Source organism: Lactuca virosa, chromosome 5, assembly GCF_052849685.1.
Source record: "Lactuca virosa cultivar CGN04683 chromosome 5, Lactuca_virosa_CGN04683_v6, whole genome shotgun sequence".
NCBI lineage: Eukaryota > Viridiplantae > Streptophyta > Magnoliopsida > Asterales > Asteraceae > Lactuca > Lactuca virosa.
This window is the reverse complement of record NC_136430.1, coordinates 447,918,355-447,990,443: the sequence shown is the minus strand read 5'-3', so window position 1 is coordinate 447,990,443 and position 72,089 is coordinate 447,918,355. Positions and strand designations below refer to the sequence as shown.

Below are 72,089 nucleotides of genomic sequence, written 5' to 3'. Positions count from 1 at the left end.
AAAATATATATATAGTAAAAATTTATAATTATTAATCAATTATTTTCAATAAATTATTAATTAAAAGATTTATGTTTTTTTATTTATTTAATGTTGATTCAAATAAATATGTAGAATTATATTTCAAGATATATTAGACAGTTTTTATAACCCATGTGCTACGCGGTTGACAAACCTAAAACAACATTGAAACTTTTAAAAAGTTAAACTTTAATCACAAATTTGCAAATGATTATTTTTATACAAAGTGTGCTAAAACGGACTTTTGTAAATACCATGATGAACATCCAGGAAGCACTTGAAGCACCAAATCGCCAATAAACATCTCTGTAGCAATTTGTTCAAGGATCACTTGTATGGGTAGAGAATCAAACTAAACCAATATAAAAAAATATAGCTAATCCAAAATAACCAATCAACTAATGTTTTAGTGTTGAACCTTCATAAGGAGTCGACTGCATTGATGAGACGATACTTGATTTGAATTGGAATCGGGGCCAATATAGCATATCGCAAGCCACTTAAAGCTTCATAACAGCCAAAGATAAACATATCAAGTAAAAACCATGTGGATTATTAGCTAATAACTTGACATTTTTAGTAGGTTTCATCTTGACCATACCACATAATGTGCAAATTTTATGAAGACAAATCACTATTTTTATGGTCGTGTTACTTCTTTTGCAACTGAATAATTATGGCTACATGTTATACCCTAATTCTAACAACAATACTGAAGTATGATATCTTGATATTCATATGAAAAAAAGGTGATGTTTGGAAATTTTTCAATAAACACCAAGCGTACTACTTTGGAGTTTACAAAGTACGACTTTCTGATATCCAAAATATCAAATGTGATGTCTATGTATAACCCTTGTTACAAAGATAACGATTAAAAATAAGTCAATTTAAATGGAGTTCGTATGACAAAGTTATAAAGGTTCAAAGTTTGGTACAATTTCATATATTTCACCATTTACCTTACTTTGTAGCTAAAAAAAAATAAGACTTCCCGACATAAAAATTTGGAATGTGATATGTTCATAAAGAACTCTTGTTACAAAGAAAACAATAAAAAAAAACAGCTCAAACAGAATTCGTATGAAAGAGTTATTAATGTTCAAAGTTGACAAAAAAACATGATTTTCGCAGGTAGTGGCTTACGAAACCATGGCTATATATATATATATATATATATATATATATATATATATATATATATATATATATATATATATATATATATATATATATTAATTTTCGATTATTTTTTTGCATTGTTTGTTATAGCGGGGCGCTCTCACATTGGACAAGCATAATAGAATCCGGTGATCCCATCGTCGTGGTTATAACAAAGACGGCAGGAAGGTTATCGTCATGAATTGTTGCCAGCTACAGAAAAAAGGAAAAGAGTGGTATGTTGGGTTCGACCGAAGAGATTGAAATAGATAAAGGAAATAATAGGAAAATGGGATCCACAAATTTAATTACCGGTTCTTTTAGTAATCTAAACTTTAAAAATAATAATAATAAATAAATAAGAGTAAATTTGGTCAATGACTATAATAGTATTTGGGTCTGATCTTTGCCGCGGGTTCTTATGTGTGTTTTTCTTGCATATTAGGCATGAGAATTGATTAAATCGGTATAACATATCACAACTTCAAAAAAGCACTAAATGTTTAAAAAAAACGAGCGTTGGGTGATTTATCAAAAGTTGAGAAGAGTTTACAGACTATTTTGATAGGTTGGATGGTTTTCTCATAATCCATAAAAATGCAAGGGGCGTAACTATAAAAAGTAGTCCAATGTCTATTATACAAAGTAGAAGATATATATATATATATATATATATATATATATATATATATATATATATATATATATATATATATACACACACACACACTACAGAGATAGGGATAAATACAAAAGTTTAGAAAATGAAAGGGATAAAAGTGATATCTTACAAAGTTGAAGGTGGAGGGGGTCAAAATGATATTTAAAAAAAATAAATGGATGAAAAACATCATTTTTCAAAATAGAATGGTTGCAAGTGACGGATTATACAAAATTAAGAGATCAAAGTTATACTTTACGTATTGACATACATATACATTACGCATTAATTGGTTATAGTATTAGCTATAGTAATTTTCTCTCACAAAAGAAAGTTTATATATATATATATATATATATATATATATATATATATATATATATATATATATATATACTAAAAAAACAAAACAAAAAGTTACACATTAAAAGTGTAAATTATTCTAAACCACAAACCACTATGTAGTTTATTAATATTAAAGGGTTATCATATTTCTTAATAGTTCTTATTAGTTCTCATTGATAATTGATAGATTTCCACAAAAGATTGACTATTGATTTCACAATAGCTCTCATTAGTTTGCATTGATATTTGATTGATTTCCATAAAAGATAATTTGACTGATGTTATACTTGATTTGATAGAAAACAAATTTATACTTTTAAAATTAATATTAATATATTGTATATTGATTTAAAAGAAAATATATATTTCTTTTAAGAAGAAAAATAAGTTAAAGAGTAAATTATAAGAATGGTCTTTGTGATTTGGTAATTTGTATGTTGTTCATTAACTTATTTTTTTAAACTCGTATCGTCCTTACCATTTGGTTTTGTTTTAAGAAGAATACGAGGAGGTATGCTAAAAGTAAAATGCATCGAGAAGAGCAAATAGAAGAAATGAGATAACAGTAAGGGAAAAGAAAAGATATGAGATGAGATAGGAGTAAGGGACAAAAAAGAAGATGGAGCGATAAGATTATGAGAAAAGGTAAAGGTAAAGAAGAATAAAGCCTGATAAGGATGCGAGAAGAGATGATAAGATGTGAAGATAGAGTATGAATAAAGTAGGAGACGAGCCTGCGAAGAGTCTAAGAAAGAGTATGAGTTGAGAATGCAAGATTATGTAAAGAGAAAGAATAGTTGAGTAAGATAATAAAAAGAAGAGATTAGATTTACAGAGTATGAGAACGGCGAGAAAGAATGTTAGAATATGTAAAGAAAAGAAAGATGAGAAGAAGATGATTTACATGGAAACAAATAGAATATAACTCACTAAACTTGTGGTATGATGTATGTAGAATTTCATGTTTTGCAGGTTCAGGTGTTAGCCGTTGTACGAAAGGAAGTAGGAGTACAAGGATTTGGATTAGGAATAGTTTCATTTCTTTGTATTTTCATTATATCTTAAGATATATTTATGATTTTACTATAAACCCGAATATTGCATTCGGTGTAAATTGTTTTGAGTTAATAGAATTATGCATTTTAGTATAAAAATATGATAATTCCCTAGTTAATTAGATGAGAAAAATTTGGATCGTTACATAGGATCTATTACAATAAAGTAAAGGTCATTTAAAAAAAACATCTTCAATACCCCCTATTTAGAAGCATGTATATCATTGAATATACAATCAAAATATACATGATGGACAATGAATGTTGTGTCATCAAGTCGGACCCTTCCCCTTAGTACCAGAAGTATCTGAAAACACCTAAATAAACTGTATGCAAAAGGTTAGTGAATTCCCAAAATATCACATAACATACAACCACAGAATACCATGCAACATACATATAGTTGCCATGGGATACCCCCATGGTGTATACCTGGAATGTCATGGGTTCCCCCATGGTCTAACATCCAAGTGTCATGGACTACCCAATGGTCTTTACCTGGAATATCATGGGCTACCCCCATGGTCTGATATCCAAGTGCCATGGGCTACCCCCATGGTCTTCATACCAGTGTCACGGGCTGCCCCGGGGTCTTCAGAATATTAAATACATAACAAACGTCAATCCACATGTCAAATAATGGGCCGACATTGGTGCCTTCGACCCATTGATATAGTGAGAAGACTCACCTCAGACCGCTGATAAAAATATTGCTTGGCTACCAGTCCGAAAATCTCACACTGAATATACACAAGTTATCCTAATTGGAATTAAGTCATAAACTCAAGGCATAGGCCAAAACCCTAAGTCCAAACTCCTCCAATAAGGCCCAAAAGTCTTTCTTCTTTAATGGGCCTAACATCCAAGGTCCAAAACAATAATGGGCCACAAGGCCCAAAAGGCCCAACCATGCCACCTATGGTCCAATAACAAGTTCAAAGTCCCAATTGCTCTAATAGATCCAGACCCAAGGTTAAATAGGGATCAAATGGCTCAAAAGCCCAACGTAAGCCCAAAACTCACTCGAAGCGTACGCCCAACGTACATCATCAGTACGCTTAGCGTACTAGGTCCTTTGGCGGTACGTGCAACGTACAAACTAGTATGCCCAACGTACAAGCTGTTTTGCACAAATAGTCATTAAGTGCTTAATTCATGTAGCCACTTCGTCAAATTCCAAATCTTGGTCATTTTAAATAGGGCTCAAGTCCGAGAATTAGGGTTTTAGCCTTGGCCTCATACGCCCCGCGTACAAGCTTGTACGCCCCGCATACGAGCCTCAGCTACCTGATGCACACATTTGTGTATGCTAAGCGTACATACATGTATGCCCAGCGTACGGAGGGTCCTATTTTGCCAACTTTAAATACATCAAGGGCATAAAATGAAATACATGGATTTTGATGTTACAACTCTTCTCCACTGAAATTAGACTTCGTCCTCAAAGTCTGCCGACGCAAATAAATCTGGGTAATACTCTCTCATCTAGTCCTCCGGCTCCTAGGTCCATTCAGAGCCCCTCCGGTGCTGCCATTGCACCTTCACTAGCTTCACCACTTTGTTATGAATAGCTTTAGTTTTCCTGTCCATAACTGCAATGGGCTTATCAACATAGTCTGGGCTCTCATCCACTTGAATATCATCTAGCGAGATAACCGCAACCTCATCTTCTACACACTTCTGCAACTGAGACACATGGAAGGTGTTATGGATCTGACTGTGCTCATCCGGAAGATCCAGCCGATATGCAACCCTTCCAACCCGGGCAGAAATTCAGAATGGACCAATGAAACGGGGGCCCAACTTGCCCCTCTTCCGAAATCGGATGACACCTTTCCAAGGTGACACCTTCAGCAACACCAGGTCTTCTACTTGGAACTCGAGGTCCGAACGACATCGCTCAACATAACTGTTTTGGCGACTCTGCGCAACCCGCAACCTGTCGCGCACATGATGAATCAACTTAGTGGTCTTAAGCACTACCTTCGTGTTTCCCATGACACGATGCCCGACCTCTCCCCAGCAAACCGGGGTCCTACACCTCCTTCCATACAACATCTCGAATGGAGGTCGATCAATACTAACATGATAATTGTTGTTGTAGGAGGCTAATGGAAGGTAAGTATCCCAACTCCCTCCAAAATCCAACACACAAGCTCTAAGCATATCCTCGAGCTTCTGGATCATCCGCTCACTTTGACCGTTGGTCTGGGGATGGTACATTGTACTGAAGTGTAGTTGAGTGCCTAAATCCTCATGAAACTTCCTCCAAAATCTGGAAGTGAAACGAACATCTCGATTTGAAACCACAAATACCAACACCCCCTACCTGACTACCACCTCCTGAACATAAATATCTGCTAACTTTTCTGCGGATGTGCTCTCCTCAATTGGAATAAAATGCGCACTCTTGGTCAGTCTATCCACAATAACCCATATAGAATCAACGCCCCGCGCCGTCCTATGTAACTTGGTGATGAAATCCATAGTGATCTCCTCCCATTTCCACATAGGAATGGGTAACGGCTGCACCTTTCCGTGACGTATTTGATGTTCGGCTTTGACCTTACTACATGTAAAACACCACTCAACAAACCAAGCAACCTCCCTATTCATGCATGGCCACCAATAACTCAACCTCAAATCTTGATACATCTTCGTGGCCCCCGGACGGATAGAAAACTTGGACTTATGAGCCTCCTCCAAAATCATCTGTCTCACCCCGCCTGATGTCGGAACCCAAACCATGCCACACCGAGTCAATAATCCCCGACTGTCTCTAACAAACAACGGTATCTTCCCTCTAATCCGCTCAATTTCTAATTTTCCTTTTTCTGTCCTTCAACCTGAGCCTCCTTGATCAAATCCATCAAGGGTGAAGTAACAGTTATTCTCAAAGAAGTATATCGGATCGGTGAACATACCGCCTTACGACTCAAAGCATTGGCCACCACATTGGCCATCCTGGGATGATACAAAATCTCACATTCGTAGTCTTTCACCACATCTAACCACCTCCGCTTCCGCATATTCAAATTCAGCTGATCCATCAAATACTTCAATTTTTTGTGATCGGTGTAGATGTTGCATCGGACCCCACACAAGTAATGCCTCCAGATTTTGAGGGAAAACACCACCGCCCCCAATTCCAAATCATGCGTGGGGTAATTTGCCTTATGAGGCTTTAGCTGCCTCGAGCCGTAAGCAATCACGTGCCCTTTATGCATAAGGACAACTCCCATACCTGAAATAGAAGCATTGTAATAGACCAAAAAATCATCCAATCCCTTAGCTAACGCAAGAATCGGGGCCTCGCACAATTTCTGTCTCAAAGTCTCGAAAGCCAATTGTTGATCTGAACCCCACCGAAAGGTCACATTCTTCTTGGTCACGCGGGTAAAAGGTACTACAATCTTAGAGAAATCCTGAATAAATTTTCGATAATACCCCACAAGAACCTAACAAACTCCGAATCTCGGATGCGTTTTTTGGGACCTCCCAACGCATCACAGCCTCGATCTTGGCTGGGTCTACTAAGATACCACCCTGATTGATGATGTGCCCCAAAAACTGCACCCCACGCAACCAAAAATCACATTTGGAGAATTTGTCATAAAGCCTTTCCCCCCCTCAGAGTCTCCAACACCTCTCGCAGATGCTGCTCCTTGATCTTGGAGTAGACCATAATATCATCAATGAAAACAATCACAGACCGATCCATCATCGGTCTGCAAACCCGGTTCATGAGATCCATGAACGTTGCTGGTGCATTGGTGAGCCCGAATGGCATCACCACGAACTCGTAATGCCCATAACAAGTTCTAAAGGCCGTCTTCTACACATCTTCATCCCTGATCCTCATCTGATGGTATTACGACCTAAGATCAATCTTGGAGAACCAAGATGCACCGTGAAGCTGATCAAATAAATCGTCGACCCTCGGAAGTGGGTAACGGTTCTTCACTGTCAGCTTGTTCAATTCCCGATAATCGATGCACATCCTGTATGACCCATCCTTCTTTTTCATGAATAGGATCGGTGCTCCCCACGGGGAACTGCTCGGACGAATAAAACCCTTATCTAGCAGCTCCTGCAACTGCGTAGACAATTCCTGCATCTCAGGCGGGGCTAGGCGATACGGTTCCTTGGCAATACGAGTCGATCCAGGCAACAAATCAATATGGAACTCGGCTTGCCTCTCAGAAGGCACTCCCGACAACTCCTGTGGGAAAACATCATGGAAGTCCCGCACAATGTGTACCCCGCTCAAATTTGTCATGGTCTAAACCCGTGTATCCGAAACATAAGCCAAAAACCCAGAACAACCCTGCTGAAGAAACCTCCTAACCCTCGCAGCTGAACAGAGAGCTGGCCCATGCGAAGCTCTCTCACCAGGAATAATCAATTCTCCCCCACTTGGGGTTTGAACTCTCACTAAATGTCGTTCACAATCAATCACGACTCCATTGGGCCCTAACCAGTCCATCCAGATAATCACCTTCAATCCCCTCAAGAGAATCGGTACCAGGTCGATCGAAAACCTCTCACTGAACATGCTCATAACACATCCTCGGAATACCCTCACAACGCTCACAGTACGATCATCTGCAATCTCCACCTCCAGAGGGGAATTCAAAGTCCTTGGAGCGTCTCAAAACTTCTTGTTGAGCGCAAGAGATACAAAGAATCGGGTAGCCCCCGAATCAAATAAAACATGATCTGACAAGCCGTTGACCAAAAAGGTCCTTATACAAGATTATAACAAACATAAGAATAACAAGGAAAACAATAAAGACAGAGATAAGACACATAACAGTAATGACATCCGGTGCTGCTCGGGCATCATCAGTGGTCAACTGAAATGCTCTGCTCTTCACCGCAGGAGCCTCCGCCTTGCCATGGCGCCATCGGTAATCCTCAAGGTGGCTGGCGCACGAACACACCACTGATCCACCAGACAACCTCAGACAATCAGACTTTTTATGGCCGGTCTGATTGCAACGGAAACAAATCAAGCCCTTCTTCGGGCACTTCCTGCTCATGTGGCCCGATTGGCCACAACCATAACATATCAGGCCTGCTACCCGACAGGACCCACTGTGCGGCTTGATCGGGCACTTGGCACAACGGCCCCGGCCCTGCTGGCCTCTGTTGGAGGTATCAGAATTCTTGGGCTTCTTAGCCTGCCCCACTGTTGTCTGAACCTGCTCCAGCTTCCACTGTGTCCGGAGCTCTAACTCAATTTCCCGCTCACGTGTCTTCTCAATCATGTCATTCAGGGTCTTGCACCCCGAAAAGCTCACGTACTCTCAGATATCATCCCTCAGCATGGTATGATACCTCGTCTTCCTCATCACCTCGTCCGCAGCATACTGTGGAACCAGTAATGCCCTCTCCCTGAACTTGGCGATAATATCCGTCATAGTCTCCGTAGTCTGTGAAGGTCCTGGAACTCCCTCACCAGCTGTTGCACCTCAATGGCCGGTGCAAACTCCCGATCAAACCTCCGCACAAAATCCTCCCATGTCATCACTACCACACCCGCCAATCCTATCTCACGAGTAACCTCCTCCCACCAGTCCCGAGCTCGGTCCCTTAGCATACAGGATGCAGATCCTATCTTTGTCGCCTCGGGGCAAAAGCTCGTGCGCTGAGCATTCTCCATGTCAGCGATCCAGCGACGACTAGTGATAGGGTCCTTAGCCCCAAAGAACTCAGGTGCTCTGTTAATTATAGAAAACAAAAGTTTCAATTCGTGAGGCTGCAGGGATTGAAAAAGTTGTTTTGCTATAATTAAGGGAGAGGATATACTTCATTTCAGTTCTAAAGGCTTAGATTGAGACCTTAATCATCTTTAGTCAAGAATATATATATATGAATTTCATGTTGGATTGGTTCAACTTAAGGAAATTCTATATATTGTGTTCTCAAAATTCGATTATGATTACGGCATCCCTCTTCATAGTCAAATTTTGAAAACATGACAAATAAAAATATTGTAGCAAAAGACTGGTCTAGAATCATGTCTTTATGTGAGACATCATGAATCGTGTACCATTTGCTTTGGGTACAGGATCGATTGCATGTGCTATAATATTTGTCATTTCTAAATTTTTCCAAATGCCCAGAGGCATTAAGAAGGGAAAAGGTCTAGAATTGGATATGACTAAAATGATTAAGCAATTGTCGAGGACAATCTGAGGTTTACCAAAGATTGGTTGCTCAGGGACAGTTGGAAGTATAGTGCTAATTTTGGAAGGACCATATTGACATATTCTGAAAAGAGGCATCTCTTATTCAGAAGTGATAGTCAAAATGAGAATATGGAGGTGTCTCCATAGGTGGAAGTTATCTGTGTAAGATTAGAAAACTTAATGCAAGAAGCATGTCCAAAGCAATGTACTTTGAATATGAGACTTAGTTTCCATGGAGTTGATCTCCATTGGAATACCTTATAATGACTGTTGACAAGTCTTTGTGACTTTGTACATATTCATTACAGGAGGGTCAGTGCATATAAGTTTAAAATCTAAACAGATTTCGATAAATGATAGGAATTTGAAATTCTCACATTTTTCGATAAGGATTTGGGAGTGTGAAATTAGAATCATTGAAATTATGTTCAATTGGTTTATTTCACAAAGTAAGGATCATAGACAAACATAGAGTGCATACTTGGTGTATGGCAAAGCTATTGTTTAAGAAAAACATAGTGTACATGCTTGGAGCATGGGACAACTAGTGTTTTTAATTCAAGTATAAAGTTGATAAAACCGAAACAATGAATAATGAGTAATCAGTATGGTGATAAATAAAAGTGTTTATTTATATTCATAGGGTTTGATACCATATTTGATTCATTTATTCTTGTGTTTCACTTTGCATGTTTTGACTTCCAGAATAACTAAGTCGCTCTTCCTGAATGATTAAGTTATTCAAACCATCCACAGTCGGTCATATGTTGGAAGTAGATATGAATCAAGACTGTCATGGGTTGGTTTGTAGAGGTCCAAGTTGGTGGACAAAGTGGTGCTACAACACTCATGAGTGCTCATAAGTTCTAAGTATTGGATTCAACCCGCGCTCATTTGAATCACTTCATGGATTTTATCACGAGTGATCATGAGACGATAATATCTTATATTCTTCAAACCTAGAGATATGAGTTGTTACTATGAGTTGGTTATACATTGATTGCACGAAAACGCATTTGGTAACTCGATGTTATAAAACGTGCCTTTGTGTATGATTCAACAAGTAGTAGAACAAGCCATATGAGTCGAAGTTTATCCATTCCTTTTACCTTCGGGATAAAAGCGATATCTGTGGGCCCCTCGATGATTTAGCGATGACACATGTGAGTGCTTGGCCAAGCCAGGACTGATTTGATTTGTTCAATCAGTCAGTCATCATAAATCGAAAATCGGGAAACAACAAATGGACAGAGAGAATGATTATAATCCATGTCTCAGTCCATATGATATCTAGAATGGAGGAATATATGATCCCTTATCTAATGGACAAGTCATTGACAAGGTCAGAGTTCGACAGCGGCTTTAAGAGCTACGATTGCCAGTTAGGTTTTGAAGTCATACTCAATAATAGTTTTAGACTTATCCAAGTGGGAGACTGTTGGATTAATGTCTAAGTCCATAACTATATTTGGTATGTACTTGAACCGACCCGACATGGTCCATTTGGGTTGCACTTCACCGGCACAATTTATATGGATAGTCTTTTGAGAATAGTATATTTATGATTTATATTAATATATTATAAGTTCTAATATATTAATATGGAATCATATTATTTAATTAGTATTGATCAAGAATTAATTTAGAATTAATTAAGTGATCAAAAAGAACTAATTAAATATGGACTCTTATATATATGGAATGGGCCAAGTTCATTTAGGTTGGGCTAAGCTTTCATGGATGGTTCATGGAGCTTTTAACCCATGGATCCTATGTAAATGAAAGGTCATGGGTACTAGGGTTTACATGGATGTAACCCTAACCCTCCATAATATATAAAGGGGTCCTTGGCTCACAAAATTGGCACAAGTGTGTGAAAATAAGAGTGGGCCAATTTTAGTGTGCATACATATTCTCTTAAGTTCTTCCAAGGTGTTTTGGTGATTTGTGATTCCATTTGAGGCTTCCACATTATTGGGGCTAAGCTCTTAAAGCTTGAAGACATCAAGCTACATCAAAAGGTATGTCATCTAACTAGAACTTTGTAGTATAGGTGCTTCATAATATGCTAGTTAGGATGAAACCTTGGAATAGTTAATATTTGCATGTATAATAGAGAAAACATAGATCCAAGGTTTATAGGGTTGCATGTACACCATAGGAGTGTTAGAATGCTCAAAACCCAACACCTTCGTGAGGGGATCTGCTGGGTTCTCATCTGATGATACCCTCTTTGCCACGAGGAGTCCTTCTTCTATTCGATGTATGATGAAATGATATTTTATGTCGATGTGTCTGGATCTACCGTGATCCCTTGGTTCCTTGGCTAAGGCAACTGCACTTTCACTATCACAAAAATCTCTATAGGCTCCTTTATAGCTGGTACGACTCCAAGATCACCAATGAAGTTCTTTAGCTATATAGCCTCCTTCGCTGCCTCGCTTGCCGCTATATACTCTGATTCACAAGTTGAATCAGCCACTGTCTCCTGCTTGGAACTTTTCCAAGAAATTGCTCCTCCATTTAAGGTAAAGACCCAGCCTGACTGAGAGCGGAAATTATCCCTATCATTCTGGAAGCTAGCATCATTATAACCTAATACTCTCAAGTCATCACTCCCACCGAGGGTAAGAACCCAGTCCTTAGTCCTCCGCAGGTACTTGAGAATGTTCTTTACCGCAGTCCCGTGAGCCTTGCCAGGGTTCCCCTGATATCTGCTAACCATGCTCAATGCAAAGGCCACATCAGGACGAGTACAAGTCATAGCATACATGATCGAGCCTACAGCAGAAGCATAAGGTACTCGACTCATCTCAGCTATCTCAGCCTCTGTACTCGGGCTCTGAGTCTTACTCAATCTGGCATTACTCTGGATCGGTAACTCTCCCTTCTTGGAATTCTGCATGCTGAATCTATTCAGCGCCTTCTCCAAGTAGGTACTCTGACTAAGTCCAATTAGTCTTTTACTCTTGTCTCTCAGAATCCTTATCCCTAGAATATAGGCAGCTTCTCCAAGGTCCTTCATAGCGAAACACTTCCCAAGCCAGGACTTAACTTCCTGCAGAGTTGGGATGTCATTTCCTATGAGTAGTATGTCATCCACATACAATACCAAAAAGCTGACTATACTCCCACTAGCCTTGACATATACACAAGATTCATCTTCACTCCTCGAAAAGCCAAACTCTTTGACCTTCTCATCGAAGCAAAGATTCCATTTGCGAGGTGCTTGCTTTAATCCATAAATGGATTTTTCAAGCTTACACACTCTATTAGGATACTCTGTACTGACAAAACCCTCTGGCTGACTCATGTAAACATCCTCAACCAACTTTCCATTAAGGAAAGCGGTTTTGACAACCATTTTCCAAATTTCATAATCATGAAATGCAACAATGGCTAACATAACCCTGATAAACTTAATCTTCGCTACTGGTGAAAAGGTCTCATCATAATCAACTCCCGGAGTTTGAGAAAATCCCTTTGCAACCAGTCGCGCCTTATAAGTGTGTACATTACCATCCATGTCGGTCTTCTTCTTGAAGATCCACTTGCACCCAACTGTCTTACGACCTGGTACATTGTCAACCAAGTTCCAAACTTGATTGTCATACATGGATTGTATCTCGCTGTCCATAGCCTCTTTCCATTTAGCAGCCTCAGGGCCTGCCATGGCTTCCGTGTAGCTGTTAGGTTCATCCAGACTTACCAGTGTGCTATCACTGATAAGTGTATCACGTTCCGCAGTAATATGGAAACCATAGTAATGCTCAGGTGCATTCCTAACTCTCGTGGAATGCCTCAGAGGTACAGACTCTTCTGTTGGATCAACATGAGTTTCCTCCTTAGGTTGATTGCTAGGGTTTGAGGTTCCTTCACCACTTGACTCTTGAATTTCTTCAAGGTCAATTTGCCTCCCACTATTTCCTTGGCTTATAAACTCTCTCTCGCGAAAGACTCCTCTCCTTGCTACAAAGACCACATTATCATTGGGTTTGTAGAAGAGGTAACCAAAGGATCTATGTGGGTAGCCGATGAAAATACACCTCTCACTTCGAGGTTCGAGCTTATCGTGAGACTCACGCCTCACAAAATCCTCGCAACCCCAAATCTTGATGTGGTCCAAATTGGGAACTTTTCCGGTCCACATCTCATGAGGTGTTTTGGCAACCTTCTTTGTAGTGACTAGATTAAGGATATGGGCGGAAGTCTCTAAGGCATACCCCCAAAATGAGATTGGTAGCGAAGCTCGACTCATCATGGAACGAACCATATCCAACAAGGTTCGATTGCGCCTCTCAGCCACACCATTCAACTGTGGTGTCCTGGGAGGTGTCAATTGTGAGACAATCCCACATTCCTTAAGATAGTCAAGGAACTCTGTACTAAGATACTCACCACCTCGATCGGATCGAAGCATCTTATTCTTCCTGCCCAACTGGTTCTCCACTTCCTGTTTGAATTCTTTGAACTTTTCAAAGGTCTCTGACTTATGCTTGATTAAGTACACATATCCATATCTACTAAAATCATCAGTAAAATTCACATAGAAGCGGTTAGCATCCCTTATGGCGGTTCTGAAGGGTCCACACACATCAGTGTGTACAAGATCCAACAAACCTTCACCCCTAGCACAAGTACCTGTGAAGGGTGACTTTGTCATTTTCCCAAGCAAACAAGATTCACAACTATCGTCTGACTTTAGGTCAAATGACTCCAAGACTCCATCCTTTTGGAGTTGGCCTATGCGTTTCTTGCTTACATGTCAAAGACGACAATGCCATAATGATGCTTTATCCAAGCTAGTGGAAGAATCGATACACAACACATTATTTCCTAGGTTATCTACAACCGACACAGTTTCATACACACCATCACAAGGTAATGCTTTAAAATAAAGAACATTATTAAAGAAAGCATTAATACCACCACTATCATTATCAAATGAAAAGTTAAAACCTTGTTTGTACAAACCATGAAAGGAAATAATATTTCTTGCCATTTCAGGCGAATAACAACATTTGTTCAAATCTAATGTTAACCCACCACTTAGCAATAAAGAATAAACTCCAATCTTGGTGACAGGTGTAACTTTCCTATTTCCCATGATCAAGTTTATCTTCCCATGCTCCACATTCTCACTTCTTCTTAGTCCCTGCAAATCACAACATATGTGAATACCACAACCTGTATCAAGGACCCAAGAATTATAATAGGGTGAGTTATTAGACAATATAGTGTAAATACCTGCATGGTTGGGTTTTACTTTCCCATCCTTAACATCTTGCTGGTATTTTGGGTAGTTTCGCTTCCAGTGCGACTTTTCATGACAATAGAAGCATTCAGCCTCTTTAGGGTTAGCAGAAGGAGTGACGAAACCTTTCTTGGTTCCACTTGAAGAGGAGCCATCAAGAGACTTTCCCTTGGTACCCTTCGAAGGGATCTTCCTCTTCTTTCCTTTGCCTTGCCCGATTGCCAAGACAGGGGCCGCAGAAGGAGTAGGATTAGTAACAACCGACTTACCTTTAAGACCACTTTCCGCGGTCTTCAGAAGTCCTTGAAGTTTGCTGAGTGTAACTTCCTCCTTGTTCATGTGGTATGTCATGCAGAATTGATCATAACACGAAGGTAGAGAGTGCAAAATGATATCAATTGCCAACTCCTCTAGGAAGTTCACATTCAGTTTCAGCAAACGGTCCACATACCTTTGCATTTTCGGCATGTGGCCCGTGATGGGTTCACCATCCTTCATCCTGGTTGTTATCATGGAGGAGATGATTTCATATCGCTCTTGACGAGCACTCTGATGGTAGTGGTCCATCAAATCCTAGTGCATCTCAAAAGGATAGTAGTCCTCATAGGACTTTTGGAGCTCGGCTGTCATAGTGGCCAACATGATGCATGCCACTTTGGTAGCATCTCTTTCATGGGCCTGATATTCAGCGACCTCCTTAGGAGTAGCAGTCGGCTCGAGTTCTTTAAGCTCCTTGTCGAGGACATATTCCTTGTCCTCATACCGAGTGACCATCCTGATGTTCCTGATCCAATCCATAAAGTTGGATCCATCAAATATGACTCTCCCACAAAGGTTCATGAGAGAGAAGGAGCCGGTAGGGTTTGAGCCAGAAGCAGCATTGTTGGAAGACATCTGAAAAGAAGAAAGACAAGTTTAGATTAGATATAAAGATAGTACTTAATAAAACAACCAAATGTAATATTAAGGCTAGGACCCAACACAATATTTTATAACTTAGAAGAGGGATGTCGTAATCCAAGCTATAAAATATTTGAAGGTAGGTGAATGACGATTCACCAATTTCCACCAGGAAAAAAACGAAATAAATTATTAGGTTTTAATTGGTTTTTGAAACTCCTAGATTCTTTGAGATTGATTGAACTTTTCAATGGCATGTTTCAATCTCGAGTGTGCCCTTCAGGTTTTGTGACTGGGATGCCGAGGATCACAAAACAAGGTGTGAAGTAACCATGCAAATTACTTGGTACCCTCAATATTTACCCCTCAATCGATGTGTCGGTTAACCACACGTGCTCCATCGATACTATGATAAATATTAAGTTACCCTTTGCCTACCTTGTTAAGTCGAGGTTAGTGTGCCGGTTAACCACACACGTTCCACTAACGACTTAATCAAAGTGCAAAGTGTAATTTCATGGGTTAGCACCTTATTCACATTTTCCTAAAGTAACTAAGATTGGGAATTTATAAAAAAACAATTTAGTTACTTTATTTTTTTCATCATACTTTTAACGAAGATTTAGAAGTCCTTGTTCTACCCGTTCGTCTAACGACCTCCACCAGTCAAGGAAGCGGTGGGTGAGAGTGGACACCCATTAAGCTGCCATTTTATAGGCAACAACCTTATACCCCCCTTATAGACCGGCTTCGTGAATGAGGCCTACTAACGGTAAAACGACTTGTTCTTATATATATATATATATATATATATATATATATATATATATATATATATATATATATATATATATATATATATATATATTATTAACTTATAATATTATAAAGTATAAGGGTTGAATTTTAACTTTTAATATTCTAGGGGTTGGAACTAAAGTTTTAAAGTGACTTTACATGTTCCAAAACTTAAGGGCAAGTTTTGTAACTTTCAAAACTTTTCATCTTTCATAACTTATGAGTTAATGGATTAATAAAACGAGAGACTTTTCATTTTATGTAACCTATGTGTTTAATAATGGACTTTAAAAGAGTGACTTTTGGTAATACATAACTTGAGGACAAATTATGGATTCCATTAAAACACATAATGATCAAGAATTAAACTAACAAGCAAGTTACAAATAATTCCTATGATCTTCTAAACTCATAAGTTCATGAATGTTCATATCAACAATTTCAAGAATCATAAATAAACCATATAAAACTTGAAATTTTGATAATAGCTATTGAAAATGGATTAGCATAACCATTACACCATCTAAAACAAGTTTTATAACACCAAAACAGTTTAGGGTAATGTTTCTAGTCCATTTCCAGCAGCAAAACTCGAAAATCTGCACTCAGGGGCTCCTACTCGTCGAGTGAAAGAGCCTACTAGTCGAGTGAAAGAGCCTACTCGTCGAGTAGGATGAACTTGGTCATGGACTCGTGGAGTCCCCCAATGAACTCGGCGAGTTCATGCTTCAGAGTGCAGAAAAACTGAGTTTTTTTCACAATTTTGCATCAAGTATCAAACAAACAAGCCTAGGCTCTGATACCACTAAAGGGTTTTGAGCATTCTAACACTCCTTTGGTGTACATGCAACCCTATAAACCTTGGATCTATGTTTTATCTATGATACATGCAAAATTGTTTTTCCAAGGTTCGTAACCTATCTAGCATACATGGGGAACTTTTAAACATAAAAGTTAGTAGGAAATACATACGTTGTAGTAGTTAGGATTCCTTGAAAACCTTGTGAGCCTAGCACCTCAAGTGTGATGCCTCAAATGTCTCACACAACACCAAATGCACTTGGAATGACTTAGAGAGAAATGAAGAACACTTAGAAATCGGCTAGCCCTCACTTGTATACTTAGTGGCCGATTTTGGTGAATAACATGTAGCTTATATAGTGTGTTACAATTAGGGTTACACCATGTAAACCCTAATTGTCATGACTTTTCATTTCCATGACCCATGGGTTCTATAACCACCATGGAGCATCCTATGGGTTTTAGCCCAACTTGATAATCCATGAAGCATTAGCCCACTATATAAGTATGGATGATTTACACAATCAACCCATATATTTAATTAGTCTTCTTTTGATCACTTAATTAATTCCAAATTAATTCTTGATCAATACTAACTAAATAATACTATTAATATATTAGAACTTATAATATATTAATAAACCTTAAGTGTTATTTCTCTCATTTTAGTCTATCCAAATGCATGATGCCATGCAACCCAAATGGACCATGCTAATCGGGTCAAGTACATTCCAGAAATAGTTATGAACTTAGACACCTAATCCAACACACATATCCTAGACTATTCTAGGATTTCTCAATCGTCACAGAACCAGAAACCTCAATCAACACCGCATGTTGCCTTATGCATGCAAGTTATACATACATAGAATCACATAGACTGTCAAATAAAGTTTCTACCCTAAGTCCACAACCAAACAAGGAACAGGAAACGAGGAAGAATCCATGATTCTAGGGTTATGCAATCCTAAGCATATATAACTTTGAAAGCATACACTTAGCAAATAACAGAGTCAACATTGATTTCAAGAAATATATCGCATCAAATTTTCCTAGGCTAAGGGGCATCACACAAATCAGGCAATTTTATCACATAATTCCTGAAGGTATCCTTAGCCCTACTCTAGCATGCATTTCACATATTATCATATTAGTTGCAATTCATAAGCATGGCTGAATTTTTGGGAAACACTTACTTGAGCTCAGCCGATCGCACGCATTGCACTCTCCCTTTTTTTACATAAGAAAACCATTTTCAGAAAAACTTGACTTTTGTTCTTTTGAAAAGGTTTACCATTTCCTTAGTTTGAGTTCTGACACACCCGAGGGTGTGCCCGAATCCCTCAAACCAGGGCTCTGATACCAGCTTGTAACAGTCCAAAAACCAGATAAAAATTTTCATTTTAAAAATATGAATTACAATCATAATTTGTTTCCAAAAATCCATTACATCCTATAATGTCTAAACATCAGAATATCAATATCAATAGATACAGAAAATGTCGGAGAGTAAATGTTGCCCCATCAAGCCGGGCCCTTCCTCTTAGTACCAGAAATACCTACAAAACACCCAAATAAACTGTAAGCAAAAGCTTAGTGAATTCCCAAAATATCACATAACATACAACCACAGAATACCATGCAACATACATATAGTTGTCATGGGCTACCCCCATGGTCTTTATGTGGAATGCCATGTGCTCCCCCCATGGTTTGACATCCAAGTGTCATGGGCTACCCTCATGGTCTTTACCTGGAATGCCATGGGCTACCCCATGGTCTGATATCCAAGTGTCATGGGCTACCCCCATGGTCTTCATACCAGTGCCACGGGCTACCCTTGGGGTATTCAGACAATTAAATACATAACAATAGTCAATCCACATGTCAAATAATGGTCCAACATTGGTGCCTTCGACCCATTGATATAGTGAGAAGACTCACCTCAGACTGCTGATAAAAATATTGCTCGGTTACCGGTCCGAAAATCTCACACTAAATATACACAAGTTAACCTAATTAGAATTAAGTCACAAACTCAAGGCATAGGCCAAAACCCTAAGTCCAAACTCCTCTAATAAGGCCCAAAAGTCTTTCTTCTTTAATGGGCCTAACATCCAAGGTCCAAAACAATAATGGGCCACAAGGCCGAAAAGGCCCAACCATGCCACTTATGGTCCAATAACAAGTTCAAAGGCCAATTACTCTAATAGATCTAGGCCCAAGGTTAAATAGGGCCCAAATGGCTCAAAAGCCCAACGTAAGCCCAAAACTCACTGGAAGCGTACGCCCAACGTACATCATCAGTACGCTTAGCGTACTAGGTCCTTTGGCAGTACGTGCAACGTACAAACTAGTACGCCCAACGTACAAGCTGTTTTGCACAAATAGTCCTTAAGTGCTTAATTCATGTAGCCACTTCGTCCAATTCCAGATCTTGGTCATTTTAAAGGTCCTAGGGCATAAAGTTGGCAACTTTATGCCTTTGCATGCCATATGGGAACCCAACACCTCATTTAATCCATTAAGACTCCCTTTAAGATCTTAAAATAATGCATGGTGCCATAACAACCATCAAGTTAGCATTTTTATGCTTTTAACATTCCAAAGAAACTCATATCTAACATTTCTAACCTCTGAAGTTGCTCAAACTTACAAGAGAGGATCCATGGACAAAAAATGGACTTATTACCAAACCCTAACTCAAACTAGCAAAAAGATTAGCAAGATATGAGCTTTTTACCTCCAAAAGCTCCTCAAGATGTTCTAGATGCAGGATCTAGAAGCTCTCCCACGTCTAAGACTTGCTCACCTCCTCCTTATTCTTGCAAACACACGAAAAAGGGTTACTTTTGGCACCTTCAAGCTCAAGGATCACTCTCAATGGTAACTAGGGTTTTAGGGACGTTTAAAGGAAGTGGAGGCTGGTAAAGAGGAGGGTCCAAGGTCATAAATGAGCTTAAATAGGGCTCAAGTCCGATAATTAAGGTTTTAACATTGGCCTCATACGCCCTGCGTACGAGCCTCGACTACCCGATGCACACATTTGTGTACTCTAAGTGTACATACATGTACACCCATCGTACGGAGGTTCCTCTTTCGCCAACTTTAAATACATCAAGGGATTAAAATGAAATACTTGGATTTGGATGTTACATTCAAACTTGCCAAAAAAAATTCTTCAACTCCACCGCAATCTTCAATAACTCGTATGTGGAGTTCCATCGGGTTGGATAATCATTGCACAAAAACTTCTTGGACTCCACATTTAGTTCTTTCATGCATTCTTTGAATCTTTGAATCCGTTGTGTAACATTCGAGATTTATTGGTATGCTCCTTTTAACCCTTAATGCAAGTTTCTTTCATTTTTAGTCCCGAGCTAGTACGTGGGGCGTACTCTATGAGTACGCTTAGCGTATGAAAAGTCCCAAAAATATGATCCAAAAATTTTATTTTTGATTTAAATAAAACAGTATTCCAAAACATTATCCATACAACCCAAATGAAAGTAAGTGTATCAAACATCGTATCAATCAGAGTAATATCCCAAAAGTGGAAAAACCATGTGATGTGTGCAATGCAGTCATCCCGAGCTCTTCCCCTTGGAACTGGAATTACCTGAAACATAAACCGAAAACCGTAAGCACAAAGCTTAGTGAGTTCCCTAAAATACCACATACCAGTCATAAAACACATAATGAGCCACGCCCAAAGACTATAACGAGCCCCGCCCTAACTCGCATAACGGGCCCCGCCCACATACAATTCATAATATATAACAAGTAATAGCATACACGATAATCATTGGGCCCCGCTCAGTAAACATACAAGCACATACACATACTAGTGTCACACAAACAATGAGTATTCTAACATATCGGATCATGGGTCGGCATTGATGCCTTCGACCCGCTATACATGGTGAGGGAACTCACCTCGACTGCTGAATCTCACTGAAAAAAATCCATGGTTGTTGGTCCAACGAATCCCCGAGCTATCAATATAAAATGACACCCAGTTTACTTTTTAGTCTCAAACCATGACCAACAATCCATACTTGGGGTAAAAAGACCATTTTACCCCTTGCCTAGTTTGGTCCAAGACTAAGGCCCAAACTCCCCATTTACAAGGCCCAAAACCAAGTAATCTGTAACATCCTTAAACATGACCCAAAAAATTCATTTTTTATTTAAGTAAAAACAACATTCCCAAAACATTGTTCATACATCCCAATAAAATAAGTATGTCAAACATCATGAAAATCAGAGTATGTCCCATAAACAGAATCCATATGGTGTGTGCGATGCAGTCAACCCGAGCTCTTCCCCTTGGAACCGGAAGTACCTGAAACATAAACTAAAAACCGTAAGCACAAAGCTTAATGAGTTACCCAAGATACTGCATACCATACATATCATATAACAGGCCCCTTCCACTGAGATACGGGCCCTGCCCACACTCGCATAACGGGCCCCGCCCACACTCGCATAATGGACCTCACCCACACTAGCATAACGAGCCCCGCCCAATAAACATACATATACAAGCAGTCAAGCACATACAGGTATCATACATACAACAAGTATATCAACATAACTGATCAAGGGTCAGCTTTGGTGCCTTAGACCCGCTAAACCCAGTGAGGAAACTCACCTCGAATGTTGAGTCTCACTGCAATAAATCCCTAATTGCTGCCCTGACGACTCCTCGAGTTAACAGTACATAATACACCAATTAACACTTGGGTTCCATTCTATATTCAATAATCCATTATTGGGGTAAAATGACCATTTTACCCCTGACCTAATATGATCCAAGACCAAGGCCCAAAGCAACCTGTTCCTCTAAGGCCCATTTATGGCCCAATTTTCCAAATTGTGCCCAAACCCCTAATACAGGCCTTACCCCTAGTCCCAATAAACTTCCTTAGTCCAAAGGCTCGATTTCAGATGACGCACTAAGGCCCAAAACAACAATGTCTAAAGAAATAGCCAAAGGCCCAAAAGCCGCAAAGCCCAATCACTGAGTACACAGGGCGTATTCAACTGTACACTAAGCGTACACGCTGCATGGCTTGTACGATACGCGTACGAAATTGTACGCCCATCGTACTCACCCATTAAGCCATTTCTCCAATAAGCTCTTAAATACTTAAGTCCAAAGGTCCCAATCACAGATCTGAGTCTCGTGCAACATCTTAAACCATAAAAGTCATAAACTTGGTGGCTTTGCATGCCCCAAATGAACCCAAACCCGAAATACGACACTCTACTTCCATAAAATGAACTCAAACTCATGCATGTATGGTTTATAAGCTTCAAAGATGGCAACTTTATGACTCTAGGACCAAAAGAACACCAAAAGTAGCAACTCTAAGCTTCAGAAATGACAATAATCCACAAGATCTCATCTATGGGACCAAAAAGGGTCCAAAAACTCAAACAAAGGAGATCTAAGCTATAAACAACAAGTTATGAGCTTTATACCTCAAATGAGTGCCAAAAGATGATGGTAACATGGATCTTCAAGCTCAAGCTCCAACAAATCTTCTTTACCAACTTCTTCTTCTTCCTTCCAAGGCACCAAACTACCAAAAATACACTCCACAAGGTCAAGAACACACCAATATTCTATAGGGTTTGATATTAGGGTTTCTGGACAATAGAGGCTGATAAGGAGGCTAACACTTGGAACTTAATGACATTATATAGGGCTTGAACCCTCGAAACTAGGGTTTTGAGTATGATTACGTACGCTGCACGTACCACCTTTTACGTTGCACGTACGTGCATGCCTCTGCGTTTCTTGTGATCCATTTACACCCCGCGTACACCAGGCTTATGCCCTGCGTACGTCCGCGACTAAGCCCACACATAAAAGCCCAATCCACTAAGCGCAATACAACTTAACTGATTTAGACAATTAAATAAATAATTAAATAGTTATTTCCTTAGAAGCATCAGGTTATATAATCATTTAAAGTCCATTTATGGCCCAATTTTCCAAATTGGGCTCAAACCCTTTCATGGGCCTTACCCTAAAGCCCAATAACTTTTCCTAGTCCAAAACACTTGTTCTCAGATGGCCCAACAAGGACCCAAGCATCCAAGCCCAATAAAATGGTCCAAACTTAAAGCCCAAAACGCTAAGCCCAACAGACTGAGTACGTAGGGCGTACTCAGTTGTACGCTAAGCGTACTTGCTAAAAGACTTGTACGCCGTGCGTACAGACTTGTACGCCCAACGTACTCACCCAATAAGCCAATATCCACATTAAGCACTTAATGCTTAAGACCAAAAGCCCAAAACACATATCTTAGCCCTAATAAACGTTTAGAACTATAAAGTCACTGATTTGGTGACTTTGCATGCCCCAAAAGATCCCAACTTCAAGATATAACATTTTACTTTCACAAATGGGCATAAAATTATGCATGGATGGATCTAAACCTTAAAGGTGACAACTTTATGCATCAAGAACCTCAGAAACACCAAGAGTAGCAACTTAAAGCTCCTGGAGTGGTATCAAACCACTAGATCTTATTCTTGGGGCCAAAAGGGACCAAAACTCACAAATGATAGATCTAAGCCACTAATGAGCAAGTTCAAAGCTTTTTACCTCAAACAAGATGGAAATGAAGCAAATAAACGAGATCCACAAGCTCTTCCTTGAGCCACCACCTGACACCAAGCTTCTACGTCTTGAATATGAACCAAAACACACCAAAATGAACACAATAAGCTCAAAACACAAGGGGGGGGGGGGGCTTAGGGTTTCGTGCTTGAGGCTATAGGGACAATGGAGGATGAGAAATGAGGGTTTCATGGTCCATAATGCTGTTTATATAGTGCCCAACCCTGAAAATTAGGGTTTTTAAATGACTCACGTACGCCCCGCGTACATACACGTACGCCTAGCGTACGTGTTCGGAGTCACGATCCTGCCTCGCATGACTACGCTAACGTACCATGTGGTACGCCCCGTGTACTCGCTTTACAGCTTGTACGCTAAGCATACCATATGGTACGCCCCGCGTACAACTCAAAGACCAAAAAAATGAAACATTAATAACAATAAGGGCAATGAAGAAACTTACTGGGATTCAAGTGTTACAGCGTACGTGGGAGAACGCAGGGTGTACTCCAGCCTATTTGAAACCCTAATATTTAGGGTTTTACCCTTATATAAGCTCGTTATGTCCCTTGAGCCTTGCCTCTTATCAACCTTCATATCTCCTAAACCCTCCTCTCGACCCTTAGCCCCCATTTTAGCGTTCTTGAGCTCTTGTGAAGAATATTAGTGTTTTCTTGTGAATTTTAAAGAGATAGAAGGTCAATGAAGACTCATTTCTTGGAGTAAAGCTTAGAGATCCAGAGTTGTCACCTTTTTTGTAAGTTATTGAAGGTAAAAAGTTCTTAGCTTGTCATCTCTTTGTGTAGATCTAGTTTGGGGTGATTAATGGCTTATTTTAGTTCCTTTGGTTTGTCCTTGTGAGTAAAAGTCACTGCAGGAGCTTAGTACATTTTAGATATATGCATAAAAATGTCACCTTGATGGGTTTTGTTCATCCATGCAAAGTTGATATCTTACTTTATGGGGCTAAAATGCTAAAATTGGACCTTGGGGTGTTTTTATCCATACAAAGGCTTAAAGCATTTGACTTTATGGGTTAGGACTTTAATATGATGACATATTGTGGACTGGATGATAAGGTCTGAAGTGATTAAGTCATTTGGCCAAAGGTTTGGGATCAGGCCAGTACGCGGGGCGTACTCCTGAGTACGCTGAGCGTACTGGCTGCGAACCCGTTTATGAATCGATCACGTATGCAAGGCGTATGAGCCTGGTACGCCGAGCGTACGCTAGACTGTATGTCGAATGAGTTGTAGGCTTGGGTCTTTGGGCTATGCTTCATTTGGGCTTGGCCCCTTAACTCCTATGGATAATTTCTGGACTTTGGGCTTTCTTAGATTGGGCCATATTAGGCTATAGGTGCCATTTAGGAAATTGGGCCTTTAGGGAGCAAATGGGTTGGGCCTTGTTTTAGGCCAAGTAGCAAAAAAGGGTAAAATGGGCTTTTACCCTGGATGTTGGACAAGTGATCTAGATACTTGATTTTGGATTAAGATCTAACTATTACTTGGATATTCCTGATGATGATAGCGCGGGGATTTTCCGGATCAACAGACCGCGGTTTTATCTGAGAGATTCGACAGTTTGAGGTGAGTTTCCTCACTGTGTTTAGCGGGTCGAAGGCACCAATGCCGGCCCATGGTTTATTATCCTTAGTATGCTAGTTGTCTGTGTGACTCTGCATGTATGTTTTATGATATGTTTATCGGGTTGTGCCTAATGATTATATTGTATGCTATTTATCTTTGTGATTTTTGTATGTGTTTATATGTTTGTATGTATACCGGGCGGGGCCTGATAACTGACAGATCTGTTCCGAGCGGGGCCTGATGACGGGTGGGGCCTATTATATGTCTGATATGTATGGTATGTGGTATTTTGGGGAACTCACTAAGCTTTGTGCTTACGGTTTTCAGTTTATGTTTCAGGTACTTCTGGTTCGAAGGGGAAGAGCCCGAGATGATAGCAGCGCACACACCACATTGTTCCACATTTTATGTTACTCTGATGTACTTGGATGTTTATTGATACACTCTGATTCACCATGGTTTCTATGATGTTGTTTTGGATAATGGTTTTATTAATTTAAAAATCAAAATTTTTAGTCTTAATTTTTGGGACGTTACACATTGAGTGGAGTTCCTAATGTATCTAACGACCCTTTGCATACATTTAATACTAGATTGGTGTTGATCAAACTCATCCCTAACAATAAGGTTAAGGATGTGAGCCATATACCCTCCGTGTAATGAGCTTCATGAAACATGGAAATGGAGAAATTTAGTTTGAATATGGGAAGGAAGTGCTTACGAGTTCATTGCCAATTTTTGCAAATTTGGTCTCCGATTTGGCCCTCTCATTCCCGATTTCGTTTCAAGTACCTCTAATTTGGTCAAGTGGTGGAGGTTGTTAAAGACCTAAGAGCCGACACAAATAAAGGAGACGACGGCTACTACGATTTACCGATGGTCCGGGTGAGGGTTGGCATCGCAACAAGTGGTGGTGGCAACAAGTGTAGTGACTATGCGAATGGAAGGAAGAGGTGATTGTTGTGACAATTTTTGCGATTTTCCGGCGAGGTGGATGGGTTTTTGTGGCTAGCGCTTTTCCGACAAGAGAGAAGACGGGTTGTGGTTGGTCGGCGGCTAGGTGTAACGGAGGCGAAGTAAGAAGACAGGCGACTGACGGCAGGTGGTTGATGGTAGACGGGATGCTGAGAATCAAGGTGGATGGAGAAGGAAACGAATAAGGGAATGGGTAGGTTTAGGGAGAAAAGTCTAGAGAAGAAACAATCTAGTTTTGGTTTGAGAGAGAGGGAGGGAGAGAGAGAGAGAGAGAGAGAAGGTATTTTATTTTTGTTTTTTTAATTGTTGGTAATAAAACAAAAATGGGAAATTCAATAATAAGGGGCAAAATCGTCTTTACAAAAAAGTTCAAACCAAATTGGACCAAACTCATAAGAAAATGAAACTTTTGAACCACTGGTGCTAATCCAATTTTTTTTTTGGCCAAACATGCGAGTTTTGACATACCATTGGGACCATTCTTGCAATTTTGTCTTTTTGTAATATGTAAAAAAACAACAATAATGTTTTTTGATATATATATATATATATATATATATATATATATATATATATATATATATATATAGGGCTTGGGGAATATGTGGCTATTATGTACCTAATATTAGGTATAGAACCATCAAAAACTACATAATTTTAACAAAATTCAATCGAATATCTCTACCATATTTCTTGTATTCCCTATTAGAGCTTATATTAGACTTTGTATATATTTTTATGGAGTTTTATAAGTTTAATTTTGGACCGCAAACCGTGTATAAGAATATTTTACCAACTATATGTAGTTCGGTATATTAAAAATTATTATAGAAAACTATAGTGAAAGATTGAAATTGTTCATTAAAAACCCGATAAACCTCTTCCTATAATCCATAAAAAAAAACAATGCAAGTATACATAAGGTATGTGTCGGAGGAAGTTATGAGGTTTCTACTAGAGGTCTAATAAAAAACACATTCGAAATACATAGATGGTGGAGATGAATTACAAACTAAAAACTAATATGAGTTCAAAAGCAATAGGAAGAAGCTCACACTGAAAAAGAAAATTGTGTTTTTTAATCAAAATGAAGTCAATTTAGATGGTTCTATACCTAATATTACATAATGACAGCAACATATTCACTTTTCCTATATATATATATATATATATATATATATATATATATATATATATATGTGTGTGTGTGTGTGTGTGTGTGTGTGTGGAGTGGTTCAAATGAGAACCAAAAAGATTAAGAACTCTAAGAACCTTCATTTTATAGTTATTAAACATGTATTTTTTTTTGTCTTTTCTGGTAAAAAAAGGGCAAATTCGTAATTTTTTTATAGTTTAATATTTTCATTTATAGTTTAACACCATATATATATATATATATATATATATATATATATATATATATATATATATATATATTACATAATTTAATACAGTCTATTACAATTTAATAGAAAAAATTCACAACTTAATACAATTCATTTTACAATAGTTAAAAAAATCAACGAAGTCAAACTCGAACTCTACCATCACCACCCATTACAACATGTTGCCACCACGTACTTGTGTCACCGTTGCAACTATCCTTCCTTTCAAATCAGATCTGCATGCATATAAAGTCATGTATTGACAGCTTATATACTACATTCACAGTTTAATAAACATATTAATTCATTTATTTAGAGTTTAATGCAAAACTATTCTAAAACTACTACATTCTTACATATTTATACAACACAAAAAATAAATATATTTGCAAGAAAATTCATACAAACATTCATACATAAATAATTCTTAATTTAACTCAAAATTAATAAAAAAAAGTTGCAGCTTAATACAATTCACAGTTTAATATAGTCAGTTCACAGTTTAATACATAAAATTCACCACTTAATACAATAAATTCACAGTTTAATGTACATAAATGTTATATTCTTAACTTAAAACTTACGTTTATACCTATAGATATGGACAGTCAATTCACAAATTAATACAATCAATTCATAGCTTAAAACGGTGAATTCACAATTTAATATACACAATTCACCGTTTAATATAATAAATTCACAGTTTAATACACAAAATTCACAACTTAATACAGTTAATTCACAATTTAATACACAAAGTTGACAACTTAAAATAATAAATTCACAGTTTAATATACAAAAATATATATATTAGCAACCATATTCTCAACTTAAAACTTATATTTATACGTTTATATGTAGAGACATTTCTATGTATTAAAATGCGAATTTTTTATATTAAGTTGTGAATAAAATTCAAAGCATAATACACAAAATTCACAATTTAATACACTACATTGACACCTCATTTACATGTATAAAATTCAGATGTGGATAAAAAAAATTAGAATTCACAGTTTAATAAAACATTTCAGACACTAGTTCAATGCTTAATTTAATATTTCAAACACTAAAATTCACAACATAATGCATCAAAAAATCAGAGATCATAGTATAATACACACTTCTGACACAAAGTCACAACTTAATATAAAATTTTAATTACTTATTCATAACTTAAAAACTTACAGATCTCGTTGAGGCATTTCATCAAATACATTGTGTGTTTATTGTTTTTAGATATGTTGTGATTTACAGATCTAAGATTCTCATGTTCCTTAGAGTCTTCGGATATTCCAGATTTAAGTTTGTCACCTTATAGATCATTGTCGGAGCAGATCTGAAGCAACGTGAAGGCGGTGTTTGGAGGAGAAAATGACGGTTATAGTGGAGCATAAGCGAAAGGATGAGGAGGCGGAGGTGGTGGAACATATCTGATACAGTTTGTTTATTCTATCAGTAGAAGGCAACAGTGGGGGGGGGTAGGTGAATGTGATGTAGCCGTCGATGTGTATCCGTCGTCTACGACGATGTTGACGCTATCAGATCTGAAGAAATCACACCAAAAACAACATATATGATCAGATTAGATTGACATCGGAAAATCGTAGATCTGAAAGTGTTGGTTGCAGATCTGAAGGCGGTGGTTCCAGATTTGAAGGTGGTGGTTCCAGATATGAAGGCGTCAGTTCTAGATCTGAAAACGGCGGTAGGAAGCCCTTCCGCCTTTTACAGCGGAAGCCCGGGTTCGAGCTCCTTTACAGGGCAAACCCTCACCCTTTTTAATGGCATTCCAAAGGAAAATTTTATTAAATGAACATTAAATGTTACACATGTCAATATTTAATTGGGTAGGAAGATTTGTAGAAACAAAAAGTAGGAGGATATTTAATTTCTCTTAAGGGTTTTGTAATCATTTCATGTACAGCAGGTACTAAATCCGAAACACATGCTATAAGGTAGCCCTGTTGAAAATACCCGTTACCCGAATTACCCGCCCGATTTTTTCGGGTATCGGGTCGGGTTAATCGGGTTAATTTTTCGGCTATTTGGGTAACCCGATTTTTTTTTCAGGTCGGGTAAAGGGTAAGATTGTTGGGTTTCAGGTATACCCGATTACCCAAAATTTTTGTAACAATTATTACTATTATTATTATTATTTTCAGGTGTGCAAAATCACATGTTTTTGATCCACTACTTCATCTGCTTCACCCTTTTAGTTCACAATCCTCAAGGAATAAACGAAGCAACTTTGTAGGGACCGAAAGGTTTGGTGGGACATTCTTTGACAGATGTTGCTTCCGCATCATATTTCTATTATTAAAGGACCACACTGGAATTTGAATCAAGAACTCCAAATCATGATATTTCGTTGGGTATTTAGGATAACAAGTGGGTTGATTGGGTGTTGTAGATAAAGATGAAAATAAATAAACTGTAAATGCGATTCAAACAATAAAGATATGAATGCATAGTGCATACTAATTACTTAAGAAAATGATGCGATTCAACAATAAAGATATGAACGCATAGTGCATACTAATTACTTAAGAAAATGATCACTATGCAAATAGTATTTATTCAGTAAAAAAAAATTATATATTTTCGGGTATTACCCGAATTATCCGAACCCGACACACTACTCGAATTACCCAAACCCGAATCACCCGAATTAAATTTGGGTCGGGTAACGTGTAATTTTTGTATTATGAAAAACCCGAATTACCCGAAACCCGAAAAATTTACCCGATCAACAATGGTCCGAATTTAAAAAATAGTTAGGGACGAAACGCATAGACTAACCCAAACTAAAGGGACTATTCATGTAATTTACCATAGATAAACAAGAGGTTTTGGAGTGTAGTTGGTGAAATAGGATGACCGATGTGACTTGCTCTGTTCCTCCCCTCCATTTGTGATTTTTTTCAGGCAAAATCGGTTACTCTGAGGCGAGACGCACCAACGCACAAGGCTGACAATGACAGCCATATTCTCTACCAGTACTAGTGCCATGCTCCCGAGTTTCATCTCCTATTCTTCACGCTCCTCCTCCACGACCCTCAGGTATCCTTCTTCACTCTCTCCTCGCATTATTCAATTCAATTCCGGTATACAAACTCATTGGAAAGATATTCAGGGCAAACATGTCGTCGTCTCCGTCGAGTCAGTCTGATAGTCCTGTCGTGGTACGTATTTCCACTTGCTGCTTTCTCATATATGGCAGTACAAGCAAATATGAGCCTGCAATTAATGTGGATAGTTATAGTTGTTTGATTAATAATCACGATACATGTTAATTATGATTGGATATTTATGGTGTTAACAACACAGCTTGGATTTGGTGGTGTTTCGGTGGATCTCTTGGCGACTGTGGCTTCTTTTCCCAACCCCGACGACAAGATCAGAAGCACCAGCATGAAGGTAATAAATAATCTAGGTGATCCATTACACCATTTGTTGCTTTAGAGTTTATATCGGTACTGATAATGCTTGATACAACAGCTCGTTAATCAATCAAATTAAGTCAAGTTTTGTGACTTCGATTACTGGATCTATTATTTGGGGATTTGGAAATTGTGATATTAGTGATGCTTTTTACCTTTGTATGTATGCAATTAATAGCTTATTTTTTTAGTGAAATCCGCGGCTATTGCAGAATTTGCAGTGCAAACTTATCCATAATCACTAACATTCAACAGTCTATTTGATCTTATTACCACTGTTTTCTTCTGTAAACAGGTGTTTAAGTTTCCATTGAAATTCTTCTATCAGCTTTATCTGAAATTCTTGGATTTTAGCTCTTTGAAACTGTCATGCTTCTTTTCTACTTCACGTTTTAATCAAGGGTGCTTGATTTAATTTGCTTCTTTTTGTCGGTCTTTATTAGTCCAAATTTGGTTGAGGTTTATGATATTGTTGTCTAACAGGCAAACTAGTTGTAAAGTTATCTACTCCATTGTTCAAATTAATGGTCTTTTTTGGGGGGTGTCAAATAAGTTAAGGAAATCTTGTCAATCATGTTTGCACTTCATTTCAACCATGTCTATCTTTGTTGTAGAGCTGTAGAAGTTTACTGAAAGTCTTGAATTCAGAAGTTGCTCTTTTACTTATAACTTATCATTCACTCAAACTTGTTCTCAGGTTCAAGGAGGCGGCAATGCAGGAAATGCCCTAACTTGTGCAGCTCGTCTAGGATTAAATGCAAGGCTGATATCCAAGGTATGCAAAATGCAGCTTTGATTTGCTGAAAGACTTTACACTAGAACTAGTTATTTCAAGTTGTGGTTTTGTGGCTAGTAGTAAGCTTCCACTATGAGATGGTTTTTTTTTTTGTCTCCTGATTGTGTTAAGACTATCTTAGCCATTCTGAACTGTATTCCATGTGCTCAAATTACTTGTTAGGTTGCCAATGACGCTCAAGGGAGAGGAGTATTGGAAGAATTACAAGTTGATGGTGTAGATATCTCCTTTTTTGTGGTAATGAACATGGCTTTATGAAAATCTTTACCAATACTTATTTCGTTGCACAAACATATATTACAAATAATGTTAAATCACTAGATTGTAAAAAACTCTAGTCATAGTAGCAGGTAGCATAAATCTTTGGATGATTTTGTTACAAGTACATTAAAGCTTACTTTTTTCCTGTTTGCAGGTTTCTGAAGAGGGAAATTCAGCATTTACCTATATCATTGTGGATAATCAAACGTAAGGGTACCTAAATTAGTTTTTTGTTGTACTATTTTTATTTATTTTTTGTTTCAATTCTGCTGTTTCCAGGAAAACTCGAACATGCATTCATACTCCAGGGTGGCCTCCAATGATTCCTTCAGACATATCCAGCTCAACTTTAAAATCAGCATTAGATGGCGTGAAGCTTGCTTATTTTGATGTACGATTGCATGAAACTGCTTTAATTATTGCACATGAGGTAAGTGTTGTGGTTTCTAATCTGCACGAAACTGCAATTTCAAGGCATATTATAGTCAGAAATCAGATGTGTCTTTTGTTATTTAATCATAAATGGAAATAAATGATCCCTGTTAATTGCTCTACCAGTGCAGGCAAATCGGAGGAATATACCTATCTTAATTGATGCTGAAAGGCTAAGGGATGGGTTGGATGATTTTATGTATTTATCTGATTATGTTGTGTGCTCAGCAAAACTTCCACAGGCAAGCTTCCAAATTATCTACCTATAGAGCTCTATTTGCAAAGTTGACAAAATAATTTGATGTTATTTACTTATAGCATATTAGCATAAAGATATATTATAGAATTAGGAATTTATGTTTGTGTATGGCTGCATGTTCCCAACAGGCATGGACTGAAGCTTCAACTGTTCCAAGTGCAATTGTTTCCATGCTGTTAAGGTTGCCAAAGGTCAAATTTGTAATTGTGACTTTGGGTGCAGATGGTTGCATAATGCTCGAGAGAAGTATACCTGGTGCATATAAAATTTAGCTTTAATCACCTTCTCCCTCAATTCTATCTTTCTTTTCCTTTTATCTGTTGGGGATAAGATCATATATAATAACAATTTACTTTTTCATATGTCCCACTTAGTTTGACTTGGTTTCTTGAGAGTTTGACTCAGTTTCTTGAGTGATCTCTTCAACATTTTGGTTTAAATCAACAATACTAAACCATTTGGTAGATAATATGCTTTGCAAATGTCTTAGTATTGCTCTATTGTGTTGATTCTTAACATTATAAAACATTGGAGATTGCTTACAAGAAAAGGAAACTGTTTTTAACTAAGCGAGACACTTTTTAAAAGTATAGTAACTTTTAAAAAAAAAAAGTAGGTTGCTATTTTACGACCTTATCCGTTATCTGTTGGGTAGCATTCTAGCCTCAACGGTGACAGCTCAGCTTCTGATGTTCACTTTCAGGCTCAACAGACAACAGTGAAGCTGAAGAAATGGATGTAGACAATTTAGTTGAAGTATTGAAGCAGAAAATCGATACTAGCAAAGCTGCTCCTACTTGTGTTTCATCTGTAAGCTTCCTTTTCACACATTAACAAATCAAAACATGGATATGCATAAATTGGTAAAAAAAAAAAAAAAGTCTAGTTTTTTCTTCTCATGTAATTATTTTCATTTTACTTTTACAATATATAGGATGTTGTAAGATTCCAAGGCAAGGGCGTTGGGAGTGCCTGTGGTAGGCTATTTCTCGGAACAGCTGAGAAGATTCCGGAATCAGAACTTGTGGATACCACAGGTGCTGGAGATGCATTTATAGGGGCTATCCTCTATGGTATGTATATCATATATGTATATGTAACAAAATAGCAACCTACTTTCATCATAAAATCGATAACTCTTGATTTATATATGTTATTTGTAGCTATTTGCACCAACAAGCCACCCGAAAAAATGTTACCATTTGCTGCTCAAGTGGTTAGTATTAAAACTACTCAATCCAGTAGATATCATCAAGAAATAGCAATATACTCTTATTATATGTGTATAATAGCATCCTACTTTCATTTCTTTCTATTACATTATTAAGGTATAAAACTTTATAAAAACTACCTAACCAGTAACTACAACATTGTACCTTGAAAAACCTACCCAGTTTATAACATTGAAAATTGCTTATTCTTTTAATTAGGTATATTTTTTAAAATACAATGTTGTAATAGGAAGAAATGGAAGTATGATGGTATGATAAACAAAGTACATTGCTATTTCTTGCACGAAGGGGGTGTTTTTAATATATTTATGATGACAGGCGGCTATTAGTTGTCGAGATTTGGGAGCTCGGTCGGGTCTGCCACGTCTGTCGCATCCTTTGTTGGCGCCTTTTTTAGGTTAGAGGCCCCTTACAACTACTATGGTGGTGGTGTTGTGAGAAAAATGGGGCCCGACATTCGCCGTGTTTGGCTTTTCTTTCTTGTTTACTTAATTGGACTTTTTTGGACTGATATTCTACTCCTTTTGCCACTTTAGTTTTGTTTGTTGTATCTTTGAGACACAAATGTCATAATTGATAAAACTGTTTGGATGGGTATATTGGTGTCAATGAAACAAAATTTGCAAATAGGGACTTGTTCCGGATCTCTCGTCTCATAATTGATAAAACTGTTTGATCTTACACTGATAAATGGTGACATTTTTGCAACTTTGATAGTCATTTAAGTCGATACTCCTTAATTATATATTAAAAATCAAACTTGTAAGAATTCAGATCATTCTTCCTTGATAAAAAATGGTTCCATCTCTTTTTCTCTCTATAGTTCATATGTACGATTCTTGTTGGTGATAATGAAATTGTTATTTGTATTTCAGATTCAGTGTATTGTGTTAGATTAAGGTTGTCGTATGAATTTAATTTCTTAAGATATTATAACATGACAATGACCCCATTTTTCTTAAGCGAAATATAGGTGGATCTGTTACCACTTGTTCCTGAGTTTTTTGTAAATTCAATAAAGGAAAGGAAAGGAAAATATTGATAGAAAGATAAGGAGGGGAAGAAAAAAATTTCTTATTTCGTGTTCCCGGGTTCGATGGAAATGAAAGAAAAATTTTAAGTTTTTGTGTTCCCGAGTTAGGTGGAAAAAGAAAAGAAAACTAAAAGATTACAATTATATGGCTCCAAAATCATTTTCTTCCCGAATCCACCCAATTTGGGAGGAAAACATGGCTCTAAAATTCTTTCCTTCCCCAAACTTTCCTTCCATCAATTAAACTCGGGAACACAATTTTCCTTCAACATCTCTCACCTTCACTCCATATCCCTCCTTAAATAGAACTCGGGAACAAGACGTAAAGAGTCAACGATAATGTATTATATTTGAACTTCAAGACCAACGTACAACCAGATTCTTTTTCATCTAATTGCAATGAAACTTATAGGCTTTGCGACAGTGATGGCATGTCAAGGCATTCGTTCGCCAAATGCAAATCAATGTCAATCATTCATCAATGACATCGACAAAATATATTGACATCTATCCATATAATGTGATATTATCAATTTTGAAAGACTTACTTTGATAGGTAGGGTGGAGTGGTGTAGTGGGCCAAATATAATATAATAATAATTAATATGTTAATAAATTAAAAATTGTTAATATAAACAAGATAAAAGGTAATTACTAATTAGTAATGGAGTAATTTTGTATTAAGAAAGGACCAACAATATTAGAAAACCTTATTTAATGACAAAAAATGCAACTCAATTCTTTTTATGACTAAAATCGGAAATATCAATTAAACTCAATGACCAAAAATGTAACTTACTCTTTCTTGATTCTGCAATATTACTCCTGCTTCCTGCCACCTCCTTGTTTTACTCTATTTGCTCCTTTTGGTGGCGGTGCACTTTGTCACTTTCCACTCCTTGCACACAACTCACAACCCCTTTTTAGATGCAATTCACGCCTCATTTTATTGCACCTGTTACGTCATTATATTTGTTATTAAGTATGCGTGTCAATTACAATGTTGTAAAGCGCGTCTGCTTTTTTATTTCCTTACGCGTTTTGTCTTGGATTGTCTGTCAAATAAATTCCGTGACACTTTATCCGGCCCTTGTAGAATTTTTTTTCTCTATAAATTTGAAATTCCGTGTAGTTTTGGACAAAATGCAAAAAATATGTTAGATTTAAATTAGAGATGTTATTTGGGTAGGAACTTTACCGAATTGGACCCGAAACCGCGAAGTCAAATAAAACTAATTGGAGGAGCCAAAAACCGGACCAATTAAACCAATACGGGTCTAGTTTGGTACAGGTATTAATCGGTCATGTTCGGTTATTACCCGGATAAACCAAATAACATTTACAATATGGTTAAGGACCGAACACTAAGGGCTTTTCACACAACGGTATCCGATGTTGTCCTCCCTCCTTGAGGTTGAGGGTTCAAGTCTCGCAATGGATATATGTGAAATTTATGAATAGTTTAGGAGTAAAGTAAATTTGTCATTTTAAAAAAAAAAAATTAAGGATCGAATATAACCGAAAAAAATCGAATAAACCGTATTTTTTGGTTTTTTTAAACTTAGATGATTGTTTTGTAATTATTTAAGGTATTAAAAATATAATAAGATATATTTTCGAATATATTAAACTATTTCTATCGTTTGGTTTTACAAGTTTTAAAATAATAATTTTATTTTATTTTTTAACATGTTATGATGTTGCACTTAAATGTTAACTCATATCAATTCATTTATAAATAATCATGATTGATTATAGATAACTATAAGTTATATACATCCAAACCTTGAAATATAGTTATGAAAGCAATATATTAAACACTAATAATTAAACACCAAACAATCCATATAAGTATATGAGTTAAACACTAAACATTAAACCCCAAACTAAAATATGAAATAACCCTAAAATGCATACCCGAAAACCGAACCAAATAGTTTATTCGGTCGTAATTCAATCTAGTTTCTTTAGAACCGCTTAAACAGTTATTTGAGAAACCTGGACCGAAATACCCAAGAACCGAATAAGCCTAAAATACCTACTCAGGAACCGAACATGATAACTTATTTAGTCCTAATTTGGTTCAGGTTCCGGTTCGAATATTCGGTCCAAACGTTCATCCCGATTCAAACAGTATAACTTAAGTTACAAGTAAGATGCTTAAAACAGAGAATTAAAATCAAATAATTAAAATACTAAGATAAAAATATCATGATTGTTAGACTTTATATAAAATTATTATTGTTTAAACTTTTCATATAAAGTTTTATTGAAATCCCACGAAAAAACAACAAAATTTTATTGTTATATTTGATTAAAGTTGTTGGTAATATATATATATATATATATATATATATATATATATATATGGAAAATATTAGAGAACTCAACATATTTTTATCAAATGTTTAAGAAAACCACTACATTATTTTTTTTAGTATGTTAAAACCTTCGTATTTTTTCAAATGTCTAATTTAAAGCTTTGCACTCGATAAACACTAGATAGTCACAAATGTTTGGTAATTGATTCTTATGGGTTTGCTGGCTACATACTATTAGATTAAAATAATTCAAATATATATAAGGGTTTTAACGCACTAATGAAATAATATGTTGGTTTTTTAATGCTTTAGTAAAAACAAATTGAATTTTTCTGAGGTCAAAAAACCTTAAAATAAGACTTTCAAAAATATAGGGGTTTTAGTACACTAAAAAAATACAATGTTTTTTTAAGAATCAGATGAAAATACGTCAGGTGTTTCTAAGGTTTGCAATATATATATATATATATATATATATATATATATATATATATATATATATATATATATATATATATATATATATTGTGACATCCCCAAATTTCTCGGCCAGAAAAGACCGGTTTAATTTATGCTTTTGAAATAATTTCAGAGTAATCATTTGATTAAAAATGTTGCGGAATTTGTTCCCAGAAAAACATAATAAATATGTTATCAAATCATTTCCGAAGAAATGTATTTTATTCACTTAAACCATTGGGATGTCATTGTCAATACAAAAACATAAGCATAAACAAAACTTACATTCATTTACACTAGTGATCTACTTCTCTTTTAATCTCTCAGTGTAAAGCAACTTCGTATCGATACCTGTGATACAAATAAACTGAGTGGGTCAGGCTTGAGAGCCTGGTGAGCATATAGGGTTTTCAACCCACAATAAATAATGAACTTATTAAGTTCTCAATCAACAATAAATTTATTAATTCCATCAACAAAAATAACCCTAATTACCCATTCCCTTTATCCTCACTTTACGTCCCTAAAACAACTATCATAAGGGACCTAGCCTAAGGATTATCACTAGGGGTGACAACATTGCTTTGGGGGTTCCTCAGCAAGTATGTCAAATAAAACAAACATCGGGGTGACAACACTGCTTTCCCTCAGCAAGTTATGTCAAACAAGACATCCTAACATAAAACAACCAACAAGGTGACAACATTGCTTTCCTTCAGCAATTTATGTCAAATAGGCACGAAGTCACATCGTCGCCATGTGCTAGTCCATAGCTCTTATTCATCGACGGTATTTCCCACGGGAGTTTTCCCCCGCAATACATGTCAATGAGTTTTCCATATACTAAGTCCATAGCTCTTATTCATCGACGGTATTTCCCACGGGAGTTCTCCCCCGCAATACATGTCAATGGGTTTTTTCATACAGCTGATGAACATACTTAAGGGGTTTTCCCCAGCCTTACTTGCCCTAAAGGCACTCATGAGGGGAATAGAGTACAGCGAATGAACACTTAAGTCCATTAACACCTACAGGTTACGAGCCTGCTAGTGTTCCACAAACCATTAAAACAGTCCATGGTTGTCATCCATACTCTGCTGAATGACGGGGGTTTTTAGAGTACAGCGAATGAACACTTAAGTCCATTAACACCTACAGGTTACGAGCCTGCTAGTGTTCCACAGACCATCAAAACAGTCCATGGTTGTCATCCATACTCTGCTGAATGACGGGGATCAACGTTGGGTAAGGGCTTTTCTCATATTGCACCACTCACGCCAACATCTGGGTAAAAGCTTTTCCCATATTTCACCACTCACTTTCAACTCATGATCTATATCACTGATCATATCATCTATCCAACTCACCTTTCATCACACACCCACTATTTAACTCATGATCTATATCACTAACTCATGAAGCTAGTCCGATCACTTCATAAAAGAACAAAGACTCCAAAGTTCTTCCAAATAAAAGTATAGGGAAAATACTGATAAAGTACTCACGTACGCTCCCGTACCCCGACACGTAATAGTGTCAAAAGGAAGAACTAATGGATGAACACATAGTTCAAAAACACCTAATGAACATATAGTTCAAACATACGTACCGATTACAAGTCTACTAACGTTCCACTGGGCTATCTAAAATAGTCTGTGACCGTTGTCTATACTCTGCTAGATGACTAGATGATCTTAAACATCGATACCTCTCATCACTTTTATTTCATCACACATCATCTAATTAATCTACCCATGTTTTACCCAACATATTTGTAGATAAAAATATATATACAGTTTAAAACTTGTATAAAACATCAATTCAACAGTCACCTCAAAATAAACAATTAATATATTTACACATAGCACGTATTTTAAGGTAAATACTTCATATATATGTGTAAGGTGAAAGTGACTATACACTCACTTGATTTAATGAACATCGGGCAGCAATTCGTTTCCTAAAACGATCGTTTCTAATAAAACCGGGAGTTTTATTGAGAAACCGGGCTCTGCGAAAGGTCGGGCTTCAAAACCGAAAAGATAAATTTTCCGGGCCTTCGGGCACTTCATGGCGTATTCGGGGGCTTATAATTGATACCGGGGCTTCGGGGGGTGATAATATGAAAGAAATATGAGTTTAGGGGCTAAAATTGACAATTTTCAAAAGTACCCCCAGGAGGTCTCGCACCCTTGTATTTATAGGGTCGAGCCTCCTGATCCAATGGCTGAGAAGTGGCCACGCTCCGCGGATCCGACGGCTCGCAGAGGAGGCTCGCACGAGGGCTGCACGTGGGTCGCACCTGCGAAGGCTCGCTGGCAGTCTCCTATTGGACCGAGGTCTACTGGTCCGAAGCCTAGGCACCGTGGCAGTCAGCGAGGGTTCGGTCTCGTGCTAAGAGGGTACGTGTCGCATGGCTACTGGACCGCTTCGGATAAGGCCATGTGCTCGGATGACTCAGCAGCTTCGCCACGTGGCTTCGTATGAGTCACAGATTTCGGACACGTGTCACATTCTAAGCGAGGGTGACGTGGCAATTATGACTATGCGAATTTTCTCGGTTTTTGTGCAAAAACTTCTAAAATCCATAACTTTCGCATACGAGCTCTGTTTTTGACGTTCTTTATATGCACGCGTAGGTAAAATTACGCTCTACAACTTCTGTTTAGACTTTGTCGGCTAATTTTGACTTTAATTTTTATATTATTATTTTTAACAGACCGGGACAGGAAATCCGTTAAAAATTCATAACTTCTTCATCCGACGTCCGTTTTCGTCAGACTTTTTACCGTTGTGCTACTATTTACGAGACCTTCGATTCTCATTTAGGTCGTGTCGGCTAAAAATCACTCGATCTAAAATTCGAGTTTTTAGCTGTCTACTGCTAAGCTGAAACTTCGAAAAATCATAACTTCGCCATACGAAGTCAGATTTGGGTGTTCTTTTTATACCTACTCTCGGTTTAACGAACACTACGAGTTTCGTTTAGATCACTGAGGCTAAAAAGTAGTTTATCATAAACTCACTTTTTACGACATTCGGCACCGTGCCGGTTTATCGTGAAACTTCAACAGGTCATAACTTCTTCGTTATAACTCGGATTTCGGCATTCTTTATAGATCCGTAATCCTCGTCACGCCCACTACAAGTTTCTTAATAGATATCGGCTTTATCTAAAATTTAATTTTTGACGCTCATTTTTATTCTTAATTAATTAAACCCTAATAATTAAGCATAAAACACATAATTCACATAATATTCACATAATTCCTTTTCATTTCTTCTAAATTAGTTACAAAGGTTAACTTAGACCATTATGTCATTATTAATGCCTATCCTAGAAACACGGGCGTTATATATATATATATATATATATATATATATATATATATATAGTTAGAAGAAACAACCAAACCAAAGAATGACCAAAATAATCTATATAAACATCAAGTAAAGGAAGGGGCTCTACAACAATTGAGACAACACCAAAAGGGAGCAGTACTAAAAACCAAGTAAGTAGAGCATTATAATAAACTCTAAAACGAACCACAACCATGGAGACCAAAACATAGGACCTAACCAGAAAAAGAGCCAAGAGCAAAAAATTTAAAAGTACCGATATAGCAACATAACTTCCAAAGATAACAAACATTTGGAATCCATTAGAAACGACTAACACTGAACAACATAATCCGAGTAAGAATTATGTCATATATACCATAAAAGAAACAACCACAAATGTACTTTAAGGTTCACCATATATTAATACCAAAATTTGAGAAATCTCAAAGGTTACCATTTTCTTTAATTATTCACCTACATAAGAATTTATAAATTAAACACCAACAATTAAATTAAATAAATAAATAACATTTAAGACTAAAATATCTAAATTTTGTTTACAAATGTTAATTCTGTATGCATGTGTCTATTATTTTAGGGTATAAACAACGAATATAATATCAAAGCATGTTTCAACAAAATGTCATAAATACCTAAACATTTTCTGTTCAACAACAACATACCCATAAATAATAATGATTACTAAAATGTTAAAAGTATAACATTTTTCTTTTTTTTGGGGGGCAAATTGATTTAAAGTTTCACACCAGGTACCATCAATAAAGTGATCCACTTTCTTCATTGCCAATAAACTTGTCAATGTTGCGTGTTTCTAAAAATTGTCATATTAAAAACGATTTAATCTACTTGGTATACTAAAGTTATATACACTTCGTATAAACATATTATATAAGGAACATCACTTTTATAACTCTACCATACATACTTGAGAACTTTTTGTCAATGGATTTAAAAAAAACACAAACCTTCATATGTACTAGCAATATCATTTAGGAGTCATGATTTTTTTTAAGATGCGCGCCCATACATATATATATATATATATATATATATATATATATATATATATATATTGTCAATCAAAACACCTTAAAACATGCACAAATGCATCGTTTAGCTTCATGAATAGAAAACGCCCAAAAAAAGCATTTTTGAAAGGTGTACATGTGCATGTAAAAAGTGATATTATTATTATTATTATTATTATTACTTAAAAATGTTTTATCCCGCCAAATCACTTAGACATAATGTTTATTTACATTTGGTGTTCTTTTTGTTAAAAAATGTCATTGGAAAAAACATTCTCAAGGACACAGTGTTCGTAAGTTCCTATTTAATCTTGACCCGAAATCTGTTGTTAGAAACGTGTCCTCATGTTTAAGAAAAGTAGTCCGTCTCATTTGAATATATATATATATATATATATATATATATATATATATATATATATATATATATATATATATATATGGTTCGGTTCCGGTGATTACTCTTTTTTTGGTGAGGACTCGTAAAGACGCCTTAAAAAAATTGAAAAAAATATAAGCCATAAAATCGAGTATAATACTATATTGGAGAGAAAAAAAATTGAGAATTTTTTTTTGGGTCATTAAAATTGAATCATGGATCATAAAAATGATCCATTATTCAATTTTAATGATCCAATTTTTTTTCTTCAATATAGTACTATGTTTGATTTTATGATTTGTATTTTTTAAATTTTTTTTAAGGTGTCCTCACGAGTTCTCACCTAAAAAATATTTATCACATGATCATGTTTCTCTCTCTCTCTATATATATATCTATATATCTATCTCTCTCTCTCTCTCTCTATATATATATATATATATATATATATATATATGTATATATATATATATATATATATATATATATATAGAGAGAGAGAGAGAGAGAGAGAGAGAGAGAGTGAGAGGTAAGTTTCGTTGAGATTAAAAATATCTTGAGATTCAACCTCAGCCATATATTTCAAGTCTGACGCTCTAACCCTCCGACGTACCGGCGCGGCAGGCCTGTTATAATCATAAATGATTATATAGTGTCGTCCGTTCCTTTCTCCTCCGCCCCCATCCCCACCACCACAACCGCCACCGCCACCACCACTACCACCACCTCTGACACCAACCAACCCTACCTCTATCACCTCCGCCACTTATACCACCGCCACCTCTGTCACCACCACCTTTTCTGCCACCAATTGTCATAATCATATATGATTACTTAGTATGTGAACAAACATATTTGTATAATCATTTATGATTACGCATACACTGCTGTTGTCGGTACACCGGAGCGTTAGAGCGGCAAATGAAATGTATGGCTCAGGTTGAATCTCAGGATCTCTAGTTTTTTTTTTAAATCTCAAGTGAACCGTCTATATATATATATATATATATATATATATATATATATATATATATAGAGAGAGAGAGAGAGAGAGAGAGGTAAGTTCAATTGAGAAAATAAAAAAGATTGAGAATGGGGGAATCATTCTCAGCCACTCATTTATTTTTCCCGCAAAAACCTCTATCGTACCAGCGTAAATGAGAAAAGAATAGACATGTGTTTTCCAACAAAACATGTTTCCTTAAACTATGCTAATCATTACCTTAATATATATAAAAACATAGTTTTTTTTTGTTTTAATTTTTAAGAAGCTGTTTTTTATCGAAAAATGAATTTAAATATACCAAAATTCAAGATTTTTTATTCTCTACAAATAGACATCCATATTGATATAGTTTTAAGATAAAATAATTTTTTTTTATATTTTCAGCTATCGTTATTCATAAGTGAATAAAAATGCATTAGGTTTTTACTACGGTATATTCATTATTCACTTATGAATAAAAAGTATGATTAATTTTTTTTACAATTTAAGTATCATTCATATATAAATATAACATATAATAAACATAATATATTCATATTTAAATATTAGACGATGCATTCACTTGTGAATATTACATAGTATATTCACTTGTGAATATTAGATGTTATATTCACTTATGAATATTAGATTATATTTTCATATGTGAATATTACATAGTATTACATGGTATATCACATGTGAATATTACACAGTATATTCACTTGTGAATATTATATGATATATTCACTTATGAATATTACACAGTATATTCACATATGAATAACATACAAACTTGCATGTTTGTTTTGTGTTTTAATAATCATATACTGATTCAGGTGAGAAAACATATTCATATGTGAATATAACGTGGTAATTTAGTTTATGTATTTCATCAAACAGTTGGAGTGCATACAAGTTAACTTTTTTAAAAATATTAAAAACATGACACTTTGACTATTTAAATCTTACAAAATAGTAGATTGATAGAGAATTATATGAAAATTTTCAAAAAAAAAAAAAAACGATTTGATCTTTTTCTAACATTAATTTTGAAGTTTTATTTGATGATCGATGTTGAATGAATGATATGAAGTGAATTTTTTGTTGATTATCGATGATGTTGATCTAATGACGTTGGGAGTATAATTAATCGTAGATGTTGAAGATCTGATCGTATTCAAACAGAATTGAAGGTTGGATTAAAAGAACCCAAAATGAATTTTTGTTGTCAACTGTTGAATGGTGTTGATAAACGTGTTATTGACGAAGATCGATGATTGATTAACACTGGATGACGTTGATGATGGTTTAATTGAAGAAATCTGGATGATTGTTGAAGGTTGGAGGAGAATTTTGGATGATGAACGATCGATTAGGAATGAGTTTGAACTGTTATCTAATTCTCTACAGTTACGTATTTGAGATTGAAGGTTATTATCATATTTACAAGTTTGCCACCGTGTCTTTTTATGCTTAGATTAAATGATTGGCTGAGAATGATTCCCTAATTTTCAACTTTTTTTCTCAATTGAACCCTCATATATATATATATATATATATATATATATATATATATATATATATATAGTAGGCGAATCCCCGCGCGTTGCGCGATAATAGAATTATATAGTTAAAATAATAACTTTTACCAAATTATTATTTAATATTTCTACTTTAAAACAAAATGTTAGTAGGAAAACAAACATATAGTTAACATATTAGTTTTATTAAACATTATAATTTAATTTTTAAGTCATTGTGATATATACAATTATTTGATAATTTTATAAACCGTTTAAAATTATGTAATTATATATCAAATAAATGATAATATAACGGGTAACAAAACGTATGAACAAAAATACGAACTGCAACTTTTAGTAACATAAAAATAGAAAAACATCTATTATAACATTTGTATTAAAAAAGATATATATACAACGAATAATAAAAAATATGAACAATAAACATTATAACTTTTAATAACATAAAAACACTAAAACATATATTATAACATTTATATTAACTGTTCATATTTAAATCACAAATCTCTTCAAATACCTTAATTTTTTTAATGAACAAAACTTTACAACCTTATAAAATAAAGGAAAATAAAAAGTTATTAGTGATTAGTAATTAATAATCATAAGTTAAAAACTCTTGAGTTGTAACTAATAAATATACAAAAATTAGAAAACTCTTGAGTTGTAGTGTGAGTTTCAAATAAATGTGGTACTTGGAAATGTATATTTATTATTATTATTATTATTATTATTATTATTATTATTATTATTAGTCTAAATAATTGGTTTTGATGCATCATTTTAATCCCTTCAATTATTAAACATAAAGATATTTAATTATAAATTTATAACATACATAGATGCATATACATGTTAAACAAATCATATATAATATATATTTTTTCGTAAATGTCATATGTAATTTTTGTCGTAATAATATGGATAAATTACTTTCATATGAAGAACATATCATGATAAATCTATCATAATTACATATCAAATGTTCAAAATTACGTTATCTTTTAAATATTGTCTTTTAAATATGTTGTGTAGGATAACCCAACAAAAAAATAATAGAAAATAAACATAATCAAAATAGAAAAACTACAATCAAATAAATAAGAGCATTAGGTGGTTGGATATATAAATAAAGATGTTACATAAACATACATTTAAATCAAAAGAAAAAACTAACATTCATCAACTTTGTTTAAACAAAAAAACCTATATCCGTTTTATGAATCTTCTTTCTTCATTTAACACCATTCAACCATAGAAACTTGATGACAATTCTTCACTAACCTGCAATCAAAATATTTTTCTTGAAAAAGAAGAATCAGAAAGATATTCCAAACAAAACATTGATGTTTAGAGAGTCACATTCAAGATTGAGTAATACACACAAATCACATATAAAGATTAAATGAGAAACTGAATATAAAGAAAGAATAGAAAAGCTTCATTTGTTTTGGTTGAAAGAAAAAATCATATTACAATTACCATCGATGCGACATAACCCATTTCTTTAAATCATCATATTTGGATCGGAATGCTTCAACTATATGAAAACTTTTGAATCACAATATCTTCAAATCCTTCTTACATGTAAGATTTTATATAACACAAAAGACACAAAAGATTGACATTTTTATAGTAAATTTTTTCACTAAATGCTAATTAAACATAATATAAGTTATAAAACTTTTGAGTGTTAAATCATAATTAAGAAAACTTTTGAGTTCCATTAGTTAAAAAAGGGGGTTTCAAATGAATGTGGTTTGAGTAAGTTAAAAAAGGGGGTTTCAAATGCATGAGATTCAAGAAAAAATGCTAGTTTTATAAGTATGTATGATGTATGATATATATATATATATATATATATATATATATATATATATATTAACATACTAGTTTATAACCCGTGGGAACCACGAGTTATAAAATTAATTAAACTTTCATAATAAAAAATTATAATTATTAATCAATTATATATATATATATATATATATATATATATATATATATATATATATTAACATACTAGTTTATAACCCGTGGGAACCACGAGTTATAAAATTAATTAAACTTTCATAATAAAAAATTATAATTATTAATCAATTATTTTAAATAAATCATTAATTAAGAGATATATCAAATTTTTAAAGTTGTTATAACTTCAAATTTAACATATAATTAGAAAATGTAAATTTGAATTTTGAAATGAATTGCCTAATATATATCTACATGACACATGACATAATATTAATGAGGAGTTGTATTAGAGTGACATTTGGCAAAATGAGATTAAAACTATTCATTTATTAGATACAAAATTGCAAAAATGGTCCCTGTGGTATGCATTTTTTTGGGGTTTTAGTCCAAACCACGAATTTTTTGGATTGGTGGTCCTTTTGAGGTAGTTTCGTTGCGTTTTTGGTCCCTCGGTAAAGTGAAATGACTGTAATACCCTTGGGGTATTTATTTTTTATTTTTCTTTCAATTTTTTAAATCAAATAATTATTTTAATAATTAAAAAAAGAGAGGCCTACCTCTCTCTCTCTCTCTCTAAAACTCAAGCAGAAAACGGAGGTTGTTACACTCTATTCCGGCATGTTTCATTCTTCTTTCTCGATGACAAGCAAGCCAAACAACCACTGATACTTGTTGTTGCTGCCTCCCTCCTCCTCTTTTTTCACTTCTCTGGACTTGGAGGACTCGTCTTCACCACCAATCATCCATATCTCGGCATACAAACCCACCAGATTTCTATAGGTAAAAAACACCAGTTCTTACCAACATCCTAGTCTCCTTCCCCTCTCTCTCATCTAATCTATTTATGGAGGTAAAATCGCATAGAACAATGGCATACAAATAACCGGGAATGGGAGAATGGAGGTTTGATTTTGGGTAACTGCATCGAGAAATTAATCACTTTGGTAACCAGGGTAAAGAACATGGAAGAAGATGGATACTCCCTTTCATCATCATCGACCATCGATCACATGTTTCTGCTCTAAGGTATCTTCTCCAATTTTAGGATTTTTAGAAACCTAATCTTTCTCATCGTTTCCCATCTAATCATCCTCAATCCAAGGGTTTTTGGAAGAAGCTGGATAACCCCTTCTTTTTTCTCAAAATAATCTCCTAGCGACTTTGTTGATTAGGGATTCACTTGTCTCCTTTTTCAAAAGGTACCAATTTGTTCCCAATTGAATGGAATTGGAAGATTTGATGTTGGCGATAGTTTCTAATAACCTGGATGGGTATTTGAATTTGCAACATTCTAATTTGAATCCAAATGTTCTCCTTAAAGATGGAGTAACGGTTGGTAATGGAGATAGAGATTCTTCTTCTGATTCAGTAGTTGCAGTGAGCTGGTCTCCAAACGGCGACCTAAGAACCAGGTAATGTGTTGTTTACTTCATTTTCCCTTTCATCATTTTTGTTTCCTTTTGCATTTTATATTATTATGAGATCATCTGCTATCAGAAAAGATGTATGTCTGTTTCTTGATCGTGGGGTGGCTTGAACACAGTGATGATGATGATATTGTGAAGGCAACAAGAAGATGGTAACGTGTTAGAAGGTTTCGTCGTCGTCTCTCTCTCTCTCTCTCTCTCTCTCTCTCTCTCTCTCTCTCGAGAGAGAGATATGTGGGCCCAAATTAATTATTTATTTTCTTTTTTATTTAAATTAAATAGAAAAAACATAAAAAAATATATCATAAGAGCATTACAGTCATTTCAATTTTACGAGGGACCAAATCTACGTACAAAATGGCCAAAAGGACCACGAATAAAAAAAAGTCGAGGTTTGGACTATAACCCTAAAAAAAATGCATACCACAGGGACCATTTTTGCAATTTTGTCTTTATTAGAATAGGGATGCATTTTTAGATGAGTCATAATCCATTCCACCACTTTTATTTAGACTTAATTGCAAAAATGGTCCCTGTGGTATGCATTTTTTGGGGGTTTTGGTCCAAACCATGAGTTTTTTGGTTTTGTGGTCCTTTTGGACTGGTTTGTTTGTGAGAATGGTCCTTGTACTTAACACCCGTTAAAAATAATCTATTAACCCCCTCACATGCCTTGCACGTGAGGGTATTTCTGTCTTTTTACTTCTAGGGACCATTTTTGCATACGAATGTCAACGCTTCCTTCTACCTTTTATCCCTCATTTACAATCCCAAACACCCGTCAACTCCCCACCTCCCTCCTTCTTCCTTCTGCTCCATTAAACCTGCAAAAAAACATCCTTCGTTATCCAAAGAACCTAATCGAAGCAAAAGGAGACAAGGTCATACGTTAAAGTCGAAATGGTGTACGTAATGTGGCAGATCAGACCAAAAAATGAAGTTGTCGACGTATCATCCGTATATGGTAAGTTGCTCTGTTTTCTTAAACATTCCTATTTTTCATTTTACCCTTGATTTATACTAGAATCCGCCAAATTTTGACTTTGTTATCATGTACAATTTTGACTCGTAGCGGGTGCACCCACATGGTTTAGTATTATGCTTCATCATGGTGGGAAGTTTACTAAGTTACCTGATATAAAGTATACTGGAGGTGAAGTGCGTTATGTTGAATATGTGGACATAGATGAGTTTTCTGTACATGAACTTGATGTCATAATGCTTGACCTAGGTTACCCAGGCCCACGAATGATTGAATTGACTGATGAATCCCCAGTGATATACTACCATTTCAGGATACCCAATGGTGACTTTCATTTTGGTCTTAGAGCTTTAGGGAATGATCAGGATGTTATCAATCTTTCTAAATTTATTCGAAATAACAAGTTGATTGAGGTGTACACAGAACATGGGAAGACAAATCTACTCACTTACTTCATGTCTCCAAATGCAAAGGGTAAAGTTGTCATTGAGGAATTACCAGAAAATGATGATCAAGGGGCTGAATATGAGGCTGAAGTTCATGTAGAATCTCCATTGAAAAATATGAACCATGTCAATGATGAGCCAATTGGTGAGTACATGTCTTTGATTCTTCTTGGGAGTAAAAATGATGCATTCTCACCAGAGTATATAAGGGGTAGAGTTGGGAATTCAAAAAGAGGGGAAGGTTCTTGTAGCAAAGTGAAGGTGAAAGGTTAAGCAAAAGGCAGAAGGCAGGTCAAGGTGATGGAGTCAATGAGATGCAAGAAGAAGATTCCCAAGGGCCAACAAATGATGGAGTGCAGAAGCTATCAAGGAAACATATCAGTGTTACTTGTAGCAAATGCAATAATAAGGGACACAACTCTACGACTTGTAAAGGGCAAGGTGGGAATCAATCCAAGAAGTGATTTTGGTTGTTTGTTGTGGTGCAATGACTATTTAGCTGCTTGTTAAAAACTGTTTTTTTTTTTGAAAACTTTAGTTATGGTTTGATGATGTGCTTATGTATGGTGCATAGACACTTGTTTGCTTAATTTGGTAATTGTTTTTGGTTCCACTCATGTGGTTAATGAAATGTGCATTTTGGTCAATTTATGACACGTATTTTGGTAGTGTACTTTTGTTACATTTTGGTTCTATTTATGTGCTTATATTTGACTATTGATACATATTTTGAACACATTTTCACACTTCAATATCATTTATATCATTAACAACATTGGAATTCATTACAAACATGATGAAGTAAACTTACAACAAAATTATACCATTTTTACCCTGCATCACTTGATCAACAAAACCCCCCACATTTGTCTAACCCTATCCATTACATAGACCAAATACTAAAGATAACAATCACAAACATAAACCATCTTGCACATAAATACATCTTCAACTTGAAACCTTCATCCTTCAATGCATCACACCTTGCCTCCAACATGTTGTTCCTGTTCAAAAGTCCATTGCACTGTTCCTGTAACATGTTGATACTTCTTACCAGCCCATTACATTTTTCCTCCAACGTATTTATGTTTCTTAGAAGACCAGATATGATGGTTTTACTCCTAGCACATATAGGCGGGTCAACCCACCCGATAAACCCACAAACAAAATCCTTAGTAGGGCAAGCATAAAACCTCCTTCTGGGATTCAGTGGTGTCCAAGACGTTTTCACCAAAGCGAGCTTTCCACAAAAACAAACCACCATTGTTCGATTGCAGGCTAGGAAGGAGAAATGGAAGAAAATAGTCGTTGGGGAAGAACAGTGAAGAACGTTGGGGAAGAAGCTTCGTTGGGGAAGAAGCTGAGAATAGAAAATAATATATAAAGGAGGTTTTATTTTTCCGTATGCAAAAATGGTCCCTAGAAGTAAAAAGACAGAAATACCCTCACGTGCAAGGCACATGAGGGGGTTAACGAATTCTTTTTAACAGGTGTTAAGTACAGAGACCATTCTCACAAACAAACCAGTCCAAAAGGACCACAAAACCAAAAAACTCGTGGTTTGGACCAAAACGCAAAAAAAATGCATACCACAGAGACTATTTTTGCAATTAAGTCTTTTATTTATAGTTAATTTTTTTTAAATGATACCATTTGATAAATTAGAGATAAAATATGAATAATATTAGCCCTATCAAAACAATGAGTTGAAATTGCCATATTTAAATTAATAATTATTTGCATTATTACGATATCTAATTTATAATAGGGGGGTTTATATATATAACTTAAAAAGATCATTTGAGTATCTGCTTTTCTATTTGACAAATTGCACTTGAACGAAAAGTACATACGTTTCGAATTTGATTTTCAAAAATATATATTTGGAAACGATTTTCACAAATATAATTTATTTTAAAGTAAACTAATAATATATATAAATTGTAATTTTATATGATGAAAATTAGAATTTAGAGCAATTCCGAACGACGTGGGAGGGAACCCCAGCTAAGCGAGGAGAAAAGAAAAGAAAAGAAACAGTCGCCTTTCATCAACAAAACACGAAAACTTAGGGATCCCATTTTCCTTAAAAATCTCAAGAATCCGACTTCCATATTCGGCAGCGGCCCATCAATCAACTCGATCTCTGCTCTGCTGCCTGATTTTTCACTGTTCTTATTCGATTTATACGAACATCGGATCAATTTATTGTTCTTTTTACGGATTAAGCTGCTTGGAAGGGATATACTCGTTGATTTGTGTATTAGCTTGTTAAATTTAATTAATGAAGCATAGTTAGAAGCTGTAGTTGATCTGTTGTTACATTGAAGTGATTCCAGGCGCTGCCGTTTCCCCGATCTGATCCAAGTTTAACTGCAAATGGTATGTGTTATTCTGAATATTCATTCAACTAGTTAGCAGTATTTTACTTGAAACTTGTAGCTAATTACGATCTACGTTTTTAAAAAAATGTTTGGTATGAAATGTCGGTGTTTTGCGTTTAATAGATGTCTATTTCAGCTCTTTATTATATTTAGTAACGATTAATTCGTTTAAAGATGTTCCTTTTTTTCAAATAATTTTATTTTTCTGTGGAAAAGAATGGTTCTTGATTAATATCTATAGATGACTAGAATTCTGTAGAGCTGGTCAAAATTATGCATATTTTAGATTTGGACCTAGGGTGCTCTGGATGCTGAACTACCTTTCTTTCGTTAGGTGGTTAAATGTGAAGCTCATATGATGATGGATGCGTCTTTTTTATATTTAAATCCATCTACATTGTTGATCTTGTTAGCATATGCTTTTTGCTTGTTGTCATTTCATTGAATTTATAACTGATGAGATGTAAGGAACCAACTTCTTTAACAAAATTTGTGGGAATATCTTATAGAAGTATCCCTAACTTCAAAACATATTGGTACCTTATGTAGGCAGCAGTCAGTGTAGGGGTTGGATCACTTGTTTGGGTGGAGGATCCAGATGAGGCTTGGATAGATGGGGAAGTTATTGAGGTTACTGGTGAAAACATCAAGATTGCTTCTACTTCAGGAAAGACGGTGAGTATTGTTTCTTAACTTCTAGCTTCTTATATTAAATGTATTTTGAGTTTACATTATCATTGAAACTTCAATCATAACCTGCTTGTGGAGTTTTTATGTCATTTGTCTTTTTAATCCCATTGGATGATTGAAAGACCAGTCAAGGAGAGCTTTGTCTTTTCTTGTATAGTTGTATACTTTGTTCTTTTGCAATGCTTCAAACTCTTTTGTTTGCACATGAGAAATGGTGTCATTGTATTTGTCTAGTTATGTTTATAATTTGTTTCCTTTTGATTCTAATTATAGGTTGTTGCCAAGTCATCACATGTATATCCTAAAGATGCCGAAGCACCACCATGTGGAGTGGATGATATGACTAAGCTTGCTTATTTGCACGAACCAGGGGTTCTTGCTAACTTAAGATCTAGATACGATATAAATGAGATATATGTGAGTTCTGTTATGACCTATTCTTTTAATATAAACATCTCAGATACATAATCGAAGCTAATGAACTTAAAATGGTGCTATTGCTACCAGACTTACACAGGGAGTATATTAATAGCTGTAAATCCTTTCACAAGATTGCCACATTTGTATGATAGCCATATGATGGCACAATACAAAGGGGCAGCATTTGGGGAATTGAGCCCCCATCCTTTTGCAGTTGCAGATGCAGCATACAGGTACTGTTTCACAATCATATTGTGGTATGTTGATTAAGGAATCACAATAAGTGAAAAAAATCCATTGATTTGGTGCAGGGTTATGATCAATGAAGGGATAAGTCAGTCAATTTTGGTTAGTGGAGAGAGTGGAGCTGGTAAAACTGAAAGCACAAAACAGCTCATGCGTTATCTTGCTTACATGGGAGGTAGAGCTTCAACTGATGGAAGGAGTGTTGAACAAAAAGTCTTGGAGGTGTTTACTCTTTACATTTATAAACTTTTTTTTTACTAGATATTTATAATGGATCATAATATTTTTATGCTTTCTTCATGTTGTAGTCCAATCCTGTGTTGGAAGCTTTTGGTAATGCGAAAACTGTCAGAAATAACAACTCAAGGTGGGAATAACCTCTTCTTCTTTAAAGTTCTACCATATTGTACATTAGTTAGTGGTATCTGATTATTGCTATTGCTTCAGTCGTTTCGGTAAGTTTGTGGAGATTCAGTTTGATGAGAAGGGAAGAATATCTGGGGCTGCTATCAGAACATATTTGTTGGAAAGATCTCGTGTTTGTCAACTATCTGATCCTGAGAGGAATTATCATTGCTTCTACATGCTTTGTGCTGCACCACCTGAGGTAAATGGGGTTTGACCCTATTTTTGGCATTCATTTTGTGAACAAAAATATAAAATATGCTTACAGACTGTATCGTCTTCAACATATCTCTGCTTTATTTTCTTAAAATGTTCTCTTGAATCTTCTTTGTTGGTGTGTTTTCCGTATTAATCATATCCATTATGCTTCCAGGATTTAAAAAGATACAAAGTGGGAGATCCAAAGACATTTCATTATCTTAATCAATCAAACTGCTACCAGATAGATGGGCTAGATGAAAGAAAAGAATACATTGCTACAAAGAATGCGATGGATGTTGTTGGAATTCACTCTGAGGAGCAGGTAAGTTTAAAAAATAACCCAAAAAGCGAAAGTTTGGTTTAATCGCATGTTACCTTCCACTTTTTTTTAATAAATATTTCTTTCTACAGGATGGAATTTTTAGAGTTGTGGCTGCAATTCTTCATCTGGGGAACATAGAATTTACAAAAGGAAAGGAAATGGATTCATCTACACCCAAAGATGAAAAATCTTGGTTCCATCTAAAAACTGCTGCAGAGCTGTTCATGTGAGTGGCCAAATTTATTACACACATTTAACTGAGAGTGATAAGCACTAGTAAATCTCCTAATAAGCTAAAGATTTGTTCAGGTGTGATGTGAAATCTTTAGAGGATTCTCTATGCAAACGTGTAATTGTAACACGTGATGAGACCATCACCAAATGGCTGGATCCAGAAGCTGCTGCTATCAGTAGAGATGCATTAGCAAAAGTTGTTTACTCAAGATTGTTTGACTGGTATGCTTCACTTTGTTTCATGCTGACTAAACTAGATTTTCTACAGCTTCAATTCAATAGCTATGTTAAAGTGATGTACTTTTAATTATAATTATATTATCCAATTTGCATTGCAGGCTTGTTGATAGGATTAATAACTCAATTGGTCAAGATCCAGACTCAAAATACATAATCGGAGTGCTGGACATTTACGGATTCGAGAGTTTTAAGACAAACAGGTGCTTTACTGGTATGCCTTTTGTTTTCATAGTTGACCAGTTATGCCAAGTGGCATAATATCTTATTCCAAATGTGGATTCTTTCAGCTTCGAGCAATTTTGCATCAATCTGACAAATGAAAAACTCCAACAACATTTCAATCAGGTATATATCTTTTCCAAGTTCATTGCTGAAATATAAATACTGTATACACATGGTTATCCGGTGAGCTATTTTTGTTTTGCAGCATGTCTTCAAAATGGAGCAAGAAGAGTATACAAAAGAAGAAATCAATTGGAGCTACATTGAATTTATTGACAACCAAGATATCTTGGATCTCATTGAGAAGGTTTGGTGTTTATATGCTAAAATTAGTATCTAAGCAATGTTCATGTTATTTCAGTTCTGATGCATTTTCTTTCTTTTGTATAGAAACCTGGTGGCATTATAGCTCTTCTAGATGAAGCTTGGTAAGTAGTCAAACATAGGAAACAGTTCTTTTATTTGTATCAAGATATGGATTCTATATAAAAAGATATAATTATGGCATTTTGTAAACAACCACTTGTGTTTCTGCAGTATGTTTCCCAGATCAACACATGAAACATTTGCACAAAAGCTGTATCAAACTTTTAAGAACCATCAGCGTTTCACCAAGCCAAAGTTGGCTCGTTCTGACTTCACCATTTGTCATTATGCTGGAGATGTAAGTTCTTTTAAGAATAAACACTTTCCTGGTTTTTGAGAAACCATGAATCATGAATTTGAATTGTATTTTTAGGTCACATATCAAACGGAGTTGTTTCTTGACAAAAACAAAGATTATGTCATTGCTGAACATCAAGCACTCTTGAGTGCTTCAAGTTGTTCCTTTGTTGCAAGTTTGTTTCCAACTTCATCTGATGAATCCTCCAAATCATCAAAGTTCTCTTCAATTGGTACGAGATTCAAGGTACGATCTCCCACCCTCCATTTCTCCTCTTAAACACCATTGCAAACACACAGAATAATTATTTCTTTTTCTTTTTCGTTTTCGTTTCAGCAACAACTACAACAACTGCTTGAAACTTTGAGTTCAACAGAGCCTCATTACATACGTTGTGTAAAGCCCAACAATCTTCTTAAGCCTGCTATCTTTGAAAACCATAATGTTCTACAACAACTTCGATGTGGGGTAAGTACGTGCATGACAATGACACATCATTTTTCTTCCACTCATTTTTTTATTTCATTTTTCTGTATATATTTAATTGATACACACTGTTTAATTCAGGGAGTCTTGGAGGCTATCAGGATCAGTTGTGCTGGATATCCCACCAGAAAACCGTTTGTTGAGTTTGTTGATCGGTTTGGCATCCTGGCTCCTGAAGTTTTGGATGGAAAGTAAGTTGAAAGATTAGATATATATATTTTTTCTGATAACTCAATTGTTTAATGAGATGAGTAAACTGAGTTAAAAGTATCCTTGTAATTGACTTATGATAGCAATGATGAAGTCCTTGCTTGCAAGAGGCTTCTTGAAAAAGTTGGACTTGAAGGGTATCAGGTAGGACTGCAAGTCTGCAATTCCATTTGTTGGAAGCTTTTCTGCATACAGAATCTTAAAAATTCAAGAATCATTTTTTATGCAGATTGGTAAAACAAAGGTGTTTTTAAGAGCTGGACAGATGGCTGAGCTGGATGCTCGCAGGACTGAGGTGTTAGGTAGATCAGCCAGCATCATTCAAAGAAAAGTCCGTTCATATATTGCTAGAAAAAGTTACATATTGTTGCGTCGATCTATCTTGCAAATTCAATCTGTTTGCAGAGGTACTTTTTCTTTTTGACTTTCAGATTTACATTTACTTTCTTAGATAAGTTTAACCATCTGACACCTGTCATGTTTAATTCATTCTCTTTGACCAGGTCAACTTACTCGCCAAGTTTATGAAAGCATGAGAAGAGAAGCTGCTTCTATACGGATTCAAAGAAATTTGCGAATGTATCTTGCCAGAAAAGCATACAAGGAGCTTCACATTTCTGCTGTTTCTATCCAAACTGGCTTAAGAGGAATGTCTGCACGTAATGAGCTTCGCTTTAGAAGGCAGACAAAAGCAGCAATCTTTATTCAGGTCTTGTAACTTTTCCCCCCAAATGTGTTATTGTCAAACATGATGGTAATTCTTGATTTTGACTTTCTTTAATTCTTGACCACAGAGCCATTGTCGCAAGTTTTTGGCTCGCTTGCACTTTGTGAAAGCAAAGAAGGCTGCAGTTACCATACAATGTTCATGGAGAGGAAAGGTTGCTCGTAAAGAACTGAAAAAGCTTAAAATGGTAAAATATTCCACTGTATCTGTAACATTTTGATGTTAATACAATAGTTTTTGGTAGTTACTCTATGTTTTTTCTTGAAATGTAGGCTGCAAGGGAAACTGGTGCACTGCAAGCTGCGAAAAATAAACTAGAAAAGCAAGTTGAAGAGCTGACATGGAGACTGCAACTTGAGAAGCGAATGAGGGTAAGAGCAGAGAATGAGTTTTTGTGTTTTAACTTTTATGTTTGTTTGTCTTTCACTGTATGTATAATGACACCATTTTTTACAGGCTGATTTGGAAGAAGCCAAAACACAGGAAAATGCAAAACTCCAATCTGCTTTACAGGATATGCAATCTCAATTCAAAGAGACCAAAGAGTTGCTCATGAAGGAACGTGAAACTACCAAAAAGGTAGTTGAAACTGTTCCTGTCATTCAGGAAGTCCAAGTTGTTGACCATGAGCTCACGAATAAGCTTACTTCTGAAAATGAGAAGCTCAAGGTGAGAGAGAAAGCTTAAGTTTATTGGCCAATTTTCAGGATTTACTTTTTTGTTGAGATTGAGCCTTGAGCTTTATTTGTTATGTGGTTGTTCTTTTATAAATAGGATTTGGTTAGCTCTCTGGAGAAGAAAATTGATGATACAGAGAAAAAGTATGAAGAAACAAATAAACTCAGTGAGGAGAGATTGAAACAAGCTTTGGATGCAGAGACGAAAATTATTCAGTTAAAAACTGCCATGCAGAGGTTTGTGTCCAATTATTTTAAACATATATATATATATATATTCTTATTCAGAGCTTTCTCATTATGTATTATAATAAATTGTGTTTCTTCATTTAGTCTTCAAGAAAAGGTTTCTGACATGGCATCTGAGAATCAAATTCTTCGACAGAAAGCATTTTCTACAACTTCTGCACGTATGGCTGACTACCCACAAACTCCTGAAGCTAAGGTGTAAATCCATCTCTTCATTTTTATCATTCTATTATTTCTTTACTTCAAATATTTACCCATTTACTAATTTTTCCTAACAGAGCATGGCGAATGGTCACTTTGCAAGTGAGGTATGTAAAGCAATGAGCAATGTTATACTTACTTGATGTGGTATTAATATAATGTTTGAATGAAGTTTTGGTTAACATGTGGGAGGAAATATTTTCAGGAGACACAAACACCTGCTGCTAGGAATTTGAATAATGAATTTGACAGCAAGGCTAAAAGACCACCAGTTGATCGTCAACATGTATGATGATATCCTTTCTTTTTGCAACTGAGTCTGGTGAATAGTGGTATTGTTATATTCATTGAAATGTTATTTGTTGCAGGAAAACGTTGATGCTCTTATTGAATGTGTTAAGAAAGACATTGGATTCAGTCAAGGCAAACCAGTTGCTGCATTTACTATATACAAATGCCTTATCCAATGGAAATCTTTTGAAGCCGAAAGGACTAGCGTGTTTGATCGTCTCATTCAGATGATTGGTTCAGCCATCGAGGTATTTTTCCAGAAGAAAATCAAAAGGGAACATTCATTTTATATTTTAGATTCATTAAAAGTAAAAAAAATTATTTTGCAGGATCAAGATAATAATGAACACATGGCATATTGGTTATCGAATTCGTCTACTTTGTTGTTCTTACTGCAAAGGAGTATTAAATCTGATGGTGCTAATTCAGTTCGTAAACCTCCACCTCCAACTTCACTGTTTGGGAGAATGACAATGGTATTGCTTGCTATTTGATGCTTAATATCATATATATATATATATATATATATATATATATATATATATATATATTTTAATTTAATGTATATTCAGTGAATGATATTGATATGATTTGGTTTTATTATGTAAACAGGGATTTCGTTCATCCCCCTCTACAGTGAACCTTGCTGCAGCTAATGCAGCTCTAGAGGTAGTACGCCAGGTGGAGGCCAAATACCCTGCCCTTCTTTTTAAGCAGCAGTTAACCGCATATGTGGAGAAAATGTATGGCATTATCCGTGACAATTTGAAGAAGGAATTGGGATCATTCCTCACGTTATGTATTCAGGTACTTAAACTTCCTCTCCTAATTTACTCTTCTTATAACCATGGTTAATTAAATGAGTTGATTGATTGATTGATTTTTGCAATTGTGAAAAAATTCAGGCACCACGAGCATCCAAGGGAGTACTACGATCTGGGCGCTCCTTTAGCAAAGATTCACAATCTAATCATTGGCAAGGCATCATTGACTGCCTCAACACTCTCCTCACTACATTGAAAGAAAATTTCGTATGTATCCTCTCTTTTCTTAATATATATATATATATATATATATATATATATATATATATATATATATATATATATATAGATGTTGGAATGCTTATATGGCTGTTGCATTTCAGGTTCCCCCAATCATTGTTCAGAAAATATTTACTCAGATTTTCTCATACATCAACGTACAACTATTCAACAGGCAAGTTTACTCCAAATTTGATTTGTTTCTGAATTTTGGCTTATCATATTCCTTGATTTTACTGATAAAACTTTTTCTTTCACCTAATATTATAATCCAGTCTTCTTTTGCGCCGGGAGTGTTGTACCTTTAGCAATGGAGAATATGTGAAAGCTGGGTTAGCTGAGTTGGAGCTATGGTGTGCTCAGGCTAAAGAAGAGGTACATATAATAGAATATAATATATTTCCCACAAAATTGTTATAAAATCATTGAGATATTGTTGTAAAGTTGTTTCTACTTTTTTTTTTTTTTTTTGCTACTGAAAAGTGTTGTTATGTTTTTGCAGTATGCGGGGTCAGCTTGGGATGAACTTAAGCACATTAGACAAGCTGTTGGGTTCTTGGTATGTATACCTTTATTTATATGTTTATTTCAAGATATGATTGTTTTAACATGTTTGATGCCACCCTCAGGTTATACACCAAAAATACAGAATATCATATGACGAAATCATCCATGATCTATGCCCCGTACGTCTCTCTCTCTCTCTCTCTCTCACACACACACACACACAGAGAGAGATATACTTTATATTATTTTGAAGTGACTGACTTGATATACGGGTGTTTATTACCAGATTCTAAGTGTCCAGCAGTTGTATAGAATATGCACGCTTTACTGGGATGACAACTATAACACCCGAAGTGTATCTCCTGATGTAAGCTATTAATTAAAAACAAATTCTATATTTTTTTTGATAGATTAGATTAGGCTCTTTCTAAATATAAAATATCCCATGTTTTTTATATTTTTTAACCAGGTGATTTCAAGCATGCGGGTATTAATGACAGAGGACTCCAACAGTGCTGCCAGCAGTTCATTTTTACTCGATGACAATTCCAGGTAAAATTTACACCTATAGTTTTTCAAAATTAATTCTCAATAAGTTGATTAGATGAATTAATTAACAACCATGTTTTTGAATGGCAGCATACCTTTCTCTGTTGATGATCTGTCAAGTTCACTGCAAGTAAAAGAGTTTGCAGATGTGAAACCGGCACTAGAACTCATCGAGAATCCAGCCTTCCTATTTTTACACGAGTAAAGGCCACGGAAACATGAACATACACTACCCACTACCCACACACATATCATATCATATCATATATATAAATATATTATTCCTTATGTTTGCAAATATAGCATACGCTTTGATTGTTGTAAAAAGGTCAATTCTTTATTATTTTTTTCTTCTTGCTTCTGCCCTTTTCAAACTGTAACATTGTTGTTACTTTCCTTTAGCATGCCATATTTTTGGGTTTTTCTGCTATGGTCAGCAGTATTCTTTAATCTTTATACAAGATAGGAGAGGGGTATTCGTTTTGTTATGTTATCTGCTCAAATGTCTGGATTTTTATATTCTACACTTTTTCACTTCTTGTAATGAAATATATCATCAGCTACACAAATTTATATGGAAAGTACTTTGTAATTTGGATTATCAAATTCATTCAACTAACCAACCAAATATTGAGCAATTAAATATATGCGAGTTTCATGGTCCTGTAAGTATGCATGTTAAAATTTCTTTTGTGGATGGAGTCTTTTATTATAAAAAAAATGTTATTAAAATGTTGTTTTAGTATATTCTTTTGTGACATAGAACATCTATATTGGAAATTATAGATCTGTAAGTGTCTCACTATTTAAATTGAGGGTATCCCTTTAGAACACTTGAATTCTTTTTGAAAACCATTATACTCGGGATTGAGTTCAATAATTTGCTACTTACTTAAAGCTAATGGTCTCGAAGCAGGGAAAGGCCATTGGAACCACATCCCTGCAGGGAATGAGGCCAACTCCCTCGGAAAAGGTCTTGGGGTTGTTTTCCCCGAGCATCTTGTGCGTCTTCCATGCTTCTAATGACTATATTCTTCTACAACTATTTTTTTTTTAAAAAAATTTAATAAATCTACATCTTTCTAATTTTTAATAAAAAAAAATCAATCAATCTTTCTCAAATTTCTAAAATCAAACAATGGATTTATATAGTTTAGATTCCGTACTTAACAAATATGTGTATAACAGATGTGTTCTTCTTCAACATTAAGGCCCCGTTTGATACACATCTTTCCAGGTTCAAACAGATCTTTCTGGCTGAATGGACCGGAAAGACTGTTTGATTTGCACAAAAGAAGGGGTCTTTCCCGGTAAGATATGTCTTTCCCAGAAAGCCCTAAAATCATATCTTTCTGGCTGAATGAGCTGGAAAGACAATTATACACCAAACCCCGCCTCTTTCTTTCTTTATTGGATTATTAATTTTTTTAAATAACTTTTTTTAATTATATTTTTTATTGAATTATTACTTTTTTTCATCATTCAGCACAGTCAATCAGATGTATAATCAAACAGCATGGTTTCTTTCCCAGTCAGAAAACTTTCTCAGACAACACTTTACCAGACAGCACTTTCCCAGACATAAACTATCAAACGGGACCTAAGTTCAGAAGTTGTGCCCTCATATAATACGTGTAGCCTCTTCAACATCAAGTTCAGAAGTTGTGCCCTCATATAATACGTGTAGCCTCGCAAAATTTATGGTTTTGACAGACATTTTTTTGGTGTTGCGAGTTCCAACAACGACCTCAATATTCTTTGTCAGTTGTCATTATTCTACAAAGAAGCACATGAAATTGCACCAAATTGCTCATTTCATGTTAATGGTGTACAATACAAGTATATGTATTATTTTGCAGATGAGATATACCCTACTTGGGCTACTTTTGTGCAAATATATACCCATCCATTTGAAAAAAAAGGTTAAGCAAAACAATAATCAACAAAAAAGGATCTGGAACGAGCTTTTGGTGTCCCAAAAAAGTGGTTGGGGTATACTAGCATAACCTGCACGGGCAATGGTTCGAAGAAAAATCAGAAAAATAATACACTTGAATTATTTTACACAATATGGTTTTAAAAGACAAATGTGTAATGATATGTCTAGTGGAATATATTGCAAACACCTACATATCAAATCTCAACAACTAGTTTTTTTTTTTTTTTTTTTTTTAATTTTTAATTTTTTAACTAGTATATATTTTATAATTTATTCTTAAGTTATGTTTTCTATAAGGGTGCACGAAGTGGTGTGCGGTACCACCCAGACCATAAATCCGAGTCGTCGTATGGGCTACAAGCTTGGTCATTGGTGGATTCTACAACTCATAAAGAATGTTGGATTTTTGCATGCAAATATTTTCTTTGACCATTGACCAAGTTAACGAGTGCTATATATATATATATATATATATATATATATATATATATATATATATATATATATATATATATATATATATATATATATATAAAAGTAGGTTCAATAGAAGATGCATAACTAGGAACCAATAAGCAAGTAACACGTGTCCAATTTTTTATTCATGGGTAATGTACTGTAGAAGTTATTTATGTAGTTTAATCTAAAATGATGTTTTGTCATGTTTTCATTGGTTCCAACATGTGTTGCCTTAATCATGCATTTTCCAATAGAACCACCCCCTAGAGCAACATATGCTGGAACCAATGATCAAGTGACACATGTCCATTTCTTTATTCATAAGTAATGTATTGTAGAAGTTATTTTTGTAGTTAACTCTAAAGTAATGTGTTGTAATTCTTTCATTGGTTCTAGCATGTCTTGTTCTAATCACGCATTTTCCATAGAACCCTCCCATATATATATATATATATATATATATATATATATATATATATATATATATATATATATATATATAGACACACACACACATTGAGATTATGAAAAAATAGAGATTTGACGATTCAACCTCAGCTACATATTTCTCATTTGCTGCTCTAACACTCCAGCATGCCGGCGTGACAAGATATGCCTAATCATAAATGATTATATGGCGAAGAGGTATAATGATATATGATTATACATGTTTATACATATATGTCTAATCATAAATGATTATACATATATGTATGTTCACAAAGTGATTAATCATATATAATTATGGTGGTTGCTTGAGGAGGATGTGGCGGTGGTAGAGGTGGGGAAGGTGGTACGAGAAAAAGAAACGGACGACGCTGCATAAACATTTATGAATATAACTCTTCCGTCATGCCAGTACACCGGAGCGCTAGAGCGGTAGATGAGAAATATGCGTCTGAGATTGAACTTCAAGATCTCTATTTTTTCGAAATCTCAATGGAACTACCTCTCTCTCTCTCTCTCTCTCTATATATATATATATATATATATATATATATATATATATATATATATATATATATATATATATATATATATATATATAGGAAATGTGAATATACCATACAAGGTAAATAAGTTTAGGTATCAAAACACACCATACAACATCGTTTTGTATCATATATGCATTACAATGTTCTTAAACTTGAACCCCTAAGTTGATTTACTTCCAGAATTTTTCGAAATTTCATTATTATCTTCCTCTTAGATCACATCTTTCTGCCGAACACTTACCAAACTATATATATCATAGTTGCAAATGAAAATTGTGTAAGAGGAAGATAATGATGAAATTTATAAAAATCTTGGAAGTAAATCAAGTTACAAATTGAATTCTAAGGAGAAACTCACCAATCAAAACTATTTGGAATGGATTAGCGACCATGTATCTTGAGCTTCAAAAGAGTTTCGTGAGTCTTGGGGCGTTTGAAATAAATGAGCAATTAAACACAATGTTCTAAGAGTAAGCTCGACAAGAAAGGTTCAAGATCGTCAACTCCTTGATGGCTTGTAAACATCAAGATGAGAATTATGTGTGTGCGCACGTCCAAAAGATGAAGTCGTACATTGAAAGACTAGGGAATTTGGGTGTTGGATTTACAAAGGAGTTAGCCATTGACATGGTCTTGAACTCGCTTTCTAGTTCTTATTATCAGTTCGTCGTGAACTATAATATGAACAATCTCAATAAGACCCTCATGGAGCTTCATGGCATGTTGAAAATAGCCGAAACTAGTTTGACTAAGACCAAAAGCTCCAACCCTACTGCTCATGTCTTGGCCATTGGTCATGATGGTACTAATAAGAAGAAGATGTTTTCTCATGTTAAGGGTAAAGCCAAGGTTAAATATTCCAATCAAGGCCTTAAGAGAAAAAGCCAACTTTGAGATAGTGCTTAACACCAACCCAAAGGAGGTCGTTTGCTTTTACTGCCAAGAGAAAGCTCACTGGAGACGTAGCTGCCCAAAGTACTTTGAAGACGTGAAGAAGAACAAAGCCAAGGGTGTTGGCACGTCATGTATTTTTATGATTGAACTTCATAGTATGTCAAATTTTAATTCTTGGGTTCTCGATACAGGATGTGGTACTCACAATTGGTCGGATTTACAAGGAATAAAGGAAAGTAGAAGACTAAAGCATGGAGAGTTGAACCTGATCATGGGTAACGAATGAATTTCACATGTTACAATGATCTAGGAATACAAGCTCGTGTTGAATAATGAAGTGTCTTTTAGTTTATTTAATTGTTGCTACTTGCCAAATATGACGTGAAACATTATTTCATTTCACGCATGCTACAAGGAAGGTTTGCGTATTGCTTTTAATAATGAAAATGGTGACATTTTAGTTTATAAAAATGGTTCCTTTATTTTTAAAGCTAGTCCTTGTAACGGTATTTATGAAAGTATTGTTTGTGTAGGCAACACTAATAATGCAATGTTAAACGTTGGTTTCTCTAATTCTAATGTATTTGACACATCGTGCTTGTGGGATTGTTGTCTTGGGCATGTAAACAAGAAACGCATCGCTAAGCTCCAAAAGGATGGGATATTGCAATCGTTTGACTTGGAGTCAAATGATGTATGTGAGTATTGTTTACTTGGCTAGATGGCCAAAGCACCTTTCGTAGGAAACTGTGAACGAGGTAAGGAATTGTTGGACATATTGTGGGATTGTCTGTGACATCCTCATTTTCTCGGTCAGAAAAGACCTTTTTATTTATGCTTATTTTAAAACAGAGTTTATTTATAACTGCAAAATTTGTCCCATAAAAGTATTTCCGAAGAAATGTTTTTCATTGATTATTAAAAACTTTGGGATGTCATAACTTATACAAGAAACATAAGCATAAACATGGTTACTACAGGCCTTACAACATCTTTCAGACTATGGTCTATATTTCCTCGAATCTATCATTGGATGCAAACATCATTGTATTTGTACCGTTTCCTGTGATACAAACAAACTGAGTGGGTCAGGTTGGGAAACTTGGTGAGTGCATAGGGTTTTCAACCCACAATAATATAATTAATTTGTTTAATTATCTATTTCACATCAACAATTAACCCAATTACCCATCTCGGTTTTCTTCTATCTTCATTCCTAAGAACCTATCTTAAGGATCATCATAGTTATCGTTGCTGATAATAATGTTTCAGGGATTCCCCCGCAATACATGTCAGTAGGTTTCCTTCTATATTCATTCCTAAGGATCATCATAATAATCGTTGTTGATAGTACTATTTCAAGGATTTCTTCGCGATACATGTGAGTAGGAAGTAGAGTACATCAAATGAACACATAGTCCATCACCTACATGTTATAAACCTGCATGTGTTCCACATGACTGTCTTGGGTAGTCCGTGGTCGTCACCTATACTCTTTTAGATGACTACATTGTTAGTACACTAATACCATTTCTACATCGTTAGTACGATAGTACCATTTTTAGATCGTTAGTACACTAGTACCATTTCTACATCGTTAGGACACTAGTACGTGGTCGTCACCTATACTCTTTTAGATGACCACATTGTTAGTACACTAGTACCATTTCTAGATCGTTAGTACACTAATACCATTTCTACATCGTTAGGACACTAGTACTATTTAAAGTTGTAGCCTATTATCATCATTTTCATCTCACATCATCCATCACGCTAAAAATTTTATTAATCCCTCATCAGCCATCACTACCCAATATATATTATAGGTATGAAAATACATATATGGTAAATCATATAAAAATCATCTTATATTATTTCATCTAACACATAACATTTTGATCACAAATAATAAGCACACATAACATTTAATTATCTAAATACATCATATCTATGTGTAAGATGAAAATAACTATGCACTCACTTGTTAAAAGTGGATGACTGGTGATTTCGGCAGCGCTTCGCCTAACACCTTGGCTTTTCCTTTGATACAACTTAGGTACGAATATCACTAAGTTTTAGTCATATATTCATTTTGATTAATGATAGTTTAGATTCCTCAATAATCCCAATGTCTAATGATCTATAGCCAATGTTGTAAAACTCGTTAGGCATTCCCAGGGCGCCCGACTAGCGCCTAGCGAGTATTCAATCTAGGTGGAGAGTACTCAGATTGGATAAATTATATGAAATTAATTTTAAGAAAATTATATATATATATATATATATATATATATATATATATATATATATATATATAACAAATATAACAAGTTTATTAAAAATTATAACAAAATAGATGAATATTAATAACAATTATAGATTTCTTTTTTCTAAAAAAAGTCGAAATTTCCAACTTTTCCGATTTGAATAATTCCAATTTTTTCCGATTTTAACCAAATTTGACCGAGGTTGACCGATTTCGAGTTTTTTGGCCGATTCCTAATTAGGTGCTTCGACCCCTACCTAATTCCGATTAATCGGCCGCCTAGGCCGACTTTTGCAACACTGTCTATAGCTGATAAGGTAAGATCATATCGGAGGTAGGGTCTGTTTGGTATACAAAGTATACTATTTAGAAATCCCACTTTAAACACCTCACTAAATCTAGCCTAGTAGACATCACCCCCGTACGTAGATCAATTAGTATTTTGACATGGAATCACTGATTAATCTTATTTATAGATTCATAATAACGATTATGAATATAAATATAAGTTACACTTGAATTAAGATAAGTGCAGCTTAACTTACAAATGTTTTAGCAAACACCGGGATATTGTGCGGGCAGAACTCCGACCCGAACACCTCTTTTCGTCGGGCTCATAGAGCTCCAGAGTTTCTACTAAAGTATTCTAAAAGTTCTGAAAAATCAAACTCAAAGTCTAGAGAGATTTCAGAGAGGTTTTGGAGTGAATTTGTGAGGAATAAAAGCAAAATTGGCAGCATATATATATATAAGGTCCAGGGGGCGCGCCGTGACTCAAGGCTGATGTGTCTCCACAGGTTGTTTTCCACGTGTCGCCGCCTCATTGCTCCGCGTCATTGCTTCTAGAACATACCATGTGTCGTCTTTTTATGGTGCCACGCCATCATGTCTCTCAAAGGAGTCGACTATCCGACCACACCACATGGTGCCACGTCATCAGCCAAGGTAATTTCTCGCAGATCTTCGGACGACCATAGCTTTCGCATACGAGCTCCATTTTCGATGTTCTTTATATCCCCGGAATCCTCTCGACGAGCTCTACAAATTTCATTAAGGTCTCAACATCCAATTCTTACTCTAACTAAAATTCATATTTAGACTGGTTTAGACTGTTCAAGTCCATGCAGAATTCATAAATCATTCATACGAACTCCGTATTTGACTGTCTTTACATCGAAGGAATCCTAATCACGAGATCTTAAATTCTTTTTTAGATTTTTTTGTTTAACAATCAACCGATCTGAATTTTGATTTCTGTGTCTGCACTGCTATGCTGAAACTTCGAAAAATCATAACTTCCTCATACGAAGTCAGATTTGGACGTTCTCTATATGCACACTCTCGGTTTTATGATTACTACGACTTTCATTTAGGTTACTTAGGCTATTCAGCAATCTATCAAAAAAATCACTATTTACGACGCGCATATCCGTGTTGGTTTAATCGCCAAACTTCGAAGAAGCATAACTTCTTCATACAAAGTCGGATTTCAGAGTTATTTATTGTAACATCCCAGTTTCGAGGTATTTTCAACTGTAACCCTATGTATGAATAAATATTGCAATTTAGCCCTTGAGTGTAAGAAAGAGTGCAAAATGGCCCATAGTGACATTTTGGTGATTTTGGACAAAGGGGAAGTACGTTGGGCATATGTTGTGTACGCTGCGCATACTTGGGCAGACCCTAGTATGCTGGTCATACACCGCGAGAAACTTCAAACCCTAATTTTTAGGGTTTGGTCCATATATAAGCATCATTAACTCTTCATTCCTCATTCCCCCTTCATCCTCCAACCTTCATTTCGTCCCTTGAAACCCTAATCCTAGTGTGAGATCATTTGAGATCAAAAGTGTGTGTTTGTGGTGCCTTTGAAGCAAAGTGAAGAAAGAAGCATCATCTTGGAAGATCAAAACCTTCTAGATCCAAGAACACCTCACCTTCAAGATCCATTTTGAGTTATAAAGTTATGAACTTGATGATTTCATGCATAGATCTAAGTTAGCCATGGAGTTTGTGCCATTGTGGTCCCATTATTTGGGTATTTAGAGTATGAGCTACTCTAATCCATTTAATTTGTCCTTTCAGACACTTTGAGGTGTTTAGAAGCATAAAAATGTAGTCTTGATCATGTCTTTCTTTCCATGCTTGTGTTTTAAGGTCTTAATGGGTTAAGTGGTTGAGGTTTTTGATGTTAAGACCTCATGGGCCATGCAAGACCATAAATTTGGAAAATTTATGGTCAAAACATTATTTAGGGCTAGGATCTGCTTTTGGACGTGTTAAGTCAGAGTTTTAAGCTCTTAATCGGTAAAGAAGAGAGCTGTTGCGTACGCTGGTACGCTGCACTTACGTAGATTTGGCCCCGCTGCCTCGGACCTCGAGTACGCCCCGCATACGAAGCCTGAGTCGACTCAGATGAGTTGAATCGGCTGTGTTGACTCGATAGACTTGTGGATTTTCACCAGTTTGACCAAGGGTATTTTGGGAAAATGTTATTAATTTAGACGGGGAAATGTTTTAACATTTAGGATTCTGATTGAGCCGATTGTCGGAGCTGGGAGTTATTTTAGACTGCATTCAGACTGTGAGGTGAGTTTTTCCTCACTGTACTTACGGGTCGAAGTCACCAATGCCGACCCATTGGATTGATATCCTGGTTTACCGTTTGTTGCTATGCTGTAGTGATATGTTAGATCTGTATCCTGGAATATAGGATGTTGCTAGCTGTAGTGATCTGTTAAATATGTATCCTGGTATATAGGATGTTGCTATGCTGTAGTGATCTGTTAGATCTGTATGACTACCTGTATATGATAGCTATTGATTGTTATGCTATATGTTGTTATGTTGATATGTGATGGTATATTGGGTTGAGGCGGTCCTGCTCTGTGCTGAAGGCCAAGATACCCAGGGCGGTCCGGATAGACTGAAGGCCTGCGAGGCGGACCAGTCAGGACGAAGGCCCAGAGAGCGGTCCAGGTAGGCTGAAGGCCTGGTGAGGCGGTCCAGTCATGCTGAAGACTCTGTATGCATGCTGTTGTTTGTTATGTTTATGTGGTGGTACTTTGGGGGAAAGTCACTAAGCGTTGGCTTACAATTTTAGTTTTGTTTAAGGTACTTCGGAGGATCGTGGAAAGGCGAAGGCATGACCGTACACATCGTTGATTTTATGTTGCTGATAGAAGAAAGCAAATGCTACTTGATATGGTTCGATCTATGATGACTCGAGCTACACTTCCAATAACTTTATGGGGTTACGTCCTAGAAACAACAACTAATATATTAAACCTCCTGCCAACTAAGAAGGTCACTAAGACACCATCCGAAATATGGAATGAGAAACCTCAAAATCTTGAACATTTGAGAATATAGGGTTGTGAAGTTTTTATGCGCCACAAGACGAACAATAAACTAGAACTTAGATCGGAAAAGTGTTACTTCGTGGGCTATCCTTAAAACTCTTTTGGATATATTTCTACAATGCTTCTAAGAACAAAGTGTTTGTTGCTTGCCGATGCTTCTTCCTCGAGAGGGAGATCATGTACTAAGAAGCTAGTGGGAGCCCAAATTGATCTTGAAGAGAATTAAGAGTCAAACAAAGAAAAAACTACAACTAAAACTGGCACTCAATTAGAGGTTGATCAACCTGTTGAGAAAACCGACATAACTCCAACTGCTCTGTAACACCCGATATGTCAGGTAAAGCCCTTCGCCATTATTTCCTAAATTTGGACCCTTAGGCTCGAGTACGCTGGGCATACACATGGTACGCTGAGCGTACTCTAGTGGTTGCATGAGGCGGGGTGCCCCTACGTACACTGGGCGTACCCATGCGTACACAGGGCGTATGCGAGCCAGGGGAAAACCCTAATTTTTAGGGTTTACACTCTATTTAAACACGTTAAGTCCTTTACCTCTTTCACCTTATCAACCTCCTTTGCCTATTGAGCCATATTTTGAAACCCTAATCCATTTTCCCAAAAGGTTGAGCTTGTGTGTGTGTTTTGTGTATGTGTGGTGCTTAGTAAAGAAGAAGAAGATTTGTGGAGAAGCATTGGACAAGAAAGAACTTGTAGATCCAGAGGTTGGTCACCATTTCTAGCTTATTGGAGGTAAAAAGCTCCTACCTTGATGACTCCATGAGTTAGTTTTAGTTTAGGGCTTATGTTCTTCATATTATGGTCCTTAAGGTGGTTCTTGACCCTTGAGCATAAAAATGGTGTCTTGATGGATTAAGTTCAACCATGCAAATGTTGAAGGTTGTTTCATGAAGTTAGTGTGATAAAGTCCAATAATTGACCCTTTTAAGACATGGAAAAGCATAAAGTTTGCAACTTTATGGCTTAATACACTCTAATAAGCTTAGATATAAAATTGGACGTTAGGTCTTAACTGATTAAGACCTTTAAAGGAGAATTTGGCCAGCTGCAGCG

The 72,089-nt window shown here is 35.7% G+C and overlaps 2 protein-coding genes across 2 annotated transcripts; both read left to right on the top strand.

Moving 5' to 3' along the window:
• The first annotated feature begins 30,642 nt into the window (after nucleotides 1-30,642).
• LOC145114340 (uncharacterized) lies at nucleotides 30,643-34,794 on the top strand. Its single transcript, XM_079050334.1, has 13 exons — nucleotides 30,643-30,837; nucleotides 30,911-30,959; nucleotides 31,105-31,194; nucleotides 31,915-31,992; nucleotides 32,176-32,250; nucleotides 32,429-32,481; nucleotides 32,554-32,704; nucleotides 32,838-32,948; nucleotides 33,094-33,220; nucleotides 33,669-33,775; nucleotides 33,900-34,038; nucleotides 34,129-34,181; nucleotides 34,516-34,794. Exons 1-13 carry the CDS (start codon nucleotides 30,752-30,754, stop codon nucleotides 34,597-34,599), a joined length of 1,203 nt encoding a protein of 400 aa, XP_078906460.1. The 5' UTR covers nucleotides 30,643-30,751; the 3' UTR covers nucleotides 34,600-34,794.
• Nucleotides 34,795-52,104: 17,310 nt separating this feature from the next.
• On the top strand, nucleotides 52,105-61,591 carry XIG (myosin-like protein XIG). The gene is made up of 39 exons (XM_079050330.1): nucleotides 52,105-52,517; nucleotides 53,069-53,194; nucleotides 53,483-53,626; nucleotides 53,717-53,862; nucleotides 53,941-54,097; nucleotides 54,184-54,242; nucleotides 54,323-54,482; nucleotides 54,654-54,803; nucleotides 54,893-55,029; nucleotides 55,113-55,259; nucleotides 55,376-55,477; nucleotides 55,565-55,622; nucleotides 55,705-55,806; nucleotides 55,890-55,927; nucleotides 56,037-56,163; nucleotides 56,239-56,409; nucleotides 56,500-56,631; nucleotides 56,731-56,840; nucleotides 56,943-57,003; nucleotides 57,089-57,266; nucleotides 57,363-57,568; nucleotides 57,654-57,773; nucleotides 57,859-57,957; nucleotides 58,043-58,255; nucleotides 58,361-58,500; nucleotides 58,597-58,708; nucleotides 58,791-58,820; nucleotides 58,919-58,999; nucleotides 59,082-59,252; nucleotides 59,334-59,480; nucleotides 59,617-59,811; nucleotides 59,910-60,035; nucleotides 60,152-60,222; nucleotides 60,323-60,422; nucleotides 60,550-60,606; nucleotides 60,677-60,733; nucleotides 60,841-60,921; nucleotides 61,024-61,106; nucleotides 61,194-61,591. Exons 1-39 carry the CDS (start codon nucleotides 52,515-52,517, stop codon nucleotides 61,306-61,308), a joined length of 4,512 nt encoding a protein of 1,503 aa, XP_078906456.1. The 5' UTR covers nucleotides 52,105-52,514; the 3' UTR covers nucleotides 61,309-61,591.
• The last annotated feature ends 10,498 nt before the right edge of the window (nucleotides 61,592-72,089 follow it).

What these genes read in the sequence shown, in the direction of transcription:
- LOC145114340 (XM_079050334.1), top strand. Translation starts at nt 30,752, where the DNA reads ATGACAGCCATATTCTCTACCAGTACTAGTGCCATGCTCCCGAGTTTC. An exon ending in AGTCTGATAGTCCTGTCGTG is followed by an intron (nt 30,960 to 31,104) that starts GTACGTATTTCC and finishes TTAACAACACAG; the next exon opens with CTTGGATTTGGTGGTGTTTC. An exon ending in GCTCGAGAGAAGTATACCTG is followed by an intron (nt 33,221 to 33,668) that starts GTGCATATAAAA and finishes GTTCACTTTCAG; the next exon opens with GCTCAACAGACAACAGTGAA.
- XIG (XM_079050330.1), top strand. An exon ending in AATTCAATCTGTTTGCAGAG is followed by an intron (nt 57,267 to 57,362) that starts GTACTTTTTCTT and finishes CTCTTTGACCAG; the next exon opens with GTCAACTTACTCGCCAAGTT. An exon ending in TCCTCACGTTATGTATTCAG is followed by an intron (nt 59,812 to 59,909) that starts GTACTTAAACTT and finishes GAAAAAATTCAG; the next exon opens with GCACCACGAGCATCCAAGGG.